Here is a 72089-nt window from a genome sequence, read left to right as displayed (position 1 = left end):
GGCAGGTCTTCAAACACTTTGTTACAACTGTGGGAAGTGAAAAAGTGGAAACAAGTTTCAAAAATTGGCATCTAGATAATAAGCGCACTTATTATTTGGGAGCTTAAAAGAGAAAATTTTTGACCATTTCTCCACTTCACAGGTATTGGCATAGTGTCTTGTAAGTTGTCAAATAGGCTTAGAAATCATTGAAACCAAACCATAGACACAAACTTTGGCCAAATTTGAACCAAGCTTGATGAAATTTGATTTGTGGTTTGATTAGGGTGTGAACATCCAACAAAAATATTGAAAAGTTCTTTCATTTAGATCGGAAGACGTTTCTAGTAATTTTGACATCATTTGACTTGCATGACCACTTAACTTATAATCAAAACTGCCAAACACATGAACTATGGGGGAATTAAACCAAATTGTCCAAAAATTAAAATAACCTCATTCAAGGATATATGCTTGACTAGTGTGGACCAACAAAAGTGGAAAATAACCATTCTTTGATCTAGTAGATAATAAGAGCGCTTATTATCTCTTGCTAGCCCAGAGGGACCCTTTTTTGATATTTTTTGGTTCACATAGCTGATAGACACCTTGTGCAATCAGCCTATCAAGTTTGAAGTCATTTGGATAATGTTTGCTACTTGAAGTTGAAGTTTTTGTATTTGACAATTGCAAAATTGACCTTATGGTTATTTTGGCAAGATTGACGAAAAATTTGCACCAAGAATCCTTGTATATTCTGAGTGATCAATAGACTAACTTATTTACCCTTGACTGCACAAGGGAGATCAAGATCTAGCTTGAAAAACTACCAATTTGTATTCAAGGATATTCATTTCCATTGAGTAGTTCAAGTCTTTATGTGCCTAAGGTCAGGTCTTACTGTAGCGATTCAAGGTTATGATAGAGAAGCTGAGAGTAGAGTATCTACAATGGAGAGAATAAACTAAAGGAAGCAGTTAGAGACTATAGTGGAAGAAGTGCTAGACACTTACACCGACTCAAGTTCCAAGATGTCTTTCTTCTTGACTCAATCGGGGACGAGAACCTCTCTCACGCTCAAACACATTTTGACCTTTTACAAGACTAACAAGCACGGGGCTCAGATCTATCTGAATCTCAATGAGGAGTAAGTGGTAAGGGTAGATGATCATACTATTGAGTTTGAAGAGGAGGTTAGAGCCAAGAAGAAAGACACCTTCTAGATAGAGTGGAACGGAGTGCAATACCTGCAGATTGGGGATCTTGACACTAGATTGATGGGGAGTAGAATTCAATACACTAATTCCAAACATGGCCACTAAGGAGGGACCACCAATGTTAGAATTAGAAGGGTACAACCTCATAGATGCCAAACCTCTAAAGTGCATACCTATCGATAACCCACGGCTTGGAATTTAGCATTTAGCAGTATGGCCAATCAATGAGAAAGCATGGGCTCGAAGTAGCCACCTAAATGATGGGAATTGGGAAAGAGATACAAAAACCACCATTAATCGGAGAAGAACAAGTGACACCAAGATAAGAATAGGTCTGCATGAGTCACACCTACTAAGCAACTGGTTTGAAGGATTAGTGGGAGAAACACTGGCCAGGACAGTAGGTACAAAACACAACCGTAGAGTTATACCGGCTGACTTTCAAAAATGGGTCAAAAAATACAGTGGATCAGGGGAATTTGTATAGCTATTTACCAAGCTTCAGGTACATCCTGAGAGCAGGCTATAGTATGGCTTGAGCAGTCTCAACAAGTCTTTTGTATCCATTCTTTTGGTTTCATCTTCTAGATGTGGCGCATAACGGACTTCCACACTCAGTTTGAGGGGTTTGGAATGACTTTGGAAGGTAAAGTCTTAACTTGGTTCTAGACTATACCTCTTGGATCAATCATTGATCTATCAAATTTGGCTATGATATTTGTCTCACTGCTTGTTCAAAAATGGGAATCAAACATAGTACTGTAGCACAAATCTACATGTTTAAACAAAAATAGACAGAAACTAAGAGAGACTCCGTGAGTCGAATGAAGCAATACACTGATAGATGTCCAAAGTTGGAAATTCCAATTGAGAAGAGACTTGTCTCATTATTCTTAGAAGTTTTTCTCAATAAGGAGTTGCATGCCATTATGTATAGCAAGAAACATACAGCTTGGGAAGCATGGAGCCTGGATGCAATAGACTTAGGGAGTCACTTGGACTTGTTTGGGGTCCTCTTGGGCCTGTTATTTGGACGTTTAGTGAAATGGTTAAAGTGCTCATCAAGATTTCACTAGGCTAATGGGCTAGGCCTAACAATGCAGATATATTTTTATACAAAAAATAAAATAGACCAAAAGGAGATCTAATCATTAGATCCACTCACCTGGGGAAATAATATAGTCTTAACTACCTCAAGGTGGCCTTTTGGATGCTAGTACTCTCCCACATTCCCCCATGTGGATCCTACTACATCTATCACCTAGTAGATTCAAAATTTTTGTCACTCCCCCCCCTGCCCCCTTTTTGGAGTGTTGCAGATCTAAGTTGCATTTATATGCCCGTATAACAAAAATTGTACGTATATATTGGTATTATACGTTGTATACCCGTATTATATGCATAACTTGAATAAACATTATTTCAATCAAAATAGTGTTTGCTTTATAAAAAAAGGCGCCACAACAATTCAAACAAACTATCACGACAACGATTTGCTAATAGAGAGAGAGAGAGAGAGAGAAGAGAGAGAGGAAGAGAGGAGAGAGAGAGAGGAGAGAGAGAGAGGAGAGAGAGAGAGAGTAGCTTCCTTTGATAGCGACAAAGCCCTCGCGAGTTAGGTAATTTTTCTTCTATTTTTTATGTTTTTTTTGTGAAATTTATTTGCTAGTGCTATTGTTGTGGAGATTTCCTCGCACCTCAGTGTTAGTTTGTAGGTTGTTTTTGCTAGCACTATTGTTGTGGACCTTTGCTCACACCTCAGTGTTAGTTTGTAGGCTTAGACACCCGCCGTCCTTGGCTGTGTTGATCCTCTGACACACTAGAAGGGGGGTTAGAATTTAAACGCTTCGTCCTTAACCGTTGTTGACCTTTGTGTTGCACTGTAGGGAGTCGCTTAGGTTGTACAACTAGATTTTCCATCTTTGGTTGTTGTTGAACACTGAGTCGCACTGCAAGGAGTGATTGCTTATCTTGCATCTTTTCTTCCTAATTGTTGTTGACCATTGCGTCACATTACTAGAAGATCAGATTTAATATAATATATTTTTTTGTCTCTGTCTATTGCTGACCACAATGTCGCACTACAAGGAGGAGCTTAAAATTTTCAAATCCTTCGATCTTGACTGCTGCTGACCATCACGTCGCCGCAAGAAGATTGGATTTAATAGATTCCTCGTCTCTGCCTGTTGCTGACCATAATGTCACATTGCAGGGAGGGGTTTAGGGTTGTCAAATCCTTCGTTCTTGGCTGTTGCTGACCATCGCATCGCAACGCAAGAAGATTGGATTTAATAGATTCCCCATCTTTGATTGTTATTGACTACCATGTCGTACTACAGAGAGAGGTTTAGGGTTTTTAAATCCATCGTTCTTGGTTGTTGCTGACCATCGCGTCGCACTGCGAGAAGATTGGTGTCGCACTGCAGGGAGGGGATATATATTTTACATCCTTTGATCCTGAGTGTTGTTGACCATCACGTTGCACTATAGTTTGATTGTATTTAATAAATTTCTCCTCTCTAGCTGTTGCTGACCACCGTGTCGCACTGCAGGGAGGGGATATATATTTTACATCCTTTGATCCTGAGTGTTGTTGACCATCACGCTGCACTATAGTTTGATTGGATTTAATAAATTTCTCCTCTCTAGCTGTTTCTGACCACCGTGTCACACTGTAGAGAGGGGTTAGGTATTATTAATCTTTCGTCTCTCTGACAACTTCCGACTTCCACGTCGCACTGCAAGAAGATTGGTATTATACGTTTTTTCATCTCTGGCAATCGTTGATCACCGCTTGGAACTGCAGGGAGGAATTATATATGTTTAGGTATTTTTTTCAGGTTGTTAAGATTGTCTATGAAATGTTTTTGTTTAGAACTATTTACAATCACATATGTCAAATTTATATATGTTCTAGATTTGCCTTACTTATCTTTGCTTCATGTATTTTTAGGCTTCAATCATGATAGAGACAAAATTAACGCATCAACACCACAAAATCATTCGTGATGCTCTAGTCTTGTCTCTCTATGGAGCTTTAGACATCATTTGTGTGGCATTGACATTGCTAGGAAATCAATTTGTTCAATGATCAATGATCAATATTCATAAGACTTGTGAATAGTGTTGGGTGAAACTGTGCAGTGCATTCCCTATGTCATTTGACCCTGCTCTGCGCACTAATGGAGTAATGCATAACACAGTAAAGCAATTATTAGGCTACGTCACTAGAAGCTTTGAGAGTATGGTTCATCCTAAAATCAAAGCCAAACCTGGAATCAAAGAGCAAATGCAGCTTGTGGCACAACTACATTCAAAATTGAAGAGCAAGGATAAGGTCAAAGGCTCTTCAAAACTTCCTAGGAGAAAAGAGGATGTGCCTCCTCCTTCAAGTGTTGAGCCCTTAGTTGTACACCTGGATGATACTACATGTCCTCCTGTCCTACACCTACTTGGGGAACATTCTATCTTTCACTTGCAAGCACCCCAATTAGGTGAAGGACATTTTATAAATGTGAAACAAGTTTCAGTGGCCCATCCTCTCTTCAAAGATCCTATCTATGCGGAAAACATCTACAAGGACCAGATAGGAAACAAGCTGACATTACAAATTGTGCTAGAGGAAGCAATTGCTACTATTGTTCATCATCGTGGCATATTGCTACATGCTCTGGTTCATTATAGCAAAAGGCCTATGTTGATCTACAAGCTTTGGAATGGAGGTCACCTTGAGTAGTGGATTCAAGTATGTCATCATGATGGAAGCAAGCCTGCAATCAGAGAGTTTCAACACACATTTGGAACTGTACAACAGTTCATAGACAACATTTTGTTGATTTGCAATGCTCTTTTGCAGACGATGAAATTCGTGCATAGTCACAACTTCATTCACAATGATCTACACATTAGAAATATTCCACTACATTTTGGCAAGCGAGGAGTGTACGCTGGAATCATAGATTGGGGACAAAGTACACCATCAAACACTTTGGCAACATTTCCCAAGCTGGCAAATCTCACCCCTCAAACTAGAGCTCAATTCAAGCGAGATTATCCATGGACTACCCCTAAAAATATCAGTACCAATCCTTCTCCTTTCACCAAAGCATCTAATATATATAGTCTCTCATATATTCTTAGATTCTTGGTTGCGTGTATTTTAGAGCCCTCTGAGGTTCTCAAGCTCAAATTTTTGCGAAATGTAAACAAACATCTTGCCATTGGAAAATTCTCCAAACCCTTAGATAGGCCTAAAATATGGGATTTAAGCCTTTGTTTGAATGGAACCCATAATGCTAGCTATCATGTTGTAACCAAATTTGGCTTGAGACATGTTGATGATTAGACCAGTAACAATATTTTTTGTCATTAATAGTGTGCAATGTTTTGTAATATTTCAAAGTAGATCTTTAATCGTATTTTTTATTACACTTTTAAGTTCTTCAAGTTAAGGTTTTAAAGTATTTCAAGTTGGATCACTAAAATCCTCTAAACCATCTCTCTTTTCTAAGTGCTAAGACTTGTCTCATTAAAGTTTATTGTTTTGCATTTCAGGTATGGAAGATATTGCTCCCAACTAGAATGCATAGCAACGTAATGATCCTTTTCTTAATCATGCATTGGCACAACAAATTTACAAAGAGGAAGAGATTCGGGTGGCTCAAGGAGATCTTAGCACTTTGGTTGCGTCCCAAGAAGACAAATAAGAACTTCAAGGGGAGCCACTGAATTATAGGCAATGCAGACAGCTGTGCCCAAATCACTTTGTATGCAATACATTATTTTGAGTTAATGGAAATGCCAAGTTTTCCGCTCCCTTGAAAGTTTCAGATTTGCAACACACTGTCCTCGTAAGAAATATATTTTCAAGATTTATCCAAGTGTATAGATTGCCACCAAATAATAATCAAGTGGCAATTTACTTTGTACAACAATGCTATTGCTATTATGCATTACGGCTCAAAGTAGATTGGAACAATTTGTTCCACTACAAGAGGCATCGGCAAAGGACGCCTAGCCAAGAAGATTCATGCATAGGAACCAATCAAGAAGATCCTCCTTGCAAGAGAGCTTACACATATTTTCCCAAAGAAACCGTAGTCATTGAGCAACTCGCAACCCAAGGTGTGGATTTGTCAAGTCAAGTAGAGACCCCATCCATGCTGTGCGCTCGTGTAATAGAGCTAGAATAAAGTTGGCATGGTACAAGGCAAGATATGGGCCTGTTATTGAAGAAGAGATAGGTAATGCAGGTCCAAGTGATTCCTTTGGCAATTCAAAATTTTGTGTATCTGATCTTTTAGGGGATCCAGCCTATGATTTAAAATATATCTCCCAAACAATGTCAAGCTCTTTTTGTATCTTAAATCTCAAGATTTGTAACTAAACCCTCTTTTTGATATGTAAATCTCTATTTGTTGGAACAAATGAACATGTCGGATGTTGTTGCAATCGTGTAAGTTTTGTTCTCTCTTCCTACCTCTTTCTGACAATGATATAAGATATGAGAGAGAGAGAGAGAGAGAGAGAGAGAGAGAGAGAGAGAGAGAGAGAGAGAGAGAGAGAGAGAGAGAGAGAGAGAGAGAGAGAGAGAGAGTGAGAGAGAGAGAGAGAGAGAGAGAGAGAGAGAGCAAGTGATTGTGAAGCTAAAATCCACACAACTTTCACATTACAAAATTAATTGAGAATATAGTACAAACTTTATAGCTCATCCGTCCCCTCAATCATAGGCACCATGTCATCAATTTCTTCGACATCTGAACATTCCGGATCAAGATCTTTAGGTTCCATTCCATTTCATCATCGGAGTTGAGCTCATTTGAAATTACTTCATATGTTTGAAAGTGCTCGAAGATTTCTTCTGTGGTAGTGTGGATAACTTTGCTGGCTTATGCATAAGTCGCATGTTACAAAAGACCAATTTCTTTCATAGCTACCACTTGAGACAACAACAGACAATACTCTCATAGCCACATGATGAAGTTCCACTTTTTCTCCACCGTACTCTCTCCACCAAGCTGGTGTGCTCACCGTCTTGATAGCATCTATATGCCAAGGATCCCCAAACATTTCTTTTTTGCTACTATATGCCATCTTTTGTGTGTATGCCACCTGTCCATTCACATTGCCTAATAGTTGGGCACACACTTTCTTGAAATCATTGATCACTTCATTGTTTGAAATTTCTCATGCATCTGGAACTTGGGATCTAACAAAAACCTTGCTCCATGTAAAGGAGCATGAAATTGCTCCCATTGTCTTGTGACAAACGACATCATCATGGCTTTCTCTTTTCTTGCATAAGATGTACATTCTTTTAACTTGCGAGAGGCTTCATGCATGTACTAGTAAACCTGTTGAAAGATAGAGGCTTCTTTGTCTACTAATCCTATCGGATGAGTGAAGGGTTCTGTGACAATAACAATTTTGTCTAAATTTCTCCAAAAAATAGGAGAGTTTACAAGTTGATAGCATTTGGAAGCAGCAGGTTCATACTTGGAATATTTATCAAGCCAAATGTCCCATCTTCTATCTGCCACTCTTTCAACAAGGACAGCTTTAACATGCTGCAATGTAGAGAGAATGTAATACGCTGTTGCAAAATGGGTCACACAAAAAATCTATAAATTTTTGTTGGGGACTTTGTTCTAAACAAAGCATAAGAAAATGAATGCTCTTATAAACTACACCAAGTGGTTTGCATCTAGAAGAGTTTGCTTAATAGAAGAAACTTTTCCAAAGTTCTTTAAGGGTAGATTCAAAGTGTGAGCAACACATGGAACCCATGTAATCTTTGGATACTTTGCTTCAATCGCTTTTCGAGCTGCTTTGTAGTTAGATGCATTATCTGTGACAATGGCTGTCACATTTTTACGTCCCCGTGCTCTTTTGGTCGAATGCTCATATACACCAGCAAGATATCCACTAGTTTTCTCTTTCATGGTGGATGTGTTGATCGCTTCAAGAAAGATGGAACCTCTTGGACAAATCAACATCATATTAATCAGTGGTTTCTTTTGACAATTTTTCCAACCATTTACAACGATTGTGCATCCATACTGTGGCACATAATCAAGAGTTATGAGCTTTAAAATATTTTGTGATGTAGTTTTCACTTTATCTAGATATTCTGTACGCATCTTATTATAATCAGGTACCACAAAACCCTTATGTGCTCATTAAAGCATCTTTGAAGATAGGATTTTGAATGACATTAAAAGGAATTCCACATTCAATAAATGCTTGTGTCCACTTAAGATGGAGTTCAAGCAGCCATTGTTTATCAAATGCCTGATGCAAAGTAAGACCGCATCATGATAACTTCCAAGTGTGAGTAAACTCTACACAAAGCAAGATATCTTTAAAAAACCTACCTAGATTACCTCCAAGTGTAAATGTAACTCAGCACATGGAAAGCAATCAAAGTTCACTACTTATCTAAATCTCTTCTAGGTGTGAGAATATCTCTACACAAAGTAAGAGATTATTATTTGATCTACCTAATTTGTCTGTAGTGTGAGTATTACTCTACACATGACAGACAATCAATAGATAAATCTAACCTAAGTTAGTTCCAGGTGTGAAGATAGTTCAACATAAAACAAATAACTCCTAACTTTAACTATCTATCTTAACCTACTTCTAAGTGTGAACATAGTTCAACACAAAAAAAATAACTGCTAACTTTAACTATCTTAAATCACTTCCAAGTGTGAGTTTCCTCTACACAAGGCAAGTAATCACTAACTACTTTACTTAATTTACCTCTCAGTGTAAGATATACTTCACACAGAGCAGATAAAGACTAACTCAAAACTCCAAAGCCTAAAAAAATTACATTTAACTAATTTAACTTTACATCCTAAGCTCTAAATTTTTACTAAAAAAATTATATAACTAAATTCAAAATGGTTTTTTTTTTAAATGTTGTAAAGCTCACCTATAGATGAAAAAAGGGGGAAGAGAGATCAATGAATGAGAAAAACAGTCCGTTTTCACGGTATATATAGGGCTATATTTCGATTAAAATATTTATTTCGATCAAAATTCTAAGAAATTATACGATATGATGTTTTTGCTGATGTGGCACCGTATAATACAACCGCATAAAGATAGGTTTCATATAATATGCCCGTTTAAAGCCTATTATACATACACCGTATAACATACAATGCAACGTTGCAGATCTCTCTCTCTCTCCATACTCTCTCTCTAAAATGAGTTTAGTGAGTTATACTTGAGTAATGGATTCTTTTTCTCTCTTTGGAAGCCATTGCCTACAGACCTAGAGCTCCTCTAGCTCCCTCACACTCTCAACCCTCTCTCTCTCACGCAAGAGCTCACTATAGCCCTGTTCCCTGTACTGTGTAGTGGTGCAGATCTACACATCCTTGCAAGCTCAAGCTCCAACTCAATCTCCATCTCCACCCTCAAGTACACATCTATCAGCATTCTAAAGCTCCATAACCAAGCACAACAAGATAAAGCTCCATCCCTATCCCCATCCCCATCTCCAACTCTATCACAATCTCCATCTCCATCTCCATCTCCATCTTCAATGGTTATACGCTTCTTGGGCAATGTCTTCAATGGATTTTAGGGTATTGTTAGAGGCTCCATCCTCTTTTTTTCCAAGAACTCACAGAGCAAAATCAGGTTCAACACGACCTAGATATGCTTCAAGCATCAAGCTTGAAGGAAAAGGAACAACTCATGGCATCTTTTTTGGGAGAAAATAAATAATTGATCATGCAAATCAAGGACTTAACAAAGCTATTTGTAGATCAAAAGGAAAATCTTGATGAGATTGATGAAGCTATGGAAAATTATGTTTGTCCATGGTATTCAACTCAAAACCTTCAACGGCATGTTGATCACTTCACTCACCTACCCTTGGGATACAATGCAAGAAAATGGAAGCGCAAGGCTATGTTGCTCCTTTCCACAAATGTATATTTGTTAATTGACTCCATTTTCTTTGCAAAGCAGGGACTGTGCAGAAGCAATACTAGGCTGCAATGGTACATAGGTTTCAGTCCAAGCCTCTATCCTTCAACACATTGTTCATGAGAAGGATAACATCAACATGATATCTTATCCTGCAAATGTCATGCTATGCCAAAGTGTTCAAAAAATTGTATTGAAGGACCTCCAAGACAATATTAGGCCTATTGATATGCTTATGGTTTGTGACTCAGCAAGTGTCAGTGATAAGGGATATAGGGCATTGTATACTTGCATCACATTACATCTACGCAACAAGGAATGACACGATCCATACTTCCAACACCATACAATATGGTTATGGCAAGAAAATTGGTAAAAAATGATGTTTCCACATTGGTAGTTGGCTACAAGTGGGTTGATGATGGCATGCCAATGACTTCATCAAAAAGATTTACATAGAACAGGTTTAATAATTTCTACATTGAGGTATAAGCACTACAACAAGCTATGATTCAATATTATGTTAGGATATATGACGTAGCTAAGTAGATAATTGAATATATTACTTAATGAAGAGAGATAATTTTCACACACAAGAGATAATTTTCCGTATTTACATCCATTTGCTCAAGATTTAGATCATGAGCAGCCACAAGGCTTAATACAAGCCTAATTGAGTTCATTTTTACAACAGGAAAAAATATTTCATTGAAGTCAATACCTTTCTTTTGAGAAAACCCTTTTACCACAAGCCTAGACTTGTACCTTTTCTTCCCACCTTCTTCTTCCTTCAGTTAATACACCCATTTGTTCTGAAGTGCCCGCTTATCTTTAGGCAACTCAATGAGCTCCCCCATGTTTGGTTGCGATGTAATAAGCCTATCTGTGCTTGCATGCTCTTCATCCATTCTTCTTTGGATTCGTGTTGCATAACTTCTTCATATGATTTCGGCTCTCCAGAATCTGAGATCAAGAGATGGTTGAAGGAAGGAATGAACCTTTCTGGAGGTCTACTTGCTCTTGTAGATCTTCAGGGAATAGGTTGAGGCTCCTCATTTGGTTGAAGTTGTTGCACATTGTCACCGTTTGCAGTTGTTGAGTCTTCACCGTTCTCAAGCTCCATGTACTCATCACCTGTTTCTTTTGTTTGTTTTCTTTCCAAGTAATCTTTGTACATATTTTGTTCGTTAAAAATTACATCCCTACTCCTAAAGATTTTACCATCTTCAGGATTCCATAGGCGATACCCAAAGTCACCTTCTCCATAGCCAATGAAGAAACACTTTTTGGACTTTGCATATAGCATTGATCTTAGGCTTCTATCTATGTGCATGAAATCCTCACACCCAAACACTTTGAGGAATGCATAATTCACCGGTTTATATGTCCATGCCTCTTCTGGAACTCCCCCATCTAATTCCGTGGAGGGTGACCAGTTGATTAAGTACACACGCGTACTTACACCTTTCGCCCAAAGCTCAAGTGGTAGGCCTGCATGTAGCGGCATGATTCGTGCTCGCTCCATGATTGTCCTATCCATCCTTTCTGAAACCCCATTTTGTTGAGATGTCCTTGGGGATGTATTTTGCCTCCGAATGCCATTGCTAGCACAAAATATCTCAAAAGCTTAGCTGCAATATTCACCTCCATTGTCCGATCTGAGGCATTTAACCTTGGTACCTACTTCATTCTCCACAAAAGCTTTCCACCTTTGAAATATGGAAAACACATCGGGTTTATTCTTCATGACATAAACCCATGTTTTCCTAGTCGCATCGTCTATGAACGTTACATAATACAATGAGCCACCAAGTGATGGTGTACTTGCAAGACCCCAAACACCAGAATGAACCAACTCAAGTTTTTATTTTTTCTTTCATTTCCTGATTTTTAAAAATTTACCCTCTTTTGTTTAACATAAACACAATCTTCACAGAACTCTAAGTCCACTTCTTTCAAACCTGGTAGAAGCTTCTTTGTTTGAAGGATTTGCATTCCTTTGGCACTCATATTGTTGAGATGTCGAGCTCTACACCTTGAGCTGGCATCCACTACGGGTCTTGGCCGCTTACGGCATTTACTCACTGGCGCGTTAGGTGACCGACACGGAGGATCTCTGCCAGTGATTCTACAGCTGGACTACACTTATAGTGCCAGCCTAGTACGCTTCTAGCGAGTTCACACTTAGTGAACGCATGTATATATGTGCTACTTTTCAGCTTTAGCACTTAGTCATTTTGTACTCTCTTTTCTGTGAAGAAGAAGATGAAGCTTTCCATCTCTGTGTGCTTTGTGCTTGTCTTGTGTAGCTCTCTTGCACAGACGTATGGCATAGACTATGAGGAGACCTTTGCTCCAGTGGCAAAGATGACGACTGTGACAGCTGTCATAGCAGTGGCTGCATGTAGAGGATGGATTATGCATCAAATGGATGTAAAGAATGCCTTCTTGAATGGTGAGTTGCAAGAGGAAGTGTATATGGATCAGCCACCTGGTTATGTCGATCCAGGTTACCCAGATTATGTATGCAGACTTCTCAAAGCTTTGTATGGTTTGAAGCAGGGCTCTAGAGCATGGTATGACAGGATTGCCAAGTATCTTGTCAGTATTGGTTTTAGGAGATCTCATGCTGATCATTCACTCTATGTACGTGAGAGTGATGTGGGGATTGTGGTCATTACCATATATGTAGATGACCTTATTATTGTTGGTGACAATGCTATGGAGATTGACCATGTGAAGGGTCTTCTCAAACAGGAGTTTGAAATGAAAGATTTAGGCGAGTTGCGCTACTTTCTTGGCATTGAGGTTATCAGGACTCCAGAGGGTGTATGGCTATCACAGAGACAGTATGCTTTGGACATGTTGTAAAAGTATGGTATGGCTGATTGTAAGCCAATTTCTATTCCCTTGGATGTGAATGCAAAGCTGAGTGCAGAGAAGGGTGATGTTGTTGAGGATGTCGACATGTACAGGAAGATTGTGGGTACTTGACTATCACGAGGCCAGACTTGAGCTACACAGTAGGCTTGGAGAGTCATTTCATGCAGCTTCCGAGGAAGCCACACTTGGATGGAGTACGATGCACACTTAGGTATGTGCAAGGTACTCTTGACTACGCATTGTTCTATGCAGCAGATGCACCATTAGCATTGTATGGGTATACAGATGCAGATTGGGAAGGTAGCATTGTTGATAGGAGATCTACGAGTGGCTTCATGTTCTCTTTTGGGAGTGCTGCTGTTACTTGGAGCAGCAAAAAGCAGCCTACGGTTGCTTTATCGAGCACAGAGGCCGAGTACAGAGGTGCAGCAGTTGCGGCGTGCGAGGTAGCTTGGCTACGCACATTACTTGAGGACTTGGGAGTGCAGGTGGACCAGTAGATTTTCATCCATTGTGACAACCTCAGCAGCATGCAGTTGGCTAGGAACCCAGTGTTCCATGCCAGGACCAAACACATAGAGGTCCATTACCACTACGTTCGAGAGCGAGTGTTGGCGGGCGACATCGACTTGGTCTACGTCAGCACAGAGGAGCAAATAGCGGATATCTTTACCAAGGCCCTCGGAGCTGAGAAGCTTCGATGTTTTCGGACTATGCTTGGACTCTGCGACATGCAGAGCTCGAGGGGGAGTGTTGAGATGTCGAGCTCTACACCTTGAGCTTGCATCCACTACGGGTCTTGGCCGCTTACGACATTTACTCACTGGCGCGTTAGGTGACCGACACGGAGGATCTCTGCCAGTGATTCTATAGCTGGACTACACTTATAGTGCTAGCCTAGTACGCTTCTAGCGAGTTCACACTTAGTGACCGCATGTATATATGTGCTACTTTTCAGCTTTAGCACTTAGTCATTTTGTACTCTCTTTTCTGTGAAGAAGAAGAAGAAGCTTTCCATCTTTGTGTGCTTTGTGCTTGTCTTGTGTAGCTCTCTTGCATCCTCATTCTTTACACATATGCCCAAGCCGATAGTGCCACACCGCACTCTTGACTTCCGTAGCTATTGCACAAGTTGAAGATTGCGTGCTAACAGTACACAAGTAAAGTGTACCAACCTTTTCTCCCTTGGTAGCCACCAAAGATCCCTTTGAGATCTTCCACCATTTTCTTTTGAATGTAATGTTGTGACCTTCATCGTCCAATTATCCTATAGTGATCAATTTTTGTGAGGAGAAGGAACATGCCTAACATCTTTAAGCCTCCATTCATTTTCGTTAGCAGTTTTGACACAAACTGTACCTTTGCCGACAATTTCACAAGCTTCATCATCTCCCAAGTATACATACCCAAAATTTGTCATAGTAACTAATATCTAATTCTCCTAAATGATTTTCTCATGTGAAACTGATCATTTGATATGGGGAAGTGCCAGGGAAGAAAAAGATAGAATATTGGTTAAGCTGGCAGACCGGCCACAGGAGGGATCCAAAGGAGGGAAAATAGGGATCCAAAGGGGAGGCCATCTGCAAAAGAGCTATGTGCAACAATTGGCTCCAAAGACCTTAGGGTTCAACCCATTAAGACTTCCAAAATGCTAAGGTTCCAAAATTCAAAGGTTGTGTCCAAAGGTCAAAGATTAGGAAATTTGGATGCTTTGTGTGTGTCCCAAAAAGTCTTTCTCAATGCCTACAAAGGAGGGGGCGAGCCCAAGAAGTAGGGGATGAGAGAGAAACTCACACACACACACACATACACAACACACACACACACACACCACACACACACACACACACACACACACACACACCACACACAAGCTTCCTTTGTACACAAGGGGCCGAAAGAGGGACACATGTCATCTCCGTAGCCCAGATGCCCACAAGGTGTACTCAAATCCTATTGGATGGCCTTGGAGGTGGACCAATGAGAATTAGGCTAGAGTAAGTCTAATTTAATTAATTTAAAAACACTCAATAAAAGAACCAAAAAGAATTAAGCTCTCTAGAAGACTATTGGACAGTCTCCCTAGGGGTCCAATGAGCATTCAGCAGCCCAATGGCTTGCCTGATTCCTATTGGCCAGGAGACAAAGGGGTCCCCAATGAGAGTTTAATTGCATTCATTAAATAGCAAAAGCTCTCACAAAGGGAAAGGGGGACACATGTCAAAAGGCTATCACTTATGCTGCTTGATTGGCTAGGACTGGGGAGGTCCAATAGGGCTGTAGCAAGAGCAATTAGCAAGGGAGGTCAATCAAGAGAGAGGGGGGCTGATTTTTCAAAGGCATTATTCACTTGCATACACACACACAATCTATGTGTGAAGCAAGAAGACTCTCTCTCTCTCTCTCTCTCTCTCTCTCTCTCCTCTCTCTCTCTCTCTCTCTCTCTCTCTCTCTCTCTCTCTCTCTCCTTCTCAATCTTAAGTGGAAAGCTTACCACCTACTCCAAGCTTGTGAGAAGGGAGGCCTACACCAACAACTCTTGGCTTTGTGATGCAGATCCAACCAAGAGCCAAGCTTCAATGCATGCTCATCTCCTCTACCATGCTAATTACTAAGCTAAGCTATGCTAATATGAGTGATTATGAGGAGATGTACATCTTGAATACTCCTTCTTCCTCTCAGTCTACTCTCGTAACCCGCTAGCTCTCACCATGTTCGAAGGTGTGTGAGGTCTTGGGTCTGAGACCGTGAGGGAATTGATGTTGTGTTTGATAAGGGTTTTTTTCTTAGTGCATGAAGTTTCCATCCTCATTGCACTAGCTAGTATTGAAGGAATACAAAGAATTGTAATGTAAAATTTCTCTCTTGATGGGAGAAACCATAATACAAAGCCTTTTGGAGGGGGGACTGGCTCCATGAAAATCCGTTCCTCAATTGTTGTCAATTGCTTAATTCCTCTCTCTTTTGAAGTATTGTTCATGCTATCGAACTAGGTGTTATACTTTTTGTTGCTCTCTCCACCAAGCACTCTTGTTATTCTCATTAGGAAGCTATTATAATGAAATGCTCACTATGTTCATGCTATTTTCCTCTACACACAAGTTACTAGACCATTAAGTGTTACATTGGTATCAGAGCACAAGGTTTCTCTTTCTTGCTCAAGAAGGGAGGTCCTCAAGCTAGATATAAATGGTTGGTATTATTAATTTCATGTAAGTAAGTAGAATAGGGATTTGTCAGCCTTGCAGTGCGCTTGCCTTTGTGCAGTTAACGGAGCATCACGTCGAGAGCTATCATTCTTAATAGTGGAGTCCTACGGGGCTTGCCTATAGCTTAACCACTATTGAGCTATTAGAAGCTTGACAGGAGCCAGTGCTGTTTTGGTGTTGAACAACCCTCTCTTCTATTCCTTGCAATTAATGGTATTTGAGCCACGAGTACAGTAGCTTGAGTGCTTTTTCTAAAGGGGTAAAGAGGAGTAGCAACTAGGGCTTGATGTGCCAAAGTACACCTAAAAGTTGTTAGAATGGCTGATAATAGTAAAGAGAGTGAAATTAATGTTGATAACTTTGATTTTGCTAATGAGTAGGCTACTAATGATGCCCCGATGCTTGTTAACTATCTTGTTTCTAGGCTTCAACAAGCCATGGGAAATCCATCCCTCCAAACTGAAGTGCAACGACAGCTTTGTGCTCATGGGATTCTCCAAGCTCCCCACCATGACGAGAGAACACCTAGGAAGCCTCCTTGTGAGACTTCCAAAAGGGGTCTCTCTTCGATTCGGGAAGAAGAAGAGGATCATATGAAGGGCTCAGAAATTTTCTCCTTGATGACGCATCTCCTTCTCAAAGGAGAATTCAAGAGACTCCACCGAAGGAACCAGAAAGAAGTGAGTCTCCTGCCACCTTGGTGGAGATGGCTCCACGAAGACGGCGGGCTAAACGCTCTCCATCACCTCCAAAACAGAGAAGACCATCGCATACTTCTCCACACCATACTTTAAAGAGGTATGACAAAAAACAGAAGAGAAGAAAAAGGCAAGAAAGAGGACACCCTCTTCTCCATCTTCTTCATCCTCTTCCTCTTATGAAAATGATGGTGAAGACAACGAAGATCAGGCAAGAAAAAGGCGAGAAAGATGTCACCCTCTTCTCCATCTTCTTCAAATTCTTCACCTTCTGAAGAAAGTGATGGTGCAACCTTTGAACCATCAAAAAGAAGAGGCCATAGGAAATCCTATGCCGCGTGGAAGAGGTCATCCAAGCTCAAGAAATTAAAAAAAGGAGGGAATAGCATCTCTTTCCTTACCTACGATGGTACTTTTGGTGCTACGGACAAAGTCTGGGCCTTTATCCAACATCTCGATGTGGCGTTTGGAGATGAGGGCTTCATGGAGTCCTCTAAGCTACTCCATGTAGCTATGCACTTTCAAAAGTCCGCCAGACAATGGTGGTCTAGCCTACGGGCCAATGGTGAAGCTCCACAAACATGGAAATATTTAAGAGCTTCCATTATGAAGCAGGTTTTGGCCAGTGATGCCAAAGACAAAGTACTCACCGAATGGCAAAGCTTGAAGCTCTCTCCCTATGAATCCATTCACAAATATGTAGACAAGTTTTGGGACCTACAACTCAAAGCCACACTGTCTTCAAAAAGTTGGATTTTGGAGAGCAAAAGCAACAATTTTGTGCGGGCTTAACTGAAGAAATGGTGGAGTATGTCAACTCCCAAAGGCCACGCATTATATCGGCGGTTACACACCATACTATGGTGGCCTCTTGAATCAATTTCCAAACGGGGGCTAAAAGAAATTCTAAGCCCACGGAAAACAAGGGTTCCAATGAGCCTAAGGGGAAGGACAATTTCCAAAAGTCCCCTAAGGGCAAATCCAACAAAGCTAAAGAGAAGGGAGTTTACAAAGGCAAAAATAAACTCTCTCCTGAAGAGCTTGATCGTTATCGCAAGGATAACCGTTGTTTCAAGTGCGGCGAGCAAGGGCATGCGTATTGCGCTTGTCCCCAAAAGAACAACCGCCATGAGCCTCCTAGAGCTACCTTGGTCAAAATCCAAGAGGAGGAAAATCACCACAAAGGATCTCCTCTATGCCATGCTTGGGGAAAGGTAAGAGAACATGATTATTTTATTCTCTTTGACCCTGGTTCTACTCACATTTCATATCCACAGAATTGGCCACCAAGCTAGGAATACAAGCTTACAAGATGGGAGATGTCCTACCCGTAGATGGTGCTTTCAAGGGGCAAGAAGATTCAGTCACTCCCTTAATCAAGAAATTGAGGCTCCATGTCCAAATCTATGTGGACAAAGAGGACTTCTTTATCTCTCCTCTCAACCATGAGGATGTAATCCTAGGGGCACCATGGTTTGATCGCATAGCTGCCAATGTTAAATTCCCTGAAAGGAGAATCTCTTTTAGGTTCAGGAAAAAAGATATGTAGATAGATGCTAAGGAAATGGGTAACACCATACCCATTGTACATAAGCAAGCTTTCAATAAGTCAATAAAGAGCTCTATTTCCGTGTACATGATTTTTGTTAAAGACTTTCAAAATGAACCTAATATTTTAGCAAAAGAAAGTATACACAACCAAAAGGAATTAGAGTTATCCAATTTTCTCAAGGGATTTCAAGATGTCTTTATTGACGACATCCCTTGTGAGCTACCTCCTAAACGAGGCAATGATGACCATGCAATTGAACTTCTTCCAGGAAGTTCACCGCCTAACAAACCTCCTTATAGAGTTTCTTAAGCTCAACAAGAGGAGATTATGAGGCAAGTGCATGAGTTAGTTGAGAAGGGCATGATTAGGCCTAGCTCATCTCCATTTTGTTCTCCTCTGCTACTAGTGCAAAAGAAAGACGACACATATCGTATGTGTGTTGACTAAAGAGCACTAAATAGGATCACTATCAAGAATAGGTTTCCCGTTCCATGGGTAGAAGACCTATTTGATAAGCTACAAGGGTCCACCTACTTCAGTAGGATTGACCTAAAAAATAAGGATAGTTGATCAAGACATTGTAAAGACCGCATTTCACACTATGTTTGGTCTTTACGAATACATTGTCATGCCTTTTGGCTTGACCAATGCACCAGCCACATTCAACCGCTTGATGGAGAAGCTATTCAGCCCTTGTTGAACCTTTACTGGAGTGTTCTTTGATGATATCATCATCTACTCTAATTCATTACACGAACACAAGCAACACCTCCAGGTAATATTTCAAGTTCTAAGAGAGAATAAACTTTATGTTAATCGAAAGAAAAGTGAATTTTTCTTACTAGAGATTCAGTATTTAGGTCACATTATCTCTCAAGATGGCATCCAAATGGATCCATCAAAGTTAGAGGTAATAAAAGGATGGCCTAAACCAAGGAATCTTCATGAGTTAAGAAGCTTTATAGGTATGTGTGCATACTATAGACGCTTCATAGAAAAGTTCTCACTAATAGCAGGACCATTACATGACCTAACAAAGAAAAACGTTAGGTATACATGGTTTACCAAGGAGAGCAATGCTTTTCAAAAAGCTTATCTCTCAACCTTTGCTTACACTGCTGGATCTCTCAAATCCATTTGAGGTCCAATGTGACGCTTGTGGTGATTGCCTTGGAGCTGTTTTGCTCCAAGAAGGGCATGCCATAGCCTATGAAAGTCGAAGACTCGACCCTATTGACCAAGCTCTAGGCATATATGAAAAGGAACTCCCGAAGTTCTACATGCCTTAGACTCGTGGAAGCACTATTTATTGGGGACTCCTTTCATTTTGCGGACAAATCATCAAAGCCTTAAGTACTTTATGATGCAGACCAAGCTCTCCGACAAACAAATGAGGTGGGAAAATTTCCTTTCGTAATTTCATTTTTATATTGCTCACTACAAGAGGTTGTGTGCACTTGTGATGTTATTAGTGACAAAAATACATTGGGTTTTTATACTCCATGGTCTCGCTAAGACTGTCGCTAAAAGCGTCGATACGAGAATGTCGCTATAAGCATCGCTATAGATGTTGCTATATAGCGACGCCTATAGCGACGATCATAGCGATGTTTACATGTCACCTATAGCGACGTTCATAGCGACGTTGCAAAGCCTTTTATAGTGACGCTTATAGCAACGCGCGAGAGAAAAAAATATTTGGTGGCAGGGCATTCAACCCATCAACCATATTGAATGTTTCAATAATAGAGTAAACCTAAATGAATCCAAGATAATCCCAGATTCACCTTGGAAAGAAAGTGCAAGCTTAGATATAGACCCAAAGTAGTCACCCACAAGACAATATAACCATTAACTCCATCATCCATAGTATTGTTTGCAGAATAAAGATACAAAACTGACAAAAGTAAATCAATGACAATTGTACACATCATAGGCAAAATCACTTGATTGTTAAACTTTGCAAATGTACTAGTTACAACACCATTGTCATTATTGAAAAAATATACATGGTTTTTTGATAGTTACAAAAAGACGTATAAACTTCATCTCATGATACATATGCTATGACAAAAGAAAACTAATGCTATCTAGCTACAACTAGACTTGACGTCGTCTAATCAAACGTCTCATCATGTCCAAGTGGCATATCTGTCGGATTCTGCAAAAAAAAAACAATAAGATAGCTTTCTGTAAGTATAAACATATAATTTATAAAACAATACAACAAATAGAAAAGAGTAAACCCTAATACTAACCATGCCACCGCAAGAACTCAGATTGTTCATCAGAGCGTTTTAAGCCCTTCTTGCTTGCTTACTCGCGCTCGTACGGTGTGGGGTCACGTCCTGCAATCGACCACTGTCAAAACATACAAAGAATCCATTATCTTAGAATTTAAAAACCCCTAAACCCTACACTATCAAACCTAAAGAGAAATGCGAAAACACTTACAAAATCGGTCTCAAATGATGTCCACGTGCCACTCCCCAAGTGGTGCGAGCTCCCTGCCTCTACTCGCGCTTTGGCTGCCTCCTTTTGTTGCTTCCACTTGTCGAGATTCTTGCGCGCTACTTTCTTCGCATTCTTCCAGTCTTCTTTGGCCAGCCAATCTGGTCTTTTCCACCCATGCTTAATTGCTTTTTGCACTTCGGAACGCTTGTGCTTGCAGTATTCGCACATTCGAACCTTCATCAGGTCTTCATTGAAGCGGTCGTCCCGTGTTGAAACTAGAAACTCGTCATGCAGCATGTTGATGACTCTGTCTTTTAAATCACTTGGTACTTCACTCCAGGTGTTTAGTATATAGTGTCTAAACACCTGAGAGCAAAGACCGCGCATACGCGAGATCACCTTCTTGCCTTCATCATCCAAGATGATGCTGCCGCTGACGTCGACGGAGCAAGGCAAGCCCTCTCGCCGATGACGCGTGAACCTGGGTGTCACGGCAGGGGTCTCTAGCATCGTGTCGATGGGGGTACAGACGTCAGGTGTCTCCACTGGAGTCTGGGACCCGAAGCAAGGAGTGTCGACTGGAGTGAATCCTGGAGGATTAGGAACGGCCGTCAGCCAAGCAAAACTTGGCGTAGATGGAAATGCCGTGGCTGGTGTGGGGGCGGGCAAAGAAGGGGAGGATAAAGAGCCTCATCAAACATGAGACGATGTCGAGGCATCAACGGCAGCATCCCCACAACAACCGCCGCCACCACCACGAGAGCGTCGATGCCACCACGAGTGTGAAGATCGTCTCATGGACACTGAAGCTTCGGAGCACACTGAATGCTCCAAAACAGAGGGAGACGACATTTGAGGTCCAATGTGACACTTGTGGTGATTGCCTTGGAGCTTTTTTGCTCCAAGAAGGGCACGCCATAGCCTATGAAAGTCGAAGACTCAACCCTGTTGAGCAAGCTCTAGGCATATATGAAAAGGAACTCCTCGCAGTTCTACATGCCTTAGACTCGTGGAAGCACTATTTATTGGGGACTCCTTTCATTTTGCGGACGGATCATCAAAGCCTTAAGTACTTCATGACACAGACCAAGCTCTCCGACAAACAAATGAGATGGGAAAATTTCCTTTCACAATTTCATTTTCATATTGCTCACATTGTTGGCAAGCGTAATCAAGTAGCCGATGCACTCTCAAGACGGCCAAGAGTGACTGCGGTTTCCATAGCAACTCACAATCATCTATCTTCTATGATAGATGAGTACACTATTGATCCCGATTTTGGAAATGTAATTTCAGCCCTAGCACTAGGGAAGAAAGAGGAACCATTTACTTTACAAGATGGTTATCTTCTCTATGGCAATAGACTATGCATTACTAGCTCACTACGTGAGAAAGTAATGTATGAATCTCATGCTCCTCCTTATGTGGGGCATAGAGGGATTCAGTCTACCCTAAAAGGGATTGAAACATATTTCTATTGGCCTACCATGAAAGCAAATATACAAGAGTATGTTTCTAAATGTGTGGTATGCCAAAAGACAAAGTTTGATAGAGGGAAGCAACCTAGATTGCTTCAACCTTTGGCAATCCCTAATTCACCATGGGAGAGCATATCCATGGATTTTATCTTTGGATTGCCTAAGTCTATCCATGGGAATATAGGAATATGGACGATAGTAGACAGGTTCAACAAACAAGCTCATTTTATACATGTCAAAAAGAGTATCAAAGCCCATCAAATGGCAACCCTCTTCATATCACAAATCTTCAAGTACTATGGCTTTCCGATGTCCATAGTGTCGGATAGAGATCCTAGAATGACCAGTAATTTTTGGAAGGGTCTCTTTGAGAATTTAGGCACAAGGCTAAATTTCTCTTCGGCCTATCACCCGCAAACGGATGGCCAAATTGAAATAGCTAACCTAACAATTCTTGATCTACTACAAGCCTATGTAACAGAAGTAGATCAAAGGTCCCCATGGGAGAAGTACTTACCCTTAGTAGAGTATGCCTATAATATTGTACATACCTTCACGAGAAAGGCGCCTTTTGAGGTAATTGACGGAAGATCCAAAAATCCCCTGCTACTTAAGTACACGGGAAGATCTTCGCTGCAAATGAGTATAGCTGAGACCTACAAGAATCTTTCCAAAAGATTAAGGATGCTATCCCTATCTCACAACAAAGGAAAAAGGCTATTGTTGATAAGCACATAAGAGCCCAAGCCTTCAAAGAAAATGATTGGGTCTTGCTTAAATTTCCCAAGGCTCGATTAAGGCACACGACGGGCAAGAATCCTACAGGAGACCAAAAGTACTATGCTAAGTTAGTAAAAAGTTACTATGGTCCTGTTTGGCAGTGCAAACACAAAGTAGCAGATGACCTTCAGCTATGCTATTTTTAGCATATGCTTATGATGTATTAGCATACGTTGCTTCAATTTTTGACAGACACATCATTTTGTATATGTACTTTTGACATATTTACGAGTTCTACATGAGTTCCAGCTTGTATATTTGATGTTACCATGATTCCTAGGAGCTATAGAGATGCACACAATTCTCTGCATCTCATGGGCGGCCAGACATATTTTTTATGTCCTAGGTATAAAAGTGAAAGATAGGTCATTTTTTAGGGATCCTCAAGTGAGTTAAGCTTTCATGGAAAGCTTGTAGAGAAGATAGAGGTTAAGATGTTTGAGTTGGAGCTTCCTCTTGTACTCACTACTTTCTATGGCATGCAATGGAAAGCTAAGGGCTCTTGTTCTTCTTTCTCTTTGTCAATTGTTGTGTTGTGTGTGTTAAGCAATGATTAGTCTCTAGTTATGTTTCTCTCTTTCATTTATCATTCACTTTACATTATTTGTGAGCTCATTGAGATTTTGATTGATGTGTGTGATGTGATTGAGTGATGATGAGAGTGTGCACCCATTGTCCTCTTTTTTGTTTAGTTAAAAGAAGATTAGAGAGTAGGAATTGAGTGATTAGCCTTCTCCATAGCTTTCTCTTCTTCTTAACTCTCTTGATTAGGATCCTCTTCTTGCATTTCTAGTGATTCCATGCCTTCATGCACTAGTCGGGTTATCGATCCATTGGTTTGACATTATGTCGGTGGATTGAGCTATGCGACAACCCCTCAACATTGGCGCCAATTCCGGGGATCGATTACCTAAGCTAGAGGAGTCATTAGTGTGTTAAAGAGTCATTAATCATGTTTTAGAGTAGTTTAGATTATGCTTTAGGTGTTGGTGATGGTGAATTCTGGATTTATGGTGAGATTTGGTTAAGAAATTGTGATTAATTTGTATGTTGTTCTCTCCTTTTTCACTAATTATTCACTAATTTTCTACTAATCCGCTAACAATTGGAGTGATTTATATGTGTGTATGCCTAATTAGAGGCTTAAGTATCACTCTTTTGATAAGAAATTGCAAAAAAATTGAGTGAAATCGAGTGATTTTTTAGTGTGTAATTAGGGATTTTTTCCTACTTAGGCTCTCTAATTACTCTCTAATCACACGTGATATTTGTGTTACACATAGCTAAATCATTGATTTGAAGTGTGATTATCATTCTTATTTGTTTAATTTGATTGAAATGATGCTACACATGAGATTTTGTGCTTGATTGATTGTAGATGAATTGCGGTTAAGCGGTTGCTAGTACACACACATGTGTGTAGGCGTCAATTGGAGTGGAAAATCGACGTGATGCTTATGTTATTGTGAGTGCATTAACCCATTAATTTGCTGATTTGATTTTCAAGTTTGATTAAAGATAAATTTCACAAAAAATTAGTGTAAATCTAAGTGCAATTAGTGTGTCTATATGTAGACAAAGTGCACATTTTTTAGTGCAAATTATGGTTTAATTGGTGCCAATTGGGTTCATAAAAAGCATTTGATTGCTTGATGTTGTTATGATGATTATGGATCAGTTTTTTCATTGCTAAAATTGCATCAAAATGCTGCCCAATTTTTGCTAATTGTGTGTGCATTGATTAGCGATTAGTGCTTGATTATGCTTGTGTGTGTACACTTAATTGGGCTTGTAATTGATTGCAAATTGATGTGAAATTGGTTGAATTGCAAAGTTCAAAGTGTGCTGATCAATTATATATGCTTAATTTTGCTCAATTCTATTGCTAATTATGCTAATTTTTAGTCAAAATTAAGCAAAAAAAGAAGCAAAAATCGACCTAATTTGGATTTAAAAATGCATAGAAATTTGATTTTGGGTGTAACTTTGAAGTGTTAATTGCAAAAAATTCTTTACAAAATTGAGCGTATACACACTTCACGACCTATTTTTAGTTTCGCACGCGCATACGTCTCACTTCTCGTAACAGTGTGTGCACTTACTTAATTTAGGTGTGTGCATTTACTTAATTTAGGTGTGTGTGTGTGCACTTACTTAAATTGGAGGTGTGTGTGCACTTACTTGATTTAGGTGTGTGTGAGCACTTACTTGATTTAGGTGTGTGTGCATTGCTTGATTTATGTGTGTGCATTTACTTAATTTAGGTGTGTGTGTGTGCACTTACTTAAATTGGATGTGTGTGTGCATGCATTACTCGATTTAGTGTGTGTGCACTTACTTGATTTAGGTGTGTGTGCACTTATTTGATTTAGGTGTGTGTGCATTTCTTGATTTAGGTGTGTGCATCATTTAAGAGGGGTGTGTACCATCCTCAATTTGGGTGTGTGTAAAGTGTAGTGCACAAGCAAACAAAGGGGGTGGGGGGTCAAGCACATGTGCATGCTTGTTTTTAGGTGTGTGGAAAGAGCGCGTAAAGTCAACAAAAGACAAGGCATGTGAGAAAAGAATCTAGGTGAGAGAAAGAGAAACAAAGTCATCAAAGATAATAAAAAGAGTGTGATCGAGCCTTGGGAAACTTTAATAAGACCCCATCGTTTTCTTTAAAGGCTTGGGCTCTTTTGTGCTTGTCAGCAGCAGCCTTTTGCCTTTGCTGTGAGATAGAGATATCATCCTTAATCTTTTGAAAAGATTCTTGTAGGTCTCGGCTATACTCATCTGTAGCAAAGATCTTCCCATGTACCTTAAGTAGCAAGGGACTTTTTGATCTTCCCTCAATTAACTCGAAAGGTGCTTTTTCGGTGGACGTATGTACAACGTTATTGTAAGCATACTCCATTAAGGGTAAGTACTTCTCCCATTGGGATCTTTGATCTACTTCCGTTACATAGGCTTTTAGTAGATCGAGAATGGTTACGTTAGCTATTTTACTTTGGCCATCCGTTTGTGGATGATAGGCCGAAGAGAAGTTTAGCCTTGTCCCTAAATTCTCAAAGAGACCCTTCTAGAAATTACTGGTCATTCTAGGATCTCTATCCGACACTATGGACATTGGCAAGCCATGGTACTTGAAAATTTGTGAAATGAAGAGGGTTGCCATTTGATGGGCTTTGATAGTCTTTTTGACAGGTATAAAATGAGCTTGTTTAATGAACCTGTCTACTATCGTCCATATTCCCGTATTCCCATGGACAGACTTAGGCAATCCAAAGATAAAATCCATGGATATGCTTTCCCATGGTGAATTAGGTATTGGCAAGGGTTGAAGCAATCCAAGTTGCTTCCCTCTATCAAATTTTGTCTTTTGGCATGCCACACATTTAGAAACATACTCTTGTATGTTCACTTTCATGGTAGGCCAATAGAAATATGTTTCAATTCCCCTTAAGGTAGACTGAATCCCTCTATGCCCCGCATAAGGTGGAGCATGAGATTCATACATTACTTTCTCACGTAGTGAGTTAGTAACGCATAGTCTATTGCCATAGAGAAGATAACCATCTTGTAAAGTAAATGGTTCTTCTTTCTTCCCTAATGCAAGGGCTGAAATCACATCTCTAAAATCGGGATCAATAGCGTACTCATCTATCATTGAAGATAGATAATTGTGAGTTGCTATGGAAACCGCATTCACTCTCGGCCATCTTGAGAGTGCATCAGCTACTTGATTATGCTTGCCAGTAATGTGAGCAATATGAAAATGAAATTGCGAAAGGAAATTTTCCCACCTCATTTGTTTGTCGGAGAGCTTGGTCTGCGTCATGAAGTACTTAAGACTTTGGTGATTCGTCCTCGCAGAATGAAAGGAGTCCCCAATAAATAGTGCTTCCATGAGTCTAAGGCATGTAGAACCGCAAGGAGTTCCTTTTCATATATATGCCTAGAGCTTGCTCAACAGGGTTGAGCCTTTGACTCTCATAGCCTATGGCGTGCCCTTCTTGAGAAAAACAGCTCCAAGGCAGTCACCACAAGCATCACATTGGACCTCAAATGGTTTTGAGAGATCCGGTAGTGTAAGCACAGGTTGAGAGATAAGCTTTTTGAAAGCATTGTTCTCCTTAGCAGACCATGTGTACCTAACGCTTTTTTTTGTTAGGTCATGTAATGGTCCCGCAATTTGTGAGAACTTTTCTATGAAGCGTCTATAGTATGCACACATACCTATAAAGCTTCTTAGTTCATGAAGATTCCTTGGTTTAGGCCATCCTTTTATTACCTCTAACTTTGATGGATCCATTTGGATGCCATCTTGAGAGATAATGTGACCTAAATACTGAATCTCTTGCAAGAAAAATTCACTTTTCTTTCGATTAACATAAAGTTTATTCTCTCTCAAAACTTGAAATATTACCTGGAGGTGTTGCTTGTGTTCTTCTAATGAATTAGAGTAGATGATAATATCATCAAAGAACACTCCAGTGAAGGTTCGATGAGGCCTGAACATCTTCTCCATCAAGCGGTTGAATGTGGCTGGTGCATTGGTCAAGCCAAAAGGCATGACAATGTATTCGTAAAGACCAAATGTGGTGAGAAATGCGGTCTTTACAATGTCTTGATCAACTATCCTTATTTGATGATAGCCACTTTTTAGGTCAATCCTACTGAAGTAGGTCGATCCTTGTAGCTTATCAAATAGTTCTTCTACCCGTGGAACGGGAAACCTATTCTTGATAATGGTCCTATTTAGTGCTCTATAGTCGACACACATACGATATGTGCCGTCTTTCTTTTGCACTAATAGCATAGGTGAGCAAAATGGAGATGAGCTAGGCCTAACCATGCCCTTCTCAACTAACTCATGCACTTGCCACATAATCTCCTCTTGTTGAGCTTGAGAAACTCTATAAGGAGGTTTGTTAGGCAGTGAAATTCCTGGAAGAAGTTCAATTGCATGGTCATCATTACCTTGTTTGGAGGTAGCTCACAAGGGATGTCGTCAATAAAAACATCTTGAAACCCCTTGAGAAAATTGGATTTAATTCCTAACCTTTTGTTGCTTTTATTTGGTAAAAAAATAGGCAGTTCTTGGGGTTCTCTTTGGTCATTGGTTCTTCTTGGATTCTTTAGGTTTTTCTCTTGAGTAGTGAAGTCCGAAAGTCACCACAAAGCTCTCATTTCCAATGTCAGGATTATGAAATCAGAAGATGTTAATGGATTAAGCTCGGCATCTAGGGTACTCGGCACAAACACAAGGGACACTTTACTTCACTTGAAAGAGAACTGAATTGATATGAAAAACGAAAGAGGAACAGAGAGAGAGATGAGAGAGAGAGAGAAGAGAGGACACAGTATGTCGGGTCCAAACCACATAAGGGCCCCCTTGCCTTGTTGTGCCAGAGCAAGTACTTTCTTTATTCTTGCACCATGGGTCATAATGCTATGATGCTAAGTGAGGACTATGTCGACGATGACAACGATGATGTCAACGACGACGACGATCATGAAGGTGTTGACGACGACGGCAAGATCTGCTAGGTTGATGGATGAAATGTGAAAGACGTAGGTCTTCTAGCTATGGATCTACTATTGTGGCGGTACTGCGGGGCTGATCTGCAACTGCCGAGTCGTGCAAGGCTGGGGTGGAATGCAAAAACGCTGGCTGATCTAGGCTGAAATTGCAAAAACGCTAGGACTGTTTTGGGCTGAAAATGAACTGCTGGCAGATCTGCACCAAGGTGTGGCACTTGCGGCGAGATCTGCTACTGGATGGGGTCGTGGTAACACTCGGGTTCAACGAGGCTAAGGGCTGAAAACTGAAAACGCAGCAGATCTAGGCTGAATCTGCAAAACGCTAGGCAACCGGCGAGGATCTACAAAGACGACAAGGCTACCTCTGAATCTGCAAACGTTTAGGAAGTCTGAAAACGCTGATGCTGTCAACTTCCAAAAACGCTGGCTGGCTCTATGAGAAAACGCTGGGGAGGGTCTGTGCACTGCTGCCTGTGCTCTCATTCCTATCATCCTTCTGCCTCTATTGAGCGATTCTGTGCAAGAGAGGGTATGCAACTATGACCGGCCTGGACATGCACGTCCTGCTAGAGGCTCACAAAGGTGCCAAGATCAGTCCTAAGCTAAGACTCGTGCTAGACTATGGCAGAAGCATCCGTCACGTGGCGCAAGTGAAGTGCCCACGTGACACAAGAAAGATTTACATCACGGCAATCCACACAGTTCGGAACCAAGGTCTCATCATTCTCAATTTTGAGCCATTGAGGTAAGCCCTTAACTACCAATCAAGTTTTATGCATATTCCACAAACTAATCAAGTTGTACTCAGCCTTGCAGACCCACTTGGAACCAATGACCTTTTACTTAGCTGCCCTAGGACAAACTTCCATACATATCGCTCAATCGAGTCCAACTCACCTTGCGGACATCAAGGCACAATTCACTTGTAACAAGCTCTACATCCATCTCAATAAATCTGTCCTAGTGATTATCTTTATTTTTGATTTTAGATTTACAAGTGTATACAGTATTTTGCAACATAAAAAAAGGTCTAAACTTACAAGCCTCAAGAAAGGATACAACACTTAAAACAAAACGCACTACTAAGAGAGTCTTAACACACACCAAAATGCTATAAAATATCAAAAATCAAAATCGAGAAACTTACTTTACTGAAACTTCATACAAACTCTCAACTTTAGACCATTTTAAATCAAGAATAAGATACTGCAAAAACTTCATTCCTAAATGTCAACATCATACAAACGAAGATAAGACAAAAGCAAAAATTCTGAAATCCTACTAAAGATAAACAGATTCGAATGAGATTCTACAACGTTTAGAACCCAAACGAGGAATTCCATGGCAAAGTTAATCACAATTTCAAATTTCAATACTTGATAACATGCGATCTTAACTTCACCTGCTTGTCCAAACATGAAGTAAAGACCATCACCTTTGCCATGCATAGCTTGGACAACACCTACACCATGCCTACTCACACCATTTGTAGATGCAGGTTTGTATGGAGTTAGTTCCTAATTAGAGCTATTTTTTCTTAAACCAACAAACCAGGTTTATGTCCACCCCCACTAGTTTGAGCCATTTAACCACAACAAAAAAGCCTAAAAGTACTCCATGGCAAAGGTTATAAAAATCATCACACTCTACACGCTTACTAGCTCAAAAAAATTCGTTTACCATGATATAAAACTGTTTTGGAAGTGCCACTTACATCTACATTGGCCACAGTTCTGAAAAACTAAGGAAGTAAAATTATCATGTGCTCTCAGACCCCAGACAGAAGAACAAAAGCAATGAAGGGTTGCAGCCAAATAAATTCTGATTAACAAGAGAGCATACCAAAATAGCTCGATGAGCCCTAATTTTGGAGCCATCAGAGCTCTCAAGAACAAAGGTCTGAGATTGCTCAGACATGGCTTCAGGTGCCCAAGTGCGGAGGAAGGCAATGCGGGCATTGAGCTCTTCAATCTCTTTCTTGAGGGCGGCCTCTGCTTCAGAAGCTTCCTCATAGCACTCATGGCAGGTATCACCCCCACGAAGAGGACAGTAGAGCTCCTTGCAAGAGACGCACAGTTTTCCATCCCCTCCATGATCTGGTGGATGATGCTGATGATGCTGCTGCGGCGTCTCTTGACTTAACGCAGCCCCTGCACCTTGCCTGTGAAGGTGATGGTGGACACGGTGGAACTGTGTGTGTTCTTGTAAACGGTGATATCCATCTTCGTCTTCCTCCTCCTCATAACTGTTCTGATGAGGATCCTGCTCATTGTCCTACAGAATGGCCATCATCTCATCGTCCTCGTCTTCATCATCCTCGTGGTCGTGGTGGTATGGAAGCTTGCTGGCTATGGCTATGGCTGGTTGCAGGCACTCTGGCACCATTCGGCCCAGTCCACAGAAGAGGATGAAGAGCTGATTTTCTGTGCGAGACACGCTACGAACGCTCCATTACATATACACAAGAAGATTTAGAATTTTTCTCATGTAGGAAAACGGAGTCTTTCTTAGTGTTTTTCATGCAATGCATACATGATGAGCTTCTGCTCGAGAGGCACCGCATACCTAGCTAGTACGATTGGGGCAGGGGCAGGGATCTGCCCCCAATCGTACCTAGCTAGGTATGCGGCGCCTCCCTCACAGAAGCTCATGATGTTGAGTAAGTCACAATGTGGGAAATATTGTGAGAATTTGTCAAAACTTCCTGTGATAGCTGAGTGAGAGACAAAGAGACGTTCTTCATATTGATGAATTGGACCTGCGCCAGGGGCGCTGACAAGTATTCACATCTCAAATTCTACTCCTCAAAGGCGTGTCCAATCAAGCTTTTCCATGTACTTAAAAAACAACATGAGCAAGAGCTACTTGATGTTGTTTTTTGTAGCAAATTGCACACATCCCGTGCGAATCGATACGAACGTCCTTATGAGCGCACAAGGTCGCTTGGCCGCCTTTGAACCCATGTCCCGGGTCACAAAAGAATAAAGACTCAATCGACCAAGCTAGCTACTTGATGTTGTTAACACATTTTGAAGTTTGGCAGCAAGAAATTTCCATGAATACATCATCCCATCTAACCCATACCTAAAGACAAAACCCATACGACAAGATGAAGATTCATAGTGGCCTACATGAAACTTACAAAGAGAGACAGAGAGAGAGACTGCAAAGATCCCGTAAAGGGCACGCATGCAGGGTACACCTTATACAAAAAATGGGTGGCTTGTTTCTAGGCAAGCATTTCCTAGCAAGCATTGTTTCACCCATGGCGAGCTTTTTTTCCAAGAAAAATTATGTGTAAAAGCTCATAATTTACTGGAAAAGTGGATAAAGTAGGACTTCATCAAATCAAGGAGCCACCTTCATAAATTCAACATGGCTAAAGCTGGTTACATGGTCGTGGGGCAGCATGTTACTCCACTACTGCATACAAGGGTAGGTCAAATATTGGCTGAGGACATTGTGAACCTCCTCAACGGAGAATAGGTTGATGAAAAAGCATATGCTCATTTTGTCTCAAGCCTAGCACACAAAGAAAAACAACATACAAATGTTTACTAGAAGATAAGGCTTTTCTTGCTCTTCAAGCTCTGCAAAGTCGGGACAAGTACAAGATGGCTCTTTTTTAATCTCCACATTGTAGATGTGGCCCTCTAGTGCATTACTATTTAAAAGCAACTTGAAAATCTTGTGAGCTTTCTCCACTCACATCACTTCCTTTGTGATCTCGCTTTCATCTCAAGTGCCTTTCTTATTCGCTTGGTTGCCTCCTTTGAGATTGATAACTCGTATCTCACTCAAATCCCATTGCAAATACTTGTAATTGTGTTACTTCCACCTCCCTCATAAAGGCACCTTCATTGGTTGAATATGTTGTGGGTGTTGCAACATTGGTTGTCTCCACCATGTGCCACCTCTCAAGCAAGCACTTGACTTCTTCCTCTATTAAATTAGTCTCTATAGCTATTGGCCATATGCTCGATGTAGGATGCAACCATGGACATGTTGTGTTCCATTCTAACAATGGATCACATGAAGGGCAACACTACATAATTTCTCGTTGAAGTCCATTAGGATGCTTACGATAGTCCTCAAATGAAGGTGTGGGAATTCCTTTGACACACCCTACAATAACCATTTTTGCACCTGATTTTTCCACTCTTTGTGCCACCACATGTTACCTTGGAGGCAATTGGGATATGTCATATCATACAAAAAGCCTCATTGTCTTTTGGCTCTACCACATACTCCTCTTGCTCTCCGATTTCCTAATGGGAGTAATGTCAAAAAACTTGATCTTCCTAGGGATTCCTTTAGATTGTTCGCTTTGGGTGTGCACATTGTACTTTAGTCGATGGTTGGAATCATCCTCGATATCCTTTGTTTCCTCTTGTGGTGGGCGGACTCGCAATCATCCATCAAAAGGACTTGCCTTCGATATACAAGACGTCCTTCAATGAATTTTTTTACCATCCTCACAACCTTCATTGGAGTTATGGTTTCATTGTTCATGAACTAAGACCCAAGTCAATGTGCTTTCCCAAGCAGTGATAAGAAATAGTCTTTGTGCTTTACATTATAGAATTTTCCATGTTTGTTGTGCAGTGTCATATAGTGAGATCTTCCTTCAAAACCCTTCCCATGTCATATAGTCATATAGTATTTTCCATGTTTGGTGTGCAATGTCATATAGTGAGAGTTTGCTTTGATCTTTGACCTCCTGAACAGCGGGTGCCACATGTTTTTTCAAAAGGGAAAACAACGCCTCCCAACAGAGAAAGAGTGTTATAAGAGAAGATTTAGTAGAAGGTTGTGCGGTCATGGCTCCACACCCCAAGGATCCATAGGGTTGGAGGCAGGTTTGCTCCCCCACGGAATTAGATCTTCCTTCTAACCCTTCCCATGTAATCCAACTACCATGCTTAAACTCTAAGGAGTTCATGTGTGGAGTGTCCATCTCTTTCGGGCCTCCCTTTATTTGCTACAGCCGGGAGCATGTGAAATACCCAAATAACATGCTACAAGACATAAAACCAATCAAACTGCATACCTGGCATTACCACAAGCACATAATCGATGACGTATGCGAACAGAGAGAGACTGAGAACGAGAGAGCGCAATAGAGCACGTGCAAGCACACCTCCTAGAGCAAAGTTCTACGCCGGCACTGTGAGAGAGAAGAGAGGAGAGGAGAGAAGAACAACGCAGACACTGGGTGCAATCTCCCCCCGTGCAAGAGTGACAATTTCCCTCTTGCACGTATTTGTTTTATAGATTTCTTAAATGGTCAAAATGAGTACAAACTGTTCGGCCGGTCATAAACGGCCGAAGCACTTGAATAATAAAAAATATACATAAAATGTGATATCCTTCTGCATAGTCCATTATCTGCTGATGCCTTTTCCACCTGTCAGCTGTAATAAAGAGTAAAATAACAATTCCATTACATACCTCTCCGTTGGAAAGCAACTGTCCTCAGTTGCGAAGATAAAAATCTGCAAACCATACTTGTCAAAAACAGTGATTAGAAATCTGTATCAAAACTACAACATAGGAAAAGAAAAATTCCTAAAATTAGACAATATTGCTTATGCCTGCCGTCATCCACATACTGCCTATTCTAGTGTCCCATACCACTAGAATAAGTAGTATATGTCATATCCTGATAAATCAAGATATCATTGGTCACAATCATCATTTAATAAATCAATGCCCATCAATCTCAAGTGTACTTCCACAAAAATTGTCGCGACAAAAAATCATCAATATCCTGTTCCAAATCCAATTCCAAATCAAAATCCAAATCCAAATATTTGCCAACATATACCCAGTGTAAATCCAAATATCCTTCAATTTGTAAACTTGGGAACAGAAGGATGCTAAGGACAGTGGTGGCCAACCACTGCAGCATGAGTCTGTGATCGGTGTTGCCTAAATTGGCGAATCGACACCAACAAAATCTGCTACCTAAATCGGTGGATCTGCACTAATGCTGCCTAAATCGACGAATCTGCATTTGGTATTGTTTAAAATCATGAATTTGTAATTTGTCATGTGTTGTCTGAATCGGTGTAATTGTACCAAGATGAGTATTTACATACTACCTAAATCGGCGAATCTGTGTGCCTGTGTGAACAATGGACTAGACAAGACATAAAGGAGAAAAAAAAATATTTACTATGTTGTTGACATCACAGTGCAGTATATCAAAGCACTTACAAATTGTTGTGCACTATCCCATAGCACCGTAGCTGACATGAGTAGCTGCATAGCTTATAGACAAGTCATGTTAGTAAAAATTCCTTGCAGTACAATTAGAAGCCATGATCTTAGTATTGGTTGGAGTATTCAGCTGAGCAGATAATTCAGAGACAGGAAATAGGAACAGAGGAGTGATGTATTTGAGGTACATACCAACAGGATGTAAGAAGTGATTCCATTTAAGAAGTACTAGTGATGACATGAGAGATGTTTGGTTTCCGAAGACATTGTCGGTAAAGCAAATATGAAAAGAGGAGCGAGGTTAATGTACATACCTTGAGGGTATATTGCATCAGAAATATATAAACCAGTGTGTGCGTGGATAATCATAACTTGCATCCCAGGCTTTGTCAAACATAACTTCTTTGTACAAGCTATGGAGAACATGACTATGAAACTTGCACCATAGTATAATTAACAAATCCAAAATATGTTAGTGTTGTGTGAGTAGTTTGAGTTGAAATAAAAGAATATCCCGCCTAACGAGAATTTGCTTCAATATTAGTGTTTGATCACACATTTAAAACGTACAGCGTGGGCAACTTGATTTGAAAATTGCAAAGTTAAAAAATAAATTAAACTGGAACACAAAGAAAAAGTTATCCAGTACCCTGCGGTAAGGGAAATGTGAGACAACTTAGAGGAAAGAAAATTTTGCAACTGTAACGGAATAACATAGATAAACGAAAGTAATAATTAAGCAAAAAATTTAGGAAAGCAAATCTGATTTGTTTGTATAGCGCAATGTAGGAGACAACTGTAACGAGCAAAAGTCATTTACAATGATTAGCCTTGGAAACTGAGATATTGGAATTTGTAATGGAATTGATATTTTATGATTTAATGCAGCTAACTGGTGGAAAAGACTTGATCGGACTAGCCTATGTGAGAGGATATAACATTTATATTGTACATTTTATTATTCAAGCGCTCTTTATGAGCTTCGGCCATTTATGTCCGGCCGGCCAAGTTTGTACCCACTTTGAGCATTCAAGAAATCTATAAATTAAATACATGCAAGAGGGAAATGCTCACTCTTGCAAGGGGGGAGATTGCACCCAGTGTCTGCGTTATTCTTCTTCTCTCTCCCCTCTTCTCTCTCGCGGTCCCGGCGTAGCACTCCACTCTAGGAGGTACGAATGCACGCTCTCTATTGCACTCTCGCTCTCGTTCTCTCTCTATCCGTGTATCTTGCGATTATGCGCTTGTGGATGTGCCAGGTATGCAGAATATTCTGTTCTATGCGATTTATTGTGTTATTTTGGGTATTTTGCAGGGAAGCCACGGTTCCCCGCTGTAGCAGTGATATCAAAGCTTTAGGCTACGATTTGGATAACGAACAGCCGGTCATCCCGAGTAGAACTCCATGATTTGCCTCCAACAAATCATGGATCATTACAATTTTATTTTTTTTCTCTTCAGCTAAGTTACATCACCTCTTCTACGCTATTAATTTTTATTTTTTTTTCGTCTCTAAGCTTCTGCTGCAATATTCAAAAACCTGAACATTAGTCTTTCATCATTTTAAGGGCATTGATGTAATCATACTACTTATATATAATAAATATCCGTATTATTTCATATTATAAGCTTGGCAATCAAGTGGGAATATGGGAAACTTAGTAAACTAGTTTAATAAATCATAAGATAACTATCAATGCTAGAAAACATTGTTAGGAACACGGGGTAATTATCTTATAAATAGATAATTAGTTTATCTATTTAACTAGGCAAAAAAGTGTAAAATTATCTATAATTTTAAAGGAAAAATTAGTTAACTAGCTTAGATAATTACATAGTAATTACCAAAGTTAAAAAACATCATTAGTAACCCGAGGTAATTAGCACATGCACAATTAATTAGCTTATCTATTTAATTAGGCTAAAAATGTCTAAAAGTAGCTTTAATTTTAAAGGCGAGATTAGTTAATTAGCTTAGATAATTATAAATAAATTACCAGAGTTTAGAAACATCATTAGTAAGTTGAGGTAATTAGCACATGCACCAGTTGTAATATTAAAGGGGAAATTATTTAATTAGCTTAGATAATTACATACTAATTATCAAAGTTAGAAAACATAATTAGTAAGGTGAGATAATTAGCATATGCATAGATAATTTGTTTATCTATTTAGTTAAGCTAAAAATGTTTGAAAATATCTATAACTTGAAAGAAAAAACTAGTTAATTAGCTTAGATAATTACACAATAATTATCAAAGTTAGTATACATCATTAGTAAGCCACGGTAATTAGTATATACAAGTAATTATTTTATCTATTTAATTAAGCTAAGATATCTAAAATTATCTATAAATTAAAAAGAAAAATTAGTTAATTAGCTTAAATAATTACACAGTAATTATCAGAGTTAGTATACATCATTAATAATCCAAACTAATTAAAATATACACAAATAATTAATTCATCTATTTAATTAAGCTAAAAAATGTAAAATTAGCTATACATTAAAAGAAGAAATTAGTTAATTAGCTTAGATAATTACACAATAATTATCAAAGTTATTATAAATCATTAGTAAGTCGAAGTAATTAGCATATACACAAATAATTAGTTTATCTATTTAATTAATCTAAAAATATTTAATATTATCTATAAATTAAAAGGAAAAATTAGTTAATTATCTTAGATAATTACACAATAATTATCAAAGTTAGTATAAAATTATTAGTAACATGAAGTAATTAGAATATATACAGATAATTATTTTATCTATTTAATTAAGCTAAGAATATCTAAAATTAGCTATAAATTAAAAGAAGAAATTAGTTAATTAGCTTAGATAATTGCACAATAATTATCAGAGTTAGTATATATCTTTAGTAAACCAGAATAATTAGCATATACACAAATAATTAGTTTATCTATTTAATTAGCTCAAAAATATCTAAAATTGATTATAAATTAAAAGGGAAAAATTACATAGTAATTATCAGAGTTATTAAATATCATTAATAAGCTAGGGTAACTAGTCTATACTCAAATATTTAGTTCATCTATTTAATTAAGCCGTAAATGTGTAAAATTAACTATAAAATGAAAGATGAAATTAATTAATTAGCTTAGATAGTTACATAGGAACTATCAGAGTTAGTAAACATTGTCAGTAGGCTGGAGTAATTATTTTAAGCACAAATAATTATTTTACCTATTTAATTAAGATATAATTGATTGATTTTTGTGGTAAATTAAAGAGGAAAATTAGTAAATTGGTAAAGATAATTATACGGAAATTATCAAAGTTAGAAAATATCACTAGAAATTTGGAAAACTTAGACCAAAATTACTTAAGAAAATTAAGTAATGACAATAGCTCAAGAACCCCGTTTTTGACTAAAAGTTAATTAAGATAAATAGTTGATACCTCTAAAAGTATATAGGAAAATTACTAAAAGAAATAAATATCGTTAAGAAGTTAAGATTATAAATTCATTACGAAATAATGAATGTATTAAATATTAAGTAAAAAATAAGCCTTTTTAGGCTCAAATAAGAGGAGAAAATTAGTAAAAGAAAAATACTTTATAGAGTGGTCGGTATCAGATTGTTAATGTTTTATCTGATAAATAGATGTCCTTTTATAAGGATATAATCATGGCTCGAAAGAGAACCCGAGCAAATCCTCAATCCGATGAGGATGATACTATTCCCAAGAGGGCTAGAGCATCTTTCAATCATGAGGCCGAGCCTAGTAGTAGACCTACAGATGAAAGTATTCATGTTCCGACATGACAGCAGATGCCTGACCAATCTCTGGTGGATTTTCCATTATTAATTTAAGTTTTCAATAATTCATGTTCTTATTATAAGTGTTAACATTGCGTATGTAAGGAGCGAGTAAGGAATTAGGGATTGAATAATTGGCTAAAAATGGAAGGTGTCTTCCAAGAAACCAACGTACATTTGTTTGTAAATTAGGAAATAATTATTTTGGGATAGACTGGTTGATTTAGGAAAGATATGATTGATCATCCTTAAGACAACTTGTCTCAAGACACCTCCGACTCCTTGGTATATATGTTGATGAATAATGATGGCATTTCAGTCATGGATAAGTCGATTACTCCCATGAACAGTGAGTTTTTACTCTGTCATGTCTTGATGTTTCTACATAAGTTAGGCTACTATTTTGTATCCTAGGGGAGCCGGTTGGTTGCATGGGTAACTAGTTTTGGTGTACGGGCACCCGAAACTTTGGTGATATTTTCACCCGGAACTATGAATAAGGAATGGGTGTTGTTTTGTCATCTTTAGGTGATCTTGAGACAAGTCGTGTATGGGTCAGGATTTTCAAGGAGTATTCTAAGTGACTGTAGCTTGTTTTAAGTTTAAAGATGTTTGTATGTAAAAGAATGTTTTACAATACTGATTTCTATGCTTGTTTTAATGAATCGCTATGTTGGAAAGCTAAAAGAAACGATTATTTTAAATGTTCAAAGAGTGTGATAGTAATTAAACAATAAAGAAGCATGTGTGAGTGTGGGGTGGTAAGTGGGGATTGACTCAGGTTGTCGATCATGGACGGGTGGACCTGATTAGTCAAGTAACTATCCATCCCCGCACAATAAAAATGTTCAGAAGACTTCTTCAATTGGAAGAGGAGTTCACCAACAGCTGTGCCCTCACATCTACTAGCGGGAAAAAAGTGTTGGTTGAGAATACCCTAGCCCAAATTGGTGAAGTATAGGACCGCAAAAGTTTTTAAATTTAGTGTCTTTTCTAGTTTTTCCACTGTGAGATAGGACTAGGTCTTCTTCTAGGGCTATAGTCCCAAGCCATTGTCAATGGCAAAGGTCTATTCCCTGGATTCTTTTTTTGAGACTCTGATTTTAATAGTCCTGGAGACCTGTCAAGGACCCCCATCACGACTTCATTGTCGACGGGTCGGGGACCTCTCATTTGTTAAAGGCTATGGGGAAGTCAAAGTGTAGAGAAAATGGTGGGGTTGAAGCCAAATATGGAGGCTTTCATGGAATTTTGACAGAGCAAAAATCTAGTTGCTGAGCAAGAAATGGGGAGCTTCCAAATTGGTGTCAAAAAAGTCATTTTAACAAGGTCTTGTGGTGATTGGTTTGACCCCCAAAGGGTTGCAGTGAATGTAGAGCTTCCATGTGGCATGTCCAAAATCCCACACGTGGGGGGTTCATCTAGGAAGCAAGGGTATTTGTACTAGGGCATGACAAGTCTTGAGAGAAGAGAAGATAGCCATAGCCATATCCTACCAAACTGTTGGATAATATGTGCTCAAAGATGTAGAGAAGGAATTGCTCACCAATTGGGGTATGACAATGTTGATGGAAGTAGCAAAGATACCCATTGATATGTATATAATTAAACAGGTGATGTCACTCCGTCAACTGTAATGGAAGGTTAATTCCATCCGGGAGTATTGTCTAAAGATGTTTTGGCAGTCCACATCTCCATACTATTGGGTTGTAGTCGCCATTGAATATACAAGCACCAAATCACCCTTCTAAAACTCCTTGTTATCAATTTTGAGTTAAAGACCTATTTTCTTGCATTTTAGCAAAAATATGTGAGCAATTGCAGCAAGATGTTCACCTAATTTCTCAAAGTGCTGAACAAGACAAACCAGCAATTCATGTCCAATCTAATAAAATTGTTGTGCAACTCTTATAATTTCTCAAAGTGCTTCAAGACAAACAAGCAATGCATGTACATTATACTAAAACTGTTGTGCAACTCTTAGAATTTGGATAAAAGTTTGTAGAGGTAGAATTGCATATGAGCCAAATACGATTGGAGAAAGTTATGCTGCATGAAATTTAATACACAACTCTATATGGTCGTAAGAGTAATATGTGTAATTGCATTTCCCAATCAGTATTAGTTGGGACTAATCTTAATATCTTCTTTTTATGTTCTTCCTTAATATAATGTTTGTATGTCCTACTTTTTTATTTATTTTCTACCAAGGAATAATTGAGTGCTTCTATTTCTATGTCTCTCTATTTTCGTTTGTTCATTCTCTTTGGGAATGTCCTATTAGATATATAATTTTTTCACTATCTTTGGGAATGTTCTTTTAGATAGAACATTGTATGTCTCTCTATTTGCATTTCTTCATTGTCTCTGGGAATATCCTATTAGCTAGGTAGTCACCAACCCACTATCTTCCTCATTTTGAGACCATCACAACTTGAAACAACATAACTAATGGTATTGAATCTACTTGATGACATTAACTCAAATTTTCCACATAAGCATTCGCATCTTATTGTTATGTGTGAGCTTTGTTGAACCTACGTGTGTGTGTGAACACCCTCTACCTGTGTGGAAGCTTAATTAGACATGGCGAGTGTGAACTTCCTCTTACGTGTGTAAAGTATAGCCTATTGGATATGTCAGGCCTAAGGTAGGATTGGGTAGGCCAGGGGTCGGGACGCTCATGCAATTCAAGGGGCTATATTTAGCATGCCAAGGGTCTATATATGGCATGAATATGTGGAGAGTTGCATGCATCAACGCCCTGTCTCTTAGATTGGTATCAGAGCTCAAGATAGAGAAGCACTCATGGAGGAGGAGGAAGAAATAGGGTGTGGAAGTCCTGGCATGATGATTCGCTCTTTGTCTCTCACTTTGATGCTATGTCCCTCATCTCAAGTTGCCACAGCATGGGTAGAGCCCCTTTTACGAGGAGGGTTCTCGTCTTGGTGGGCAGCACGGGCAGGGGCCCTTACAAGGAGGGGCACCAAGTTGACCTACATAGTAGAGGAAAAGGCTGGCATAAGGGGAGAGTTTTTTGTTAATGTGAAGAAGACAAGAAAGCTACTCATCGCCCCTCCCCCCCTTCCCCTTGTTGTCTATCAACTTGCATGTGGCCACCATCGTTGTATGACATTTTTTTTCTTAAAAAAATCAGTGGGTGACCTAAGCCACCTAAGTATTGTAGCCCACTATAAGGACTGTAAAATTTGGTTGGGTCGCCATGTAGCCCTTGAAGCTTCACAGTGTTTGACGTGGAAATTTTAAAAATTTTGAATTGCACCAAACAAAAATCTTGAAGCCTTGGGGATTGTGTGGCTCAGGGTCAACAATCAATGGTCAGAGCCCATGGTTGGAGCACATCTGCAAGATTGAAGGCTTTTGGCCACAAGCAACTGTTCAAGTTTAGGCATCACCTCACGCATGGCTAGATATTTGATTCCCAAACGAGCAAAGAAAGACGACGGCAAAGAGAAACCAGATCACAACTTGGTGAACAACAATGAAAGCACATTAATATCGATGGAAACCTAAGCAAACCCTATGGTTAGTCAAGAAAGCTTAATAAAACAAGGTAATAACTATCTAACGCTATTTAAATGAAAACATGATTGAGAATTCATTATTTTTCATCATTTAAACTCGATAGTGAAGTCCTGTTTCACCATAAATTTGATTCATTGGTTGTCTGAAAGCCTTTAGTGAAAGTTTTTAAGTTGATTACAAAAATGGCATATGCATTTTTAGATCAAGCATTGGGCTGGGAGATGAATATTTAATTGCTAGCCAAAATTTCAATTTATTATATCTATGGTATTGTCAAGGACATTTTCCTATATGTGTGTGTTTGCAAATTAATAAAAAATGTATTGTGAACATTGTTGGAAAGTTGATAAAGTAAGAAAAGGAAATTTATACGTAAACATGTCAAAAAACGTCTCTAAAAGTAACGATTGTGACAATGTATAGCAATACATTAAACATTTTGACCTAGTTAGAGGGCTGTTGTGCTTTTGGGCTACAAAACTTGGGATCACTCATTTTTGGTGCATCCACAATAAAGCCTAGCCATTCAGAATAGCACCTTTGCTACATCAGAATCCTCCGACATAAGGTTTTTTAGTATGCTTGAAAATCAAAAGTTTGGCTGTGCATGTATGAATGTACCACCCCTTTGATTGAGAAAGACCAAAGTCTAAAAATAGAGATAATAACTTCAAATTTGCACCACATCAATAATAGAAAAATAAGAAAACAAGGTCAGTATTGCACATCCACAACCTCTCTGTAGAGTTCCATACTCAAACTCCAACATAATATGCTCTCCTTTCTTGTTTAGGATTTTTTGCTATGGTACTACGTGCTTCGGCACCGCCATGATTGTTTCCTATGATCTCTCCTATGTACGTGGCATCCCTATCATAGCTGCTTCTTAGCCATGAGTTTGTCACTATCTCTGCATCCATAACTCTTGGCTTTATGTGATGGCATCTTAGCCCGCTTCTCTTTCTCAAGCTTTGCTTCCTCCACTAGGAACTTCCTCATTCCACAATCGCTTCTCTACTTCAAGGTTGATGGGCGCATTTCTCCCACCATCTTTCTCCCAATGTGCATACTTTTCCCATCTCTGACTCCATCAATTTTCCATCCCAAGTTTTTCCAAATAGCCTCTCACATGAGAAATTGTGATGTTCTACTCATAAGCCCTTTCTCCTCTGTCCCCTTCTTGTTTCACACTATCTATCCACCAAGCGCTTTCTTACCTTGCATTCTACCAGACTTTCAATCCTTGACTCTTTGCTACACCTATAATCTATGTGAGATTCCTTCAAGATTTTAACTCCTATATTCATCTTCTATCCTCGATTCAACCCCATTGTTAATGCCTCTATTTGCTATTGCAACATCTTTCTTGCTTCTTTTTTACTACTCTAGCATGTCCCCTTCTCTTGAACAATGCTTGTACTCCTTCAAGTTTTTTTTTTAATGCGAAAACCACTTTGTTGGCTTTGACTAACACCATTGGTTCACACATTTCTCTCTCCATCTTCTACACTTCTTTGTCTCCTTTCTTGATTTGCATCTCACTTACTTAAAAAATCTATCTCATTTCCTGTAGCTTCATTTCTAGCTTCTCCCAATGGACACACCAAATGAAGGTATGCCTTCTAAGCACCAATAAACATACAAACCAAGTCCAATCTTGAAAAATATACACAAGGAGCTTGGCTCCTAGCCACAAAATCTGCAACAATATACTAAAGAGACACACACAAAGGCCTCCCTCTCTCTCTCTCTCTCTCTCTCTCTCTCCCCCTTTTCTCTCTATCATGCTCTTGCTATGTGTTTCAATGTTCTGTGGCTATCATTGTATAATCTTGGTAGGCAAGTGGGCCAACTCTATCTCTAGTGTGAGAGCCATGAGCCGTATCCAGATTTTGTGCAGGATGGTGGTGTAAAGTATTATTAATTCTTGTTTGACGTAGTAGTGAGAGTGGAATGCATGAAAAAATAAGTAAATAAAGCAATCAAGTCCAACATAACTACAAAAAAAGTCAAAATAAAGTACAAAACAAACAAAAAGAATGCATGGAAAGAAACAACAATAAAAATTTTGGAAATTCAAAAGATTTGACATTACTTTGAGGCGATGACTTCCACTTTGTTGTAAATGCTAGTATATTTTCTATAATATACGGGTTAATTAGTTCTACCTATATAGAGCTCTATCACCATGGAAGGGGTGTTGTTCTTGTAATTAAACAATAATAAATTTATTGTCTAGACTAGGGTAGTTTATAGTTATTGGATTAATTAATCACCTTGATTATCTATTCTTAGTTTCTATTGGTGAGGTTTGAGTTTTTTATTGGTAATTCTCTATAGATGTTGGTTAGTGAGGGTATATATGCATACTATGCTATCAATTTATTGCACTATGTTTAGTGCTTATTAATTTGTCATTTTTTGACTCATTGCATGCTTGCTTGTCTAATTGATTGATTGATTTAATGAATGGATATAGACAAAAATATCATTCATGTTTTATAGCAAGTTAGAATGACCAAACTATAGTGTTTTGTGTGATGTGCATGAGGACGCTCGCATTTGAGGAGAAAAGAAAGTTTTTTCTTTTCAAAAGTTATAGTCAAATGTACCTGCAAATTTGGGGGGTTTGCAGTGCCATATAAGCAAATTAAAGTGTAGCACATCTGTATTGTTTGTCAAGGACAAATTCTCATTTCAGTGGGGGAGGAATGTCAACCCCTAAACATTTTCATTGATTGTATCAAGCTAGGGTTAAAATTAGCTACTTTAGGACCATGTTTAAGATTGCTTTTGTTAGATTTAATTTTTCTCTAATAATATTTATGAGTTTTGTGCATTGTAGGAGCATATACATCTAATTAGCTTCATTAGTATCGTGTTTAAGCTTGCTTTTGTCAATTTTACTTATTGTCAAATAATATTTATGAGCTCCATTTGGAAGCACACTCGTGATGGGTATTAGCCTAAAACTATGGCCTAAACCTATGAGTTCCATTTGAAAGCACACTCGTGATGGGTATTAGCCTAAACCTATGGCCATAGTACTAGATTCCATAAGTTGTTGCTAGTCTCTTTCTAGTCAATCTTGTAGGGTAATATCTATATAAGAAGAGGAAATTTAAATAACTATCATTACACAAGTGTGAAGATTGGATATCTTGGTTGCCCATCTTTAAGGATAAATCTAGAGTTTGAGACTTGTTGATGTAAAGTTTTGAAGTCTTTTGGGACCGTCTTTACGATCGTGTGAGAATGTGAGTTTAAAGAAGATATCAAAAAAATGTTTTCTTATGTGTTTCAACATGCCTCATCATGGGAGATGTGGGCAACAAAATTCATGGGACCCGAAGAAGTGGTTGCTAGAGAGGAACTAAGAGAGAGAAAGAAATTTTAAGCTCGAGAGACTATTGTCAAGATAGATCTTAAAGGATTGTCCTTATGACATTAAAATTTATCCTCTTAAGAGAGTGAGTGTGGGATCAAGACTTAAATACCTTAATTGATTTTGTTTTATTTTAATAAGGAACCAACAAGTTAAAAAGAAATTGAAATTTTCCAGTTCTGATCTAGAACATTATGAGGGAAGAGTCATGGGATGCATGGGGGTTGCCAGAGAGAGAAAAATAAAAGCGGGGGAGGAGAAAGAGAGTTGAGGGGGGTTGCATGGATGTGCATCTTCCCATGTGGAGGGTGCATTGTCCCGTGTGTAGAGAGTGAGAAAAAAAAGAGCTTTGTCATTGTGTACCAGTAAGCAAGAGCAAGAAAGGGGAGAGGAGATTGACAACAGAGTGGGAAAGGTTTTTTGTGTGAGTGTGTGTATGTGTGTATTTAATTGTGTGTGTGTGTGTGTGTGTGTGTGTGTGTGTGAGAGAGAGAGAGAGAGAGAGAGAGAGAGAGAGAGAGGAATCACCACAGGAATTCAAGAGCGAGGGAAAGCTAGATGTAGAATTGAGTAGGTTTGGAGCAGTGTTCCTTATGTGTGTGTGTGTGTGTGTGTGTGTGTGTGTGTGTATGTTTTTTGATGATGCATTCTTGTGTGTATGCTTGATATAGTATATGTGTGTATGAGAATTAGTCAGAGAAAGAGAGAACCATTCCACGTAGCATAGAAATTTAGAGCAAGAAGAAAGAGAAATAAGTTGATTAAAGAGAGAGTAAGAAATTGATCGGAAGGCAAATTAACATAGGTGGGGTGTGTGTGTGTGTATGTCAGCATGTGGGGTGTGTATGGGTGTGTGTTCAAGGGTGTGTTTGTGCGAGAGTTGTATGTGTATTTGGGTGTATGAGCCAAAAAGGGAAATTGTGAGAGAAAGAGATATAGAGAGAATCGATGGTAGTATAGAAACCAACTAGAGATGTAGAAAGAGACCAAGACAAAGAAGTAGAGCTAGAGAGATGTATGAGGATGTATTAGCATACATGATTGTGTGCATGTATAAGTGGGAAGATTGTGTGTGTATCAGGTAGCAAGAAACATTGAAAATGTTTGAGTGTCATGGGCAAGAAAGAAGAAGAGAAATTATGTTCTAGAAAGAGAACCATTTCAATAGTGAAAGAGAGAATTCTCAATTTTCAAACAAGTAAAGGAAAACCGACAAAGATGAACGAGATCAGAACTTGGTGAACAACGATGAAAGCTGTCAGGACAAGGGTTCTGTAGGGGCAAGGCCCAAACCTAAGGACTAGGATGGTCATGGACTTCGGCCAAGGGCCTGGCTAGACAGTGTGGACAGGGGATCCGTCTACGGCAAGGGGCTAGGAGCCTGCCTATATAATGGGGGGTTGGGAGGAGGATCTCAGGCCTAGCTTCCCTAGTTCTTACACTGGTATCAGAGCTTAGGTGGCCTAGGAGGTCTCTCTTCCACTCTCTCTCTAAGTGTTCTCACTTTTGGCTCCTAAAAGGAGGGCTTTAAGGTGTGAACCGTGATCTTTTTAGAGATTTTCCCAAAATAGCAATCGTTTTTGTCTATTTCGGGTACCGTTTCCCGATTGGGACGCCTCTGTGTGGTGCACGAAACTGCGCAAGCTTGGGCTTGGGAGGACGGCCATGGCTTCAATGGTTGGATTCCAAGAGATCTTGGTCTAATTGCTGCTGTGGAAGGCGCACACACCTCCCCATCCTTCCACGATTTCTCAACACGCTGTCTGCACAGAAATCGTCAAATTTCGTTTTCTTTTTCACATGGCATGGCCAAAGATTTTGGTTTTTTGATCCTTTTCCCTTCTTGGTGGTCTTTCCCACAAGAACGGCAAGTCACAAGCAAGAACCTCCTTGATCGGTGCAAGCATCAAGCAATGTCGGCTTTCCCTTTGAGCTTGACGGCTCACGATTCCGCTCAGTCCTTGCAGAATTTCCAGATTTTTGAATTTTTACACTTGTGACGGTTTCGCTTGGCGTTTATGCACCATAATCGTTCGCCGATTACGGAAGCTTTCAATTATCAAGCTTCTTCAAAGCGGTGACGATTCAACCATCTCGACTACAAGATTTCAATCCTCTTGCAAGCCAACGACGATTTTTCGAGGTTTGCTTTCTACACCGATTTTGCAAGTTGTTTCTTCTTTAACGGTCAGTTGCTACGACGCACAAGTGGAGTTAGCAAGGCTCCTATACTTTGCGAGTGCTCTCAATATCAGGTATTTTTTCTGAGTACTTCTTTCACCGCACTCTGTAGCCATGGATTCGTATATCAACATGACATTTGATTTTGAGCAAAGTACTCCTGATGCTACCGGATCCTCTCAAGGAGAGTACCCACGACGCTACGGCAGGAGAAGATACTTACAAATTCCTCGATATTCAAGAATTTCGTGCACTTCAGACACGCATGACAATCTTGGATGAAAATATCAAAGCTTTAAATGAAAATGTTACTAAACTTTCCACATTAGTAATTCAATTAATGCATTAGCAGTCTAAGAGTCTTGCTGACACCCACATGCATGAGCACGTTGGCACACAAGGGCAAGGCCCAATTAATGATACGTTGCATACTCTCACTGCCAAAGAGGTGGATGACTTGTTAAAGAACTTTAAACGACCAGTCTTTAAGGGCGAAGACCGAGACCGCAATAAGGATGCAGTGAACATCTTTCTCAGCAAATGGGATGGAATTCACGCCTTACGGCGTACTCCGGATGCATTCAGAGCTCTACAGACGAGCTTAACTCTGGAAGGCAAGGCCTACAAATGGTGGATGTCTCTCAAGGAGAAGAACATCAAGAGTTGGGTAGCCTTTGAAGCAATGTTTAGCAAGGAATTTTTGCCTACAAACGAGGGCGATCGGAATTGGACGGCTTGGGACACATGTTCCATGCGCCAATACCCATCACTCCTTGAATATATCTCTCACTATCGGGATGTTATCCTCAAGTTGGAAGGCTTGGATACCTTTCAACAAGTACGAGGGCTCATACGAGGTCTGACACCCGAGCTTAAGAAGTATGTCAAGACCCAAGACCCTAAAACACTTGAGGAAGCCATAGTGAAAGCACATATTCATGATGACTCTGATGAGAAGAAACCACATAATAGTAATGTGCCTGCTAGTATACATGGTAATACACGCACTCAGTACGAGCACAACAAAAGAAAATTTCTAGTTGCTAATTTAGATGCATCTAAAAAACCCAAGGGGTCCAGGGTTCCTCTCTTTCTTGAGGATTTTGATAAAGCCATGAAAGAGAAGTTATGTTTTCAGTGTTTAGGAAGAGGTCATGGAAAAAAGGATTGTCCCAACGGGAAATCTGCTGCTCAGGGGAAGGAGAAAGCAGTGCACACGGTGCACCTACTGCCTCTTGAGTCTTCCTCAAAATTCTCCACAATGGAAGTAACACACATTGAGGTGGTGCATCAATGCTGTCTCACAGCTTCCATGTGGCAACAAACCTTTGGACCACATGAGTTAGTACGTATGCACGAATATCTGCAAGGGCACAAGGTGCACATCTTGGTAGATGATAGTGCTACTCACAATTTCATCAATTATGGATTGGTGAAAAAGCTCAAACTGCCTCAAACTCCGAGTACCCACCGCTACAAGGTAGCAATGATGAATGGACATGATACTGAAATATGCGATACTCAATGCGGAGTTGTTCCATTGGAAGTACAAGGGTACTCTACTTGTTTGGATTTTCAGGTTATAAACATGGAAAGGGCTGATGTGGTTCTTGGTAGGGAGTGGTTGCATAGCCTAGGACCATCACTGAAGCGTAGCTATGAGCACAACAACTTGATATTTGAATCCCATGGCGCACATGTGTTGTTGTTAGGAGAAAAGGATATACCTTCATCATGGGAGATGTGGGCAACAAAATTCATGGGACCCTAAGAAGTGGTTGCTAGAGAGGAACTAAGAGAGAGAAAGAAATTTTAAGCTCGAGAGACTATTGTCAAGATAGATCTTAAAGGATTGTCCTTATGACATTAAAATTTATCCTCTTAAGAGAGTGAGTGTGGGATCAAGACTTAAATACCTTAATTGATTTTGTTTTATTTTAATAAGGAACCAACAAGTTAAAAAGAAATTGAAATTTTCCAGTTCTGATCTAGAACATTATGAGGGAAGAGTCATGGGATGCATGGGGGTTGCCAGAGAGAGAAAATAAAAGCGGGGGAGGAGAAAGAGAGTTGAGGGGGGTTGCATGGATGTGCATCTTCCCGTGTGTAGAGAGTGAGAAAAAAAAGAGCTTTGTCATTGTGTAGCACTAAGCAAGAGCAAGAAAGGGGAGAGGAGATTGACAACAGAGTGGGAAAGGTTTTTTGTGTGAGTGTGTGTATGTGTGTATTTAATTGTGTGTGTGTGTGTGTGTGTGTGTGTGAGAGAGAGAGAGAGAGAGAGAGAGAGAGAGAGGAATCACCACAGGAATTCAAGAGCGAGGGAAAGCTAGATGTAGAATTGAGTAGGTTTGGAGCAGTGTTCCTTATGTGTGTGTGTGTGTGTGTGTGTGTGATTTTGATGATTATGCGTGCGTGCGTGTGTGTGTGTGTGTATGTATTTTGATGATGCATTCTTGTGTGTATGCTTGATATAGTATATGTGTGTATAAGAATTAGTCAGAGAAAGAGAGAACCATTCCATGTAGCATAGAAATTTAGAGCAAGAAGAAAGAGAAATAAGTTGATTAAAGAGAGAGTAAGAAATTGATCGGAAGGCAAATTAACATAGGTGGGGTGTGTGTGTGTGTGTGTATGTCAGCATGTGGGGTGTGTGTGGGTGTGTGTTCAAGGGTGTGTTTGTGCGAGAGTTGTATGTGTATTTGGGTGTATGAGCCAAAAAGGGAAATTGTGAGAGAAAGAGATATAGAGAGAATCGATGGTAGTATAGAAACCTGCTAGAGATGTAGAAAGAGACCAAGACAAAGAAGCAGAGCTAGAGAGATGTATGAGGATGTATTAGCATACATGATTGTGTGCGTGTATAAGTGGGAAGATTGTGTGTGTATCAGGTAGCAAGAAACATTGAAAATATTTGAGTGTCATGGGCAAGAAAGAAGAAGAGAAATTATGTTCTAGAGAGAGAACCATTTCAATAGTGAAAGAGAGAATTTTCAATTTTCAAACAAGTAAAGGAAAACCGACAAAGATGAACGAGATCACAACTTGGTGAACAACGATGAAAGCTGTCAGGACAAGGGTTCTGTAGGGGCAAGGCCCAAACCTAAGGACTAGGATGGTCATGGACTTCGGCCAAGGGCCTGGCTAGACAGTGTGGACAGGGGATCCGTCTAGGGCAAGGGGCTAGGAGCCCGCCTATATAATGGGGGGTTGGGAGGAGGATCTCAGGCCTAGCTTCCCTAGTTCTTACACTGGTATCAGAGCTTAGGTGGCCTAGGAGGTCTCTCTTCCACTCTCTCTCTAAGTGTTCTCACTTTTGGCTCCTAAAAGGAGGGCTTTAAGGTGTGAACCGTGATCTTTTTAGAGATTTTCCCAAAATAGCAATCGTTTTTGTCTATTTCGGGTACCGTTTCCCGATTGGGACGCCTCTGTGTGGTGCACGAAACTGCGCAAGCTTGGGCTTGGGAGGACGGCCATGGCTTCAATGGTTGGATTCCAAGAGATCTTGGTCTAATTGCTGCTGTGCAAGGCGCACACACCTCCCCATCCTTCCACGATTTCTCAACACGCTGTCTGCACAGAAATCGTCAAATTTCGTTTTCTTTTTCACATGGCATGGCCAAAGATTTTGGTTTTTTGATCCTTTTCCCTTCTTGGTGGTCTTTCCCACAAGAACGGCAAGTCACAAGCAAGAACCTCCTTGATCGGTGCAAGCATCAAGCCATGTCGGCTTTCCCTTTGAGCTTGACGGCTCACGATTCCGCTCAGTCCTTGCAGAATTTCCAGATTTTTGAATTTTTACACTTGTGACGGTTTCGCTTGGCGTTTATGCACCATAATCGTTCGCCGATTACGGAAGCTTTCAATTATCAAGCTTCTTCAAAGCGGTGACGATTCAACCATCTCGACTACAAGATTTCAATCCTCTTGCAAGCCAACGACGATTTTTCGAGGTTTGCTTTCTACACCGATTTTGCAAGTTGTTTCTTCTTTAACGGTCAGTTGCTACGATGCACAAGTGGAGTTAGCAAGGCTCCTATACTTTGCGAGTGCTCTCAATATCAGGTATTTTTTCTGAGTACTTCTTTCACCGCACTCTGTAGCCATGGATTCGTATATCAACATGACATTTGATTTTGAGCAAAGTACTCCTGATGCTACCGGATCCTCTCAAGGAGAGTACCCACGACGCTACGGCAGGAGAAGATAATTACAAATTCCTCGATATTCAAGAATTTCGTGCACTTCAGACACGCATGACAATCTTGGATGAAAATATCAAAGCTTTAAATGAAAATGTTACTAAACTTTCCACATTAGTAATTCAATTAATGCATTAGCAGTCTAAGAGTCTTGCTGACACCCACATGCATGAGCACGTTGGCACACAAGGGCAAGGCCCAATTAATGATACGTTGCATACTCTCACTGCCAAAGAGGTGGATGACTTGTTAAAGAACTTTAAACGACCAGTCTTTAAGGGCGAAGACCGAGACCGCAATAAGGATGCAGTGAACATCTTTCTCAGCAAATGGGATGGAATTCACGCCTTACGGCGTACTCCGGATGCATTCAGAGCTCTACAGACGAGCTTAACTCTGGAAGGCAAGGCCTACAAATGGTGGATGTCTCTCAAGGAGAAGAACATCAAGAGTTGGGTAGCCTTTGAAGCAATGTTTAGCAAGGAATTTTTGCCTACAAACGAGGGCGATCGGAATTGGACGGCTTGGGACACATGTTCCATGCGCCAATACCCATCACTCCTTGAATATATCTCTCACTATCGGGACGTTATCCTCAAGTTGGAAGGCTTGGATACCTTTCAACAAGTACGAGGGCTCATACGAGGTCTGACACCCGAGCTTAAGAAGTATGTCAAGACCCAAGACCCTAAAACACTTGAGGAAGCCATAGTGAAAGCACATATTCATGATGACTCTGATGAGAAGAAACCACATAATAGTAATGTGCCTGCTAGTATACATGGTAATACACGCACTCAGTACGGGCACAATAAAAGAAAATTTCTAGTTGCTAATTTAGATGCATCTAAAAAACCCAAGGGGTCCAGGGTTCCTCTCTTTCTTGAGGATTTTGATAAAGCCATGAAAGAGAAGTTATGTTTTCAGTGTTTAGGAAGAGGTCATGGAAAAAAGGATTGTCCCAACGGGAAATCTGCTGCTCAGGGGAAGGAGAAAGCAGTGCACACGGTGCACCTACTGCCTCTTGAGTCTTCCTCAAAATTCTCCACAGTGGAAGTAACACACATTGAGGTGGTGCATCAATGGTGTCTCACAGCTTCCATGTGGCAACAAACCTTTGGACCACATGAGTTAGTACGTATGCACGAATATCTGCAAGGGCACAAGGTGCACATCTTGGTAGATGATAGTGCTACTCACAATTTCATCAATTATGGATTGGTGAAAAAGCTCAAACTGCCTCAAACTCCGAGTACCCACCGCTACAAGGTAGCAATGATGAATGGACATGATACTGAAATATGCGATACTCAATGCGGAGCTGTTCCATTGGAAGTACAAGGGTACTCTACTTGTTTGGATTTTCAGGTTATAAACATGGAAAGGGCTGATGTGGTTCTTGGTAGGGAGTGGTTGCATAGCCTAGGACCATCACTGAAGCGTAGCTATGAGCACAACAACTTGATATTTGAATCCCATGGCGCACATGTGTTGTTGTTAGGAGAAAAGGATATACCTTCATCACCACTGATTTGTACTGCTGAGCTTATGCAGCTCGTTTCTGATAATGAAATAGATCATGTTTTCTTGTGTTACTCACTCTCTCATTTTCTTTCTAACATTGAGTCTGTTGAGGGTTTATACAACCCAGTTCTTCACCATGGGCTTCGCCTATCCTTTTAGTAAAGAAAAAGGATGGCAGTATGCGCATGTGTATCGGGGCTTAAATGCGGTTACAGTTAAGAACAAATACCCATTGCCAAAAGTAGATGAGTTATTTGATAAGCTAACTCATGCTCGCATTTTTACAAAAATATACTTGCGGTCAGGATATCACCAAGTCCGTATTCGGCTTGCCGATATACCTAAGACTGAATTCCAAACACGGTTTGGACACTATGAGATTTTGGTGATGCCCTTTGGGTTAACCAATGCGCCCGCAACATTCATGACACTTATGGATAATGTTTTGAAGCCATATTTGGGCAAATTTGTCATTGTTTTCCTCGACGACATTCTAGTTTATAGTGCTTCTGAAGAAGAACACTTACAACATCTCAGCAGGTATTTGAGTTGTTACGCACAAACAAGTTATATGCCAAGGAATCTAAATGTGATTTTCTCAAAGATGAAATTCATTATTTAGGGCATGTTATTTCAGCTAACGGCCTATACATGGATAAATGCAAAGTGGATACCATCAGGAAATGCCCTCCTCCTAAAAATCTGGAAGAATTACATATATTTTTAGGATTTGCAGGTTTTTATCGAAGGTTCGTTAAAAACTATGCTCAAATTGTTGTTCCTATGACGGATCAACAAAAAGGCAACGGTAAAGCTTTTTAGTGGGGATCCGCTCAACAGCATAGTTTCGATACGCTCAAGGATGCATTAGCTACAGCTCCTATACTGGCTATTGTAGATCCTTTGAAACCATTCATTTTGGAAACGGATGCCAGTGATCGTGCTATTGGAGCAGTCCTGTTACCAGACGGACGATCGATTGCATTTAAAAGTAAGAAGCTTGATGCAGCTCAGTAGAACTATTCTGCTTACGAACGCGAACTCTATGCAATAGTGTCTGCCTTAAAGACATGGTGACATTATCTGTATGGTGCTCAGTTTGAGATTGTGTTTGACCATGAAAGCATCAAATGGTTTACTGTGCACTCCTTGCCGCACTGTCGAATCAAGGGACTTGCCAATACACCGTGTACGAGCCACAAACGGCTCCAAGCACACAACAAGCCTAAACTAGCAAGCTCAAGAGAGCAAAGGGTGTGTCACTCACCGCTCTACGCTCGCCTTTGTGGTGGATTCCTCGCCGCGATGAAGAAGAAGCTGCAGTCCTGCCGCGCTCAACCGCCTCGCCGCCGTCGCGCCTTCGTAATGCTCGATCGCACACACACTCTCCCTCTCTCTCTCTCTCTCTCACACACACACACACACGAGGAGGTGAAGAAGAAGAAGATGGAGATGGAGCAAGAGCACTCTTCTATTGCACAAATGAGAGAATGAGTAAAAATTAGGTTTAGTTGGCTTTTATAGGAGCTCACCCCATTCACACTTGGGCGCCCATGCTTAGCCAACTAACCCTAGCATGTCCAAGTTAAAGTGCGCCTCTCATCGGCGATCACTCTACCTTTCCCTATTGGACCGACAAGCCCGGTGCCTGACTCTACGTAAATAAATAATATGGTTACAGTGTCCGTCGTAGGCGATAGGGTGTCCGTGAGCCGTGAGGGTTAACATGCCCCCCTCCCTGATGTAGATTCCGTCCTCGGAAGCTATTGAGTTGAAGCTGGTTCGTCGAGGTGGAAGAGCATTTGAGATGAATGTCCTTAGCCTTCTTCAGTCACTGCAAAATCAAACAACATTGGCACAGTAATTGCATTCTCTTAAAAAGCATATGCAGTTTTAGGTAGAAAAATTGATTGGTAAAAGAATTTCAAACAATTTGGTAGCAATGAACGCTAAATTGCAATGTAATCAAATGCATAAACAGATGTACAGGTAGAAAATTAAACAAGTCTGGGGTCGCTAATTTGACGGTCGAAAGGCACTAGAGATCGAATATTAATACCATGGGTAAGCTTCTTAATTTTCTGTGGTCAATTAAGTTGTTTAATCGCGAGAGCCAAGTATTCATGTTCGAGGGCTGACTAGAGGCTATATCTAGAAAACCTTGTAGTTAAGCTACCATAAAAGGAATTTCTCATGAAATCATTGCCTGACTGATTACTTTTTCGTTGACCCCCCAAAGTCTTTTCACATTGATTCAATTTGATGTGTGTGCTTATTTTGTATGCCTTGGGTTTTTTGCTTTTCAAGGAAAAGCGCCCACACTGGGAACCTCTAGGGCTCTAGTACCATAGGCAATACATGTGAGTGAAGTACCAATTTAAGCAGGGATTTCTCTTCCAGCTTAAAATTTTACATTGTGGCACTTTGATTTTTTGCTTGTTCATTTTCAACATTTAAATTTTGTAACTTTGGGGGGTCATATAACACTGTTACACCTCCCCAGGCTCATCACACTAGTAAACTCCCTTTATAATACTTAAACTAAAGGTCAATAGGGTTAAGCCCACTAGAAAGCCCTAGTACATTTCATACAATGCTGCATAAATCGGATTAAGAACCTAAGTAACCATTGCTTATTAGGAAGGCATTCCCCATGGTATCAAGAGAAGATTTCTAATACCTAGCTTGGTCAAACTAGCTTAGTCGGACTGCTTGATTTTTAAACCTAGACAACTGATTATGACAAAACATTACATTGAATTAAATGTTTGATACTAAGCAAATGCACTGAATATTATGCTACCAATCACAATCAAAGCAGACAAACATGGATGCAAAAAAGATAAGGGCAATGCTAATGGATAAGAAACACCTGTTTGTGTTGATGGTCACGCTTGATTTGAAGTGTGAACGAGAGAAAGGTTCCATGAAGGTCCAAATCCTATCAATAGCAACACGCTCCTGTACACACTAGGAAACAAAAGGAATACCTCCAGGAGGCACATTAGTGGGAAAAGATAACTTCGCTAATCTCTCAACTCTAAAACAGAAACACTCCTATCGTACTAATCTTACCTTACCCTCCATCACTCAAGTGATGAGGATCGAAGGTGTTTTATGGCGTAGGTTTCTGTTTCACTGTACCAGATGTGACATGTGTAGGTCTGAGTCAATGTTTTGGCTTTTAATGTGCATACTCGTTTGCTAATTGCTCTTGCTCTTTTTTTTTTGTGAGTATAAAGCTTTATATGTACATTCCCTAAGATCGGAGATTGAGAGGTGAGGGAAAAAGGTTGAGAGGGAAACAAGTGAATGATGGATGTCCACAAACACTCCCCCCTTCCTTGGGTAGATCATACCGTTTGAAATGAGCTTGTCACCCTTTGAAACCAATTGTTCCAGTTGGTAATAGGTGAGGATTTTTGCCAGTAGTTTTCTATTACCCTAGGTGCCTCGTCAAGTTGCAAGGGTGGTAAGGTACTCTCCCAGGATCGAACTTGAAGTGGTTCATTAGGTGATTCTTGAACACTGGGAGGTGTGGATTCTTTTGTAGCTTCATGGAGGTCCACTACTATAGATGGAGGCTGTGTAGAAGCTTTTATCTCTATGGATGTATTACATGATGAGCTAGAATCTTCATGGGACTCCCCCCCTTCCTGAGCTAGGTGGAACAAATCGTTCTTTCTTTGGTACCCAAACTAGCTCGGGAGTGGGTGTGTAGCATTCTGTGATTTTTTTCTTTCCACGATCATTGATTCGTTTTGGAGCTACGGGATTGGGCTCACTTGGGTCAGGTGATAGGTAAGAGCACAATCTACGTTTTGGCACCCAGATTTGATCATTTCCTTGATAGTAGCCTTGGGCTTCCAATAGTCGTTTAGGGATCCATCGCAACATTTTCTTATTTTTCTTGGAGCGAGTGGTACGTTTCTTACAAGGCTTCTAGTTTTTAGCACTAGCTATGGTCACTAAAGAAGCTTTAGGGACCCACTTGTATGTTTTCTTTGTTACATTAGGATCAGTCTTGTCAGAAGCGATATGCATTGCTTGTAGCATATTTAAGGGTATAGGCATTTCATCCCCCTCAGGTGTTACCCAGGTCGTCCCCCTATTTCCCCAAGTGTCTATGGTTGATGCTAGGTGGACCCAGTCTACATTGTCCGACTCAGTCATACCCGGTAACACATCCATGTAAGGAGAATCTTGGCCAATGTCTGTATCCTTCTTACAAGTGTAACAATATTGTACTAGAGCCGAGTGAACTGTGGTGTCAGAGCGATGATCAATAATGGTTTTACTCCCTAAGGGGTGTACCTTACCAGTCACCAAATCCACTCTAAGGACAGAGTCTTGGAATTGCAAATAGACATGATTTTTAGACCAATCGTGAACCATTTGTGCTTCCCTCATGAATGGTCGTCCTAAAATCATTTCATATGACATAAGGTGTTTAGAGAAATCCATTACAATGAACGTATGTCGTACCTTGTGTCCTAGAACTTTGATCTTAAGATCCTTGAGCATCCCCATAGGTTTGGCTATGGTACCATTTGCCATCTTTACCACAATGTTAGTAACACTGAGGCAGGGTTTTCCCATGGATTCCCAACAATCTTTTGTAACGATGCTAGCTCCCGCACCACCGTCAAGAATTCCCTTTATAGTTAATCCCTTGGTAGTGATGGGTAGGGTCGCATTAGACTCGTCGCCTTCAAAATACTGCCCTAATTCGTTAATGGGTACCTCGATCACAGACTCGTGTCCATCTAAGTCAAGTGATTGCACATGATTTTCCTCATCAATAATAATCGAGTCAGGCCTATTTGGTTGTGCAAACTGCGGTAATCCCGTTCGTAGCTCTCCGTTAAGGAATGCTCAAAGTGCAAGGAATAACTCAGGATCTCCATACAGCTTTGCTATGATCGTGGTTCGGACCTCAGAAGACATGAAGTCCACTAGTTTGGCAACATTCATTGGCGTTTTGCAGGGTGTAGGTCCTTGACTAGGAACTGGTGAGGATGGAATCTCATATTCCTCAATGGGATCAGGTATTCCTTCGTTAAACATCCTTTCCAACAAGAAAGGTGTATGCTCACTTTCTGATGTCCCGTCCTCACTCCCTTCTTGGATGATACTAGATATGGCTAACGGTCTATGGTTCATGTGGGGTGGATGAACTTGCGTGGGAAACACTGTGTCATGAATTTTGACATGCATGGGTTTTGGTTCTAGTTTCCTTTGAGTCTCCTCCACTAAACCTCTTAGATGTTTCACCTGCTTAATCTCGTCTACAGGGTTTGGGTACGTCCCAATCTTCTTTTTACGATTTTTCCCTTTTTGCCCCTGCGGTTTATCTTGGGGGTCTTGGATTGGATTTGGAAACACTTGTGGTGTTTTCAGAGGCTCTTTATGATTTTCTCTTATTCGGTTTTCATTTGGTTCCATGTTACAGTTTTCTTTGTCGGTCTTTCTCTTTGTGGTATTGGTTCTAGTCTCCATTGTCTCGACTGAATCTGAATCATCCTTGAGGTCATTCATATACACGGGGTCATCTCCTGTTCCTATGTTTGTTTTGGAACTTGGCTTTGAATTTTCCGTATTCTGCGACTTCTTCCTTCGTGTCTTCTTTTTCTTTGCTTGGATAATTGACGCGGTATCTCTCTCTTCGAGGATATGTCCTGGCCCTTGAAGCATGGACCGTGTAATCGCATAAGCGGGTGCGACGGGTGGTATTGGCGATGTCACACTAGCAATTTCGACCAAATTTAGGGGTGTGATTTTAGGCGCATTTGGGTTATAGGGGCATTGGGCAATCAAGTGGTCTATGCCACAACAATTACATGTGAGTATTGGCATTGCAGACGTGCTCCCTTGATTCATTTGCATCTGTGCAACATTGTTTTGCAGCCTAATAGGGCACTCCGCTGCTCGATGTGGTCCACCACACTCGTAGCATTGAAGAGGTGGCCTCCTAGCCTGGGTGTTGATATTTTGACCTCTGGATGCGAGAGCAGCAGCTTGATAAACCGGCTTGACTTGCCCCCAACAATCTTCCATGTAGTATATAGGACACTCTTCCAATGTATCAAGTCCGTAGGCAATACTAGTGTCTATTTCCTCCTCACAGCCATCTAGATAAGCATTTGATGGCTCGCAACCCACTTGGTTCATAGGGGCGACTCTTGGATGCGGGGGCTGCGGTCCTAGCACAGGAGGTGGTAGCGGTGTAGCTTGTACAACATTTTGAGATCTAGGGACCATGTGTTGCGGTAGTTGCTCAACAGGTGGAGTAGGCATCAATACAGGAGCTCGAGGCGCATCCGTCCAGGCTACAGGTGGTCTATTTGCCATCATACGTTTGATCATTAAACAATCCTTAGCTTGGTGACCATACCTACCACATGCGTTGCAAGTTCCATTAAATTTTACTCTAAACGTAGGGCACTCACTAGTGCTATGTGGACCTAAGCAAATGGAACACCATTGTTGCTCCCTTCTTGGATACATGTGACTATTTTGAGGGGGTCGATTATCCTTAAGAGACTCTTGGATTGCCTTGGTGAGGTCTGTCAAGAATGTCTCAAATACCTTTGGCTCATTGGCAATGGGCTTTGCAGTCATGGGTTCATACTCAATGACTTGTGAGCTAGTGGATCTCGTGTCAGTAGACACCCTCATGCCTGCTATCATCAAGTTGTCCTCTAATTGGATTGCATTGGCAGTGACATCTTCCCAGGTTGTGATACCTCTAATCACTAGTCCATTATAGATTCCTTCATTCCTCAACCCTCGAATGAATCGATCAAGCAGTTGGTTATTGTTGAAGCGCTCATTTACAGGGCAGCGAGAGTTTAAGTGCTTTAGACGACTAATGAAGTCCCTTACTGACTCTCCTTCCTTACGTTCGGCCTTCTGTAGCTGAGATGCTACACCCCAAAGCACACCTTCTCGTATGTACTCCTTTAGAAACAACCTTCGAAGGGTAGGGTAGATTGTTTTCTCGTCCACCCTTAGGGTCCTATACCAATCTCCAGCCTTCCCACTTAATGTCAAGCTTAAGGCATTGCACTTATGTAGTTCGTTGCGTTCCCCTAAGGAATCACATACTTGTTCAAACACTTCAATGTGTTTCTTAGCATCTTCGTCCCCATTGAATTTTTGCGTGAGTTTGGCAATTTGTACTGCCTTACTTCTAGGCTCTCTATCAGATGCGTGACACATATTTTCCGCAATAGATCGACCTATGGTTTGAGCAAACGCTGCCAAGTCACCTATGTGAGGAGGCAGGGCCGGTGGAGGTACTCTTGGAATCATATGTGGGAGAGGAACGGGTGCCGGTCTTGGCATATGTGTGGATGATGCAGGATATGGAACATAACCGGGCATAGGTCCACTCGGATAAGGGCTAGGGAGCGGCACTCGAGGAGCATAAGCAAGTGGTAAAATTGGAGGTGTGGGGGCCATGTGTGCATAAGGGGCTAGAGGCACATATGGTCGAGGCCCCATATTAGGTACTACGACACTAGGTAGTGGCACTGCGCTAATCGTAGATGTCATCGGTACATTCTCTGTCAGGCTTATCCCTGGAGTGAGCACTGTGTTTTCCTTAATAGAGGGTTGAGCCAAGTTAGGGAAGCTAAAGTTTTCGCTCGGAGGCTCAGATTGCATAGAGACCCCAGGTGAAATGATGTAAGATGGGTCCATGGGGCTCATTAGAGCAGTCTCCATTTGTGATAGAGTAGGCTGTTGAGCCTTGCTCGTATCCAGAAATCTCATGGGGCCAGTTGAGAGTATATTTACCCCTCGGTTTTGCCTTTCTGATTGAATAATGCCATGGATAACATTACATATCATTTTCTGTTGATCTTCGATGCTCGTGGCACTAGAGGTGGATTGTACAATCTCTATCCATCCTACATGGTAGGCGTGGCCAGAGTGTAGATCCGTCAACACCTCAGTGTGGAGGTCGTATGTCCAATGATCATTAATGAACAATCCTTCTAGAGTCGATGTGTTAACGGTTTCTTGTGAGGTAGAAGCAATGTTGCTCCCCGTGGTTTTACTTGTCAGCAACGGTACTCTAGAGGGAACTTCTGAAGGAGGCAGCTCAACAGGGCCTTCTTGGTAAGAAGTTGGTAGGATATCCACATGGACACTCTTTGGGGGTGTGGGGTCCACGTGCGATGTGAAAGGAGAGTCCACTTCCCCACCCCCTTCGTGTGCTTCATTTGCATCAGGTTCCGAGCGAGTAGCTCTACCTAATGTTTCCATGAAACGGCTAAACATACTAGTACTAGGCAGTGGAGCTTCGGGAGGTGCATGGCCTTCTCTCTCAGTGTTTTGGGTAGGGTATGCTTCCATGATTTCTGAGTCGGAGGAGGAATCACTAGCGGCTATTTTAGGGTCTTGGGTGGTGCTACCTTGTGTCCCCGCTGAGGGTCTAGAGCTTATCGTGGATGGGTAATGGGTGTCCGTATGAATAGAGGCACCCTCAATATGCTCGTGTTCTAGCACCCGCCCAGAGCGTAAGTGCATGTGCTTTTGATACCCTAAGGTGTCAAAAAGCTGCTCTAGGAGGCCTTGTGACTAGTTTTTAGCGTGTTTTTTGTTTGTTTTTTTGCTAGATTTTTTAGAGCGTGTCGTGGAATGGGCCGTGTGATAGCTCGAAACGAGCGTATCGGTCCGAGGGTCGTGCCGTGCTTTACAGCCCTCCGTTTGGTCACTCTATGCCCTCGGAATCCCTAAAACTGTCAATTTCCAGTAGGGAACTAGGCCCAAACTAGAAAGTCTAAGGGTGCAAGTGGGAAGAGAAAGGAGGAGAGTGGAGGACTTGTCCCACATGCTCTCATTCTCTCTTGAGGGAGTAGGGTATATATATAAGAGTGAGTCTAGTATATATCATAAGACTGAGGACTGAGGCCTGGGCTTGGGCTTGGGGAACCGATCCCGATCTATCTTTTATGCAAACCGGCTTGGGGAACCGATCCCGATCTATCTTTTATGCAAACCAACCCGTCCGTTTTAAGAGTCACGTTTTTTATTTTCGAAAAATTTAGCCGCCCGCTCACTCGCGTTTTTATTTTTCGTTTAAAAAAAAAAATAAAAAATTTCAGAAATTTAAAACTTTTTTTTTTTTGATGCAGAAAATACAAAAATTGAAAACGCAGAAATTGAAAACGCAGAAATGCAAAAAATTGAGAAAACGCAGAAATGCAGAAAATTGCAGAAATTGAAAACGCCGAACTTGAAAATGCAGAAATTGCAGAAATTGAAAAAACGCAGACAATAGCAGAAATTGAAACTTGACAGCAAATGCAGAAAACGCAAAAAACAGAAATCTCCACACACTCCTTCCCTGCCTTTCCTATGATAGAAATTACACCACAAGAAAGCGTAAAGTGCTAACCGAGCTTAGTGTAGGGCATATCCCCGGCAGCGGCGCCAAAAATGTGCGCTCCTTGCCGCACTGTCGAAGCAAGGGACTTGCCAATACACCGTGTACGAGCCACAAACGGCTCCAAGCACACAACAAGCCTAAACTAGCAAGCTCAACAGAGCAAAGAGTGTGTCACTCATCGCTCTACGCTCGCCTTTGTGGTGGATTCCTCGCCGCGATGAAGAAGAAGCTGCAGTCGTGCCGCGCTCAACCGCCTCGCCGCCGTCGTGCCTTCGTAATGCTCGATCGCACACACACTCTCCCTCTCTCTCTCTCTCACACACACACACACACACACACACGAGGAGGTGAAGAGGAAGAAGATGGAGATGGAGCAAGAGCACTCTTCTATTGCACAAATGAGAGAATGAGTAAAAATTAGGTTTAGTTGGCTTTTATAGGAGCTCACCCCATTCACACTTGGGCGCCCATGCTTAGCCAACTAACCCTAGCATGTCCAAGTTAAAGTGCGCCTCTCATCGGCGATCACTCTACCTTTCCCTATTGGACCGACAAGCCCGGTGCCTGACTCTACGTAAATAAATAATATGGTTACAGTGTCCGCCGTAGGCGATAAGGTGTCCGTGAGCCGTGAGGGTTAACATTTACACAACAAACAGATTTAAAGGGTCAAAAATCTAGGTGGGCCGAGATCCTTCAGGAATATGATGCCAAGTTAAGGTATCGCAAAGGCCGATACAATGTAGTGGCAGACGCTTTAAGTCGAATGCCAGAGATCAATTCGTTCTTGTTCACGGAACTTCGTAGTGAATTTTTAGATTCTCTCAAGGGAAAATATGAGCAAGATGAAGCATATTCCAAAGTGTGGAGCCATGTTCAAAAGAAGGATCCTTCTCACTTCAATGAAGGTAGTGTACAGTTAACCTCCACACCTAGTTCTCCTTTATAAAGTGAGGAACTACAACAATGGAAGCATTTTACCATTGACAATGGGTACCTACTCCACAAGGGGAGAGTTTTGTGTACCGACAGACACAGACATTCGGTGCCAAATTCTTTATGAATGTCATGATAGTCCAAGTGCAGGGCACCCGGGGATTAGAAAACTTATTCTCTTGTACGATGACAATTTTACTGGCCAGGTCTACATGGCTTTGTTCAAGCTTATGTCTTGCACTGCCAAAAATGTCAAGTTAACAACTCAGAGCGCCTGAAAGCAGGAGGACTCTTACATCCTTTGGAGATTCCCAATGGAAAATGGATAGTATCTCTATGGATTTTATTGTAGGTTTACCAACCACTATACGAGGTCATGACTCAGTATGGGTGGTCGTAGACAGGTTGACTAAACTATGTAAGTTTATTCCGACCAAATCAACGATTGAGACACCAGAACTAGCGAAGTTATTTGTGGACAATCTATACAAATTGTATAGTTTGCCAAGTAACATTGTTAGCGACCGTGATCCCAAGTTTAACAGCCACTTTTGGAGAGCTGTATTTAAACGATTGGGTACACAACTAAACCTCAGTACAACTGATCATCCAAAAACGGATGGTCAAAGGGAACGGGTTAACCGGGTTCTAGAGGATATGCTAAGAGCATATGTCAGCAAAAAGCAGTCAGACTGGGAAGAATACTTACCTATTCTCGAGTTTGCCTACAATAGTGCTAAGCATGTCACAACAGGTTTTAGTCCTTTCATGCTCATGTATGGGTTTCAACCTAGGTCACCAGTTACGGTGGGGTTGGCAGCCGAAAAACTCCAACAGGTTAAGGATTTTCTCCAAGACCACATGGATATGCTGAAACTTTCTCGTTAGAATGTCCGGCAAGCACAGGATCGGTACAAGAAATACGCTAATGAGAAACATCGACAAGTTACCTTCGAAGAAGGGGAGGAAGTATTTTTACGTGTGCCAGAACATTCAGAAAGTCTGAAAACTAGACCGACACCTAAATTATCTCCCGATATTGTGGGCCTTTCAAAATACTCAAGCGAGTCGGTGATTGTGCCTACAAACTATTACTACCTTCACATTCTCGCATTCATCTGTAGTTTCATGTAAGCCATCTACAAAAACGGTTACATGGGGATGACAATGTCATTGACCAATAGGTTTTGATTGATTACATTGAACCTCCTACCTTACCGCATGAACCTGAACGTGTTCTGGATTATCATGAGTTGCGTACACATCATCACGTACGACAACAAGCCTTAATCAAGTGGAAAGACCGACCTGAAGAAGGTGCCACTTGGGAAAACATTAGTGTTCTTAAGAAGAAGTTTCCCACTTTTGTTTTCAGGGACGAAAACTCTTCTGAAGGGGGGAGTAATGTCCGGGCTAGACAGTGTGGATAGGGATCCGTCTAGGGCAAGGGGCTAGGAGCCCGCCTATATAATGGGGGGTTGGGAGGAGGATCTCAGGTCTAGCTTCCCTAGTTCTTACAAAAGCACATTAACATTGATGGCAACCTAAGTGAACCCTATGGTTATTCACATCAACTTAAGCAAACAAGATGATAACTCTAAATATTTAAATGAAAACACTAATGAAAATTCATTAGTTTGCATCATTCAAACTCAAAGTGAAGTCATATTTCAATATTAATTTAAATTTAGAAGCAAAAATTGGTTGTTTGAAAGTCTTTAAAGAAAGTTTTTAAGTTGAAATCAATGATTATAAAAATGGCATATGCATTTTTAGATCAAGCATTGAGCTAGGAGATGAATATTTAATTGCTATTAATACAAAAAATTTAGTTTGTTATATCTATGGTGTTGTCAAGGACATTTTCTTATATGTGCGTGTTCACAAATTAATTAAAAATTTGTCGTGATTTCGGAGTTGTGAGCATTGTTGCAAAGTTGATAAAGTAAGGAAAGAAAATTTGTTCAACATGTTCATAAACATCTCTAGAAGTAATGATTGTGACAATGTTTAGCAATATATTAAACATTTTGACCTAGAGGGCTGTTGTGCTTTTGGACTATGCTTGAGGGCAACCAACTTTCAAGATGGGCGCAAAGATTAAAGCATCCTTTGGTTCTAAACTGATGCTACACACTTCTTGGAATGAGCTAATAATTTATGACAGCTATTCTAGGTTGGTCAATTAGAGTTTCCACAGATCATATTAAAGATTTCATGTATCAAATCAGGCAAAGACTGAAATTGGAATATACACTGGAATGAAATGCCAAGACTGGAATTGAAATGAAATGCAAAGACTAGGACTGAAATATAGACTAGACAAGAATCTAGAACTAGTATATATTCAGATTAGTGTAAGCAAAGTACAACAGTATGAGCCAAGTCTGCTCATGGGCTTAATGATTAAGGTTATAAAAGTACAAGAGTAGGAAGAGATCTAAGACACTAAGTAGTGATAGTGAAACAATTTTTCAAAGGAGAAGTCCCTACAAAATGATTAGTGGGTCCTATTTATAGCCGTCAGATTGGGTCTCTGATCGATTGTCCATTGCATCATTTACTGCAATAACTAGCCTTGAAACTTAATAGCCCAACCACCAGTCTAAATCCTTAATTGGTCCCATCGTCTACTACATTTCCTTCCCCCTTTTCTTTGAATTTTGGAATATTTACAAAATTTTAGCAATCCTCGATGATGAGTTAAGCAATGTTAGTCCACCAAACCATTTTTCATTTATCTAGAACCTTCTTCCTGGGAGGCCTACAAGGAACTCGTCCATTAAGCCTTCAATCTAGTTGCTTGGTAAGTGTGACTTGTGTGGACCTCTTCTTGTCCTAGTGTCCCTCATTCTTCTCTAGTTAAGGGTGGTTTTTGCATCTCTGCCCCAATCTCCATCATTGAGGTGACTGTCTCGGCTCGTACTTCCTCTTTGATTAACCATGCTACCATAGGCTCTCTCATTTGGCCCGAAGTTCTATTCTGTTTCAGGTATTGTTCCCATAATGACTTCTAAGATCGAATATCCCTAGTATTTTGGCTATTCAATCTCTTATGGGGTCATCATAACAAAATTATTGTTATAACAATCCCTAAAGAGGTGGATAGGAAGTTCTATTAAGCCCTTCTCCTTGATCTTGAAAATATACATGATTTTCAAGGATGTTAGCTGTCGCGGTTTGGCATGAGCAATCCAAATCAAGTTCGTAACATTAGTGTCTTCTTACAATAAACTCCAAGCCCTGGGTTGTCGGTAGGTATAAGCTTTAGAGGTTTGGTTTCTATCAAGTCATATCCTTCTAACTCTTACATTGGTGGTTCTTTCTTCACAATAATTTTAGAATATCCTTCTACCTCTAACATTGGTGGTTCTTCCTTCACAGCGATGTCTGGAATCACAATATCAACTTCCAATCCCCATTTCTCTACGGTGTCAGGAATTTTTTATTTTGCCCGTTTCGGTCCACGTAGAAGGTATCTTGCTTGTTTCTGTCTAACCTCCTCTTCAAACTCAACAATATGGTCATCTACCCTTACGACATATTCCTCCATTAGGATCCACATAAATTTGGGCCCCATGCTTGTTAGTCTTATAAAAGGCCAGAATGTTCTTGAACGTGAGTGAGGTTTCAGTCCTCAATTGGGTTGAAATTGAAGACATCTTGGAACTTGAGCTGGAGAAAGTGTCTAGACTTCTTTCTCTATAGTCATTAAAGGTCTCCCCTAGTTTATCGATGAATGCCCTTCTCAAATTTTCTACCAAAGTGCCGAGATCACCTAACACCTACCAAATCTCAAGCTCATAAATGAACACAAGGAATTGACAAAACTGATACTTCAAACTTGGAAAGATGCTTTTTGGTTCAGACATAGTGCTTTCACCATTGTGGCTTGCCCTTTTCTGACAAGACGTGGTTTCTTGCACACCAATACTTCAAACCATATGCGATTTCACAATTGTTAATCTAAAGTCATAAAGTATTTGATAATTCCTAGCACTAATCACTAGATTCACCCAATGAGCCAAAATCCAATAATTGTGTACAAGCTATCTTAGGCATGCCAAAGACGGCTTCACCCTTTTTGAGAGATGAAATCAATCTTTTAGCACTTGAATGGGGTTCCTATGATCAAAAAGCTAATCTTGGTGTCAAGATAAAAAAATCACCCTTTTTTGTCTAACATGATTTACTTGGGTTTTCACATGTAATTTCAAGTCTCTCCACTCAATTTCACAAAGTTTTGATTGTATGTAAGTGTTTTATCACCCCTTTTGTCCAGCTTTGGAGGTTTCCAACTCTTTTGGTGTTTCCAGTCTTTGCACAGCTTCAAAGTTGTTAAAACTTGCTCAAAAGCTCTATAATGTTCAAGTGAGGCTTCGCCAATGAAAATTTTGCCAATATCACCCATTTGGTAGAGAATATATGTTAGGCACATCGAAGATAAAATTCTCCAAAATTTTAACTTTTTGCAAATCCTGTTTCATAGTTTGGTTTTCCCTAATGTTTAAAGCCTACACATGCTCTAGTTTCAATGTTTGACCAAAAAAAGTCTTTACTTTTCTCAATTCCTCACAAATTAATTATGTGACTATCACGCGAGTGCAGCATAAGGGATCATTAAATTTTATTTTTTCTCACATTTTCACATACAAAAGTGTACCGTGAAATGGAATCGGAAAAAATATTTATAGGTTGAATAGGAAAAAGTGTAATTTATTTGTTGAAAATTCACAGATAAGGAGTTTTAAAAATAGTGTTTGAACGCACGTGATATACACAATTTGTACATAGTGACCCCCTCAAGGAACACTTCCATCGAACCATGGCCATAACCTTAATTAAGCTTGTCATTACGCTCTCCCACTTCTCTCTCATAACATTCAAGCTTTCCATAGCTTGAATTTCCTTCATGTCCTTCCTCCTCTCATTTCACGCAACGATTTGGTGGCCTTCAAGAGAAGTGAAGAAGTAGAGAGAGAGCTGTCTACAGCAAGCATACACTTCACATACTCTTCCAAAATCAAGGAGAAGACAAACCGCATACACCAAGGTAAGTTTTTGCATATTGTCTTCACAATTGAGCTATTTCCCATTCTAAATCAATTTGTACTTAAGCTTTTGAGTTTCTTAAGAAAGATTCCTCCTTGTGTGGATGAATAATTTGCTAAATAACCATGTTGCTAACCCCCACTAAGCCAATATAATTTCAAGTTCCGTTCTTAAGATTACCAGACTAATATGCCATACAGAGAGTAAAAAGAACTCTCTTTAACCATAGGTGACTGGAGATCCTACTTAATTTCAATAGCATGCATGTCGGGGGATGATTAATACCTATATGTACACCTAAACCCCCGCAAGAAATTCTTTCAATTTTTTAAAGATACACAAGATAATTGCCACCAAATTAAGGCCAATTAAGTTTTGGAAATCTTTGGAATTTACCATACTATTCAAAGTGGAATTATAAAAAGAAATTCTCTTATGAAAGGATTATAAGTTTTTCTTTAAATTTGCAATCAAGATAATTAAGGGATTAGGATTTTTCTTCTTTTAAGGGAAAAAGAGCATGTGTGTAAGGTTTGTTTAGTGATACAACTAAGTTAAAAATAATTCTCTCAAGAAGAGTTAAGTTTCGAAGGTAGCTTTATCATAATCCAAGGAGTTTTATTTTGAAAGAGGAAACTCATTCCACTTGAAGTTATTCCCCTCCTATTCAATCAGAAAACCCCAAAACCATAATCCTCTTCTAGCTACGTGACTAATCCTCTCCACAGCAACAAAGGCAAACCTAAATCCCATCATACAAAAAGGACTTGTAAATTTTCACAACATAAACATTTTTCCACCTACACAAGCACACCCACTTCTAGGAATGTCATGTTTTTTAGAAACACTATCACTCATAAATGAGTCCTATTCATGTATAAACACTCATCATCTCTTGCATAATCTCTCAAAGAACGTTTAAGATTAATTGCGTTTAGAGTTAAATCCATGCATTCTAAAGAGAGAAGCGACAACTCAAGAAATAGCAGTGTAGAGTGCATATGCATCGCTCATCTCAAGTTTGTTTGCTTCAAGTTTGCTTTCTTTCAAGTTTGTTTTGCAATTGGGAAGGGGGGAGTAAGGGGATAGCTTCACAGAAGTGATGACTGTGTTGCTTGAACATAAAACTCCCACGGATTCCATGGAGATGCCCCATGGATTACAAATGATGCAAGAGAAACCCAATGGGATTCGTCCAAGATGGGATTGACTTGAAACTTACGTCGAGACAAAACCTTCACTCTCAAGAGACATGTTGCTTCTTTTTAAGGTCTTGTTTGAATAGACATTAAAAGGATATAGGAACTAACGGATTTCAATGCAAAGAATCTAGTATAAATTTCAACCTAGTATTATGAATTTATCGAGAAGAAGAGAGGTGGATAGCCCTAGCATAACATAAGAGTCTAAATTGTCTTAACTATTTGAAAGAAAGGCCGACGCAGGTGTTTACCTATGGGTTACAACGGGGGATGGTCCTTTTCGGCTAGGATTGAGAACCGTTGGTATATATTTTGAGCTCAAGATCATTCACTGCCCTAGAAATGGGGAATGAATGGGAGTGAGTCCCGACCGGCGGGTGATAGCGACCCGCGGATACGTCTGGAAATCGGCCTAGTCTGAGTAGGCCTGATGCCAACAGGAAAAGGAGGAAGAAGGAATCCTTGAGGGATTGGATAAAGAAACAAGGAAAGGATCCTGGGAATGGATCGGATAAGGAAGGGAGTTGTGAGTAATTAAAGAACAATTGTTTTCAAATTGTTTGGTACAAATGAACCTTGGAAAGGCTAGGAACCTAAATGGGCTATCCCGTACTTGTTCAAATCAGTCGTACAATACTCTACTTCCGGACATTTTTTTAAAAGAAACCTAAAGTAGATTGTTAAAAGGCCTTTTCCAAACAAAAGAACCAAATGGGAATTGTGTGAAGGTGTTGCCTCAACACGTGGCAGAGGAGATAGGATATCCTAGTCCTGGGACGAGGATCGGGATATGCCTAGGAGAGTACATGTGAATGCTTGAAGAATAACTAGATATCTTTAATATTATTAAAGAAATAAGGAATAAAAATATTCAAGGGAGTAAGAATAAAGTTGGGAACAACCTGATAAATGCACACTTGCAAGGGTATGCAACAGTTTTCATGTTGCTTTCAAATGTTTAAAATGTATTCTTTGATCGACATGACTAAAATATTGGTTTCTAGTATCATAGTACTACCTTCAAAAGGTGCATTTATCAAATGATTCAGTGGGAGATGGATTTTGGAGGGTTAATTTGTTGGCCGGAAAGTTGAACCCAATTTTATGTTGTCTGGTAAGTTGAGTCAAGTTGAGGGAAGGGAAATCTAATTTATGGAGTGCGAATTCAAACTAGGGAACGAAGGGTTTCGTATAGCTAGTAATTACACTCATCTTAGGAGAATGCTTTGATGGCTGTGCTCCGTCCTAATCGGGAAAAAAACATCAGTGGCCTTGAACCAAGGATGAATTAGAGAACTCCCACCAGTGGACCCTGGAAGGCTGATGTTCTAATTTAGTCTGATGACTTTGAATGGTGAGTGGAACCGATAAGGAAAGGTGTTTTGGGCTAAGGAACCCCAAAGGAGAGAAGTGAATGTTAACACCCCCTTGAGTTGGCATTGAAGAGCAGGAGGAGTCCTGTCTTGGTGTCGGTCTCAAGTGGGACGGATGTTAGGAATCGCAGTGAAGTTGAGGAACGGCATTGTAGCTGGCGGTACCTAGCATGACCCTCACAGATTCAAATGTTTGTTGTTTTAAAATTTATTTCCATTGCACTATCAAGGGAAATCTACATGGTTATAAGGCCATATGTTACTCTATGAGCTTAGGGGATTTTCATTTTATAGTATCAACACCCTATGAACATAACACAATACATTGGCTTATGTTCTTCCACAAGATACTTACTAATGGTGTCCAAGAATAGGTGTCCTAAGATCCTAAGTTTTTAACTAGGCACTTAAGATCCCTATATAAATAGCTTCAATCAAAACCATGGGCCTTTCATGACAAATAACTTTATTTTTGACATTCTTAAAGTGCCTTTATGGTATTTAGAAATGGAAGCTTATGGCCATAGGATCATAGGGATTTTTGACATTCTTAAAGTGCCT

The 72089-nt window shown here is 40.2% G+C and overlaps 1 pseudogene; it reads right to left on the bottom strand.

Annotated features, from left to right (window-relative positions):
- Positions 1-28995: 28995 nt before the first annotated feature.
- On the bottom strand, positions 28996-32632 carry LOC147464684 (uncharacterized; annotated as a pseudogene).
- Between the last annotated feature and the right edge of the window lie 39457 nt (positions 32633-72089).

The sequence above is a fragment of the Adiantum capillus-veneris genome, chromosome 1, assembly GCF_014529385.1.
Source record: "Adiantum capillus-veneris isolate H3 chromosome 1, ASM1452938v2, whole genome shotgun sequence".
NCBI classification, from domain to species: domain Eukaryota; kingdom Viridiplantae; phylum Streptophyta; class Polypodiopsida; order Polypodiales; family Pteridaceae; genus Adiantum; species Adiantum capillus-veneris.
Note: the sequence above shows the minus strand (reverse complement) of the source record. Positions and strands in the feature narration are given on the sequence as shown.